Source organism: Brachyistius frenatus, unplaced genomic scaffold (genome assembly GCF_029030835.1).
Source record: "Brachyistius frenatus isolate BFR_SWC_R1_liver_20210118 unplaced genomic scaffold, ASM2903083v1 Contig_9, whole genome shotgun sequence".
In the NCBI taxonomy this organism is placed as follows: domain Eukaryota; kingdom Metazoa; phylum Chordata; class Actinopteri; family Embiotocidae; genus Brachyistius; species Brachyistius frenatus.
In genome coordinates this window covers 1,636,970-1,697,917 of record NW_027210608.1, presented here as the reverse complement: position 1 = coordinate 1,697,917, position 60,948 = coordinate 1,636,970, and the positions used below count along the sequence as shown (strand labels likewise).

The 60,948-nt window shown below is 40.8% G+C and overlaps 3 protein-coding genes across 6 annotated transcripts in view; all 3 read right to left on the bottom strand.

Annotated features, from left to right (window-relative positions):
- Positions 1-1,832: 1,832 nt before the first annotated feature.
- On the bottom strand, positions 1,833-18,116 carry LOC138616185 (homeobox-containing protein 1-like). Of its 3 annotated transcripts, none has more exons than XM_069690314.1 (10): positions 17,936-18,116; positions 12,695-13,186; positions 10,596-10,681; positions 10,407-10,517; positions 5,780-5,936; positions 5,571-5,653; positions 5,248-5,343; positions 5,010-5,104; positions 4,568-4,651; positions 1,833-4,478 (listed from the first exon to the last, which is right to left on the bottom strand). In XM_069690314.1, exons 2-10 carry the CDS (start codon positions 13,183-13,185, stop codon positions 4,155-4,157), a joined length of 1,527 nt encoding a protein of 508 aa, XP_069546415.1. In that variant the 5' UTR covers position 13,186; positions 17,936-18,116; the 3' UTR covers positions 1,833-4,154. The 3 variants fall into 3 exon arrangements, with proteins under 3 accessions (XP_069546415.1, XP_069546416.1, XP_069546417.1); XM_069690315.1 differs by having other exon boundaries at positions 5,010-5,101; XM_069690316.1 differs by having other exon boundaries at positions 5,010-5,098.
- A 9,027-nt stretch (positions 18,117-27,143) lies between these two features.
- On the bottom strand, positions 27,144-38,671 carry tdp1 (tyrosyl-DNA phosphodiesterase 1). 2 transcript variants are annotated; one of them, XM_069690312.1, is made up of 16 exons: positions 37,822-38,670; positions 36,206-36,799; positions 35,876-35,919; positions 35,435-35,490; positions 35,058-35,154; positions 34,857-34,891; positions 34,063-34,155; positions 33,783-33,953; positions 33,583-33,661; positions 32,667-32,843; positions 32,092-32,140; positions 31,805-31,871; positions 30,794-30,901; positions 29,871-29,973; positions 29,546-29,651; positions 27,144-27,898 (listed from the first exon to the last, which is right to left on the bottom strand). In XM_069690312.1, the coding sequence occupies exons 2-16, from the start codon at positions 36,795-36,797 to the stop codon at positions 27,825-27,827; spliced, it is 1,851 nt and encodes a 616-aa protein (XP_069546413.1). In that variant the 5' UTR covers positions 36,798-36,799; positions 37,822-38,670; the 3' UTR covers positions 27,144-27,824. The 2 variants fall into 2 exon arrangements, with proteins under 2 accessions (XP_069546413.1, XP_069546414.1); XM_069690313.1 differs by lacking the exon at positions 30,794-30,901 and having other exon boundaries at positions 37,822-38,671.
- Positions 38,672-59,880: 21,209 nt separating this feature from the next.
- LOC138616145 (coiled-coil domain-containing protein 42 like-2-like) overlaps positions 59,881-60,948 on the bottom strand; it is a 3,065-nt gene continuing 1,997 nt past the window's right edge. Inside the window, exons 4-6 of the mRNA XM_069690252.1 lie at positions 60,343-60,564; positions 60,068-60,223; positions 59,881-59,973 (exon numbers count right to left, since the gene is read on the bottom strand). Coding sequence (XP_069546353.1) covers positions 59,881-59,973; positions 60,068-60,223; positions 60,343-60,564 — 471 coding nt within the window. The remainder of the gene's footprint in view (positions 59,974-60,067; positions 60,224-60,342; positions 60,565-60,948) is intronic.

Here is a 60,948-nt window from a genome sequence, read left to right as displayed (position 1 = left end):
CAAAAAATAGAAGTGAATTTCAGGTCGAAATCGAGAAGATGACCAGAAACTGAATAAACAGGAATGAAAGCAAAGGACACAGAAAAGACTTGAGAGGTTGCCGTCAGTGTGTGAAGTTCTTTTAAAATACTGTTTTCCTCTTGAGCTCTCGAACACTGTAGTGTGGTCATATTACTCATGACTGACGAATGACAAAAGTGAGCTCGTCCAATCCCATGTGAGACCATGAAGAATAAAAACACTCAAACAGCAACCTCACTTCTGCTTTTCATTTACAGTTGTGGTTCCATCTTCGTTTCTAAATATGAACATGCGAGTTTTCGCTCACTTTTTCCCCCCCGACTTCTAATTTGATTTATAGTTTTGGTTTTAATGTCTTTTTTCCAACATGGCTAAAAGGACAAAAACTTAACATTTTGCCGCTTCAGACCTCCAAAACACGACGTCATGAGAAGAGCGTGAAGGCAGCGACTGAAATGATTTGAAATAATCTCAAAACAGCACGAATGAATCTGCGGATTCATTCCAGAAAAGGCTTCTGCTTGGCAGAGTAAGAAGAAAAATAAGAAACATGATTAAACCTTCGTGGGAGAGCAGGTTTGTATATTTTTGGTGAAAATAATTCAGACAAGCGATGCCTCAAAATGCTCAAAGCAAAGACACCGAGGACAGACAGCTCTGCTGCCGCACAAAGACGCCATCCAGCACAAAACGCCTTTTTGTTTTCGGACATTCAGTCGGAAACTGAGGACTCGTGTTCAAAATCCACCAGGAGGAGGGAGAAGCTATTTTAGTATGTCGTGGACCCCGGCGGATGCACAAGCTTATGAATGACTACCTTCTCTCTTTTTTTTTTTTTTTTTTTTTAGAGTGGAATTTCCCTTTAATGTTCAAACTTAATATTTCTTGGCTCGAGTTGGAGGAGGAATTTCCCTTTTAAAAGACACCGACAGCCAGCGTGAAACCGACTTCACGGCCTCGTCACAGTTATTCTGTTAATCTCTCTGAACTCGGATTCACATTGAAGCAGCTGCGGAGGAACCTGCGGGGGTGTAGCTTATCGCTGAGGGGGGAGGAGGAGGAGAGGGGGGAGGAGGAGATGGGAGGGGGGGTGTGAGGTATCCGTGTCCAGTTTTGAACTCGAGAACCGGTTTGGATGAAGCTGCTTCGGTGTCGGCAGCAACAGAACGTCAGTAGTAGCGATGCGGAGGTGAATGAACAGCCATCGTAGAAGCTCCTCGTGCTCTGATCCCGTGATCCCGTTTCAGAAAATAATAAGGCACTTCAACATAAAAACTAAACGGGACGCCGACGCACTGGAGCTCAACAAAACTCAACCGTTCTGCTGCGCGTTGATGATTTAGATCGAACGCCGCGCGGCTCTGTAGTATTATTTACTTTTAACCAGTGAGAATATTTCATGTCAGTGTTAAATGTGTCACAGTAAAAAATAAAAAGAAGCAGCTGATCGCACCGATGCAAACGCAAGAGGAGGACTCACCGGTTTCAGCAGCGATCGCCCACGACACTTTAAAACGCCCAACTTTTAGTATCATTACAAATGTTTATTTAAATCGTCAGGGCTTAAAGCTGCCGATCGTTAGTTTTATATATATATATATATAAAAAACCACTGCTCCTACGGCTTCAAAATCAACCCGACGTCTCGACGCCCAGCAGGACGCAGCGCCTGAGGACGATCCTCGGACTCGGACGTCCATGTAGTGAATCTGGGTTTGGTAACGTGAAGCCAACGCGTCTCCAACTTCAACATGGTGAAAGAAAGAAATATAATACAAATGATATAGAAAAAAAAATAATCTGGCAAAGGCTCGGGATCGATTTGTGAGTGAGCACTCGGTAAGATGTTTGGGTATTTTATTCTTTAAACCTCAACTCTTTGGACAAAAGAATAACGTAGTCTAATATGGAGCAATAGAAAAATAAGAGGACACGCAAACCCTGACTTTGAATAACTGGAGAAAACTTCTACAATGGCTGTACCGACATAAATATTCTTGATAAAATGTGTATTTTCCAGCTGAGGAAGGCTTCTCGCTGCGGTTGTTTGAAGAGAATTTACTCGACGTGAACTCCTTGTTTTGAGGAAAAGGTCCGTTTCCTGAAGGACGTTCTCGTCTTCCTGCCGCGGTCCGTCGATCACTCAAAGTGATCGATGAGACGTTGGACCGGCGGGGGACTCCGAGCGCCGCGGCGTCGATCCGATAAAGTGTCACTTAAAATGAACGCGTATGTGTTTACAACACGTGGAATATCGAGCGAGCAAACAAACAAACACAGATATACCGAAAGAAAAGGAAGAATATGCACTTTGCTTGCAGTAATTTGACACATCTGATGCGCCTTTGATTAACATAATGTCTAATACATAGTTCCATTCATACACTCAGAAAATACACCAAAAAAAAAACTCTTCCAACTTAATACTTTGGCTAATGTTTCACGCACCTTTCACCACATAGTTTCTCTCATTTGAAGCTAATATGTCTATATACTGTCGATAGAAATGGATTAGCGTACATATAACTGTGTGTGTGTGTGTGTGTGTTTCAGCACTCGCACACATGCAAGTACTCACTTTACACTTGAATCTGTGGTATCTAAAACAGACACTGTTGAACCCCTCCCGACCGATCTGTACTGACGATAGATGATCACAGTGATGGATCGTTCTGCCCGGTTACCCCGGTAACTGGACACAAATGAAGAGACGACCCGACCCGGCCGCGCGGACGTCCGGGTTTCTAGTTTTGATGCAACCCCGTTAACGGTTTGGGCTTCTTTCGCCCTTTATGTACTGAGTAACACTTCTCTAAATCATTTGTTGTTGATATGGAAGCAAAGAGACGCTGTAAAGATTTGAATCTTATGAGTAAATTTCCTCTCGACTAACTACTAAGTGTTAAAAAGTTGAAATACCGCTGAACTCAGAGAAAGGTTCATTTTTAAACTACAAACCGCCTGTTTTAATGGGTGTTCGAACGAGAATTAGAAATGTCCAGTTGGTAATAAAGTAGTGCATTTTAAAAACACCGTTATAAATAAAAAATAAATGATGTCCTCGTGCAATGAGTGACCAAAAACACAAGACGGTTCAATTTGGAATCTGATTTTGTGACCTTGAAAAACAAAAGAAAAACAAACAAACAAAAAAAAGCTTTGAATTTTACCAAAAAATAACCACACAAATACAAAGAAAGTAAAACGTGCCAGTGCAGCAATAAATTCAGCAATGTTCAAACTTGGCGTTAAGTATTCAAGAGGGATTAAATCTAATGAATGAAAGCCAAATTATTATGGCACTTCTTTGCTTCCATATATTGAGCTTATTCCATCAGGCGGGGGGGAGGGGAGGATCTTTGTGTTTCTCTTCTGCACATTTCTTATCATCAGAGGCTCAAAGTATCACCGACGTATCGTGACCTCGAGCGTCATTCTGCCGTCTAGACGGAGTCATCGCTGGATATTTGAAGTATTAAGAAGTGTGATGAAATGCGCTACATCGTCTTAAAACAATCAGTTGAAATGAACTTTCAAATTCATGTATTTATCTTTTGAGGCTGTTCAGTTGTGTTGTGATCACAGTGCAAGACCCTGAAACTATTTGAACTCTGTCAAATACAGTGTTGTCCCGCTGTGAAAAATGCAGCTTTCCGGAGAAATCTGCACGATGCATCATGTCCTGTTCGTCAGCCTCTACGGAAGATTTGAAACACCAAAATACAAAATCAAATCAACAAAGAAATCAAGTGAAATAACAACACGGCGCGCTGCGCGACGCGTTTCCTCACGTGCATCGTAGTTCAATTATTTCACTTTCTTTGTTGGGTTTGTTTCTAGGTTGATTTGAAATCTTCCGTCGATCGCTGGGAAACACATGAACAAATAAAAGCTTATCATTATTATTATTATTAATATTATTATTATAATACACTAATAATGCCTATAAGAGCGTAGCAGAGCAGGTTGGTGGTTGGAGGTAGGGTTGGGAGGTATCTCAGGGTTGGAGTTTACACGACTTTTGGTCTTTTTTTTTGTTTGTTTTCACTTGTTACATTCCTATAAAATCTGCTTGCATAAAACGACACCTGTTCCGTACGTAACTCTGACAGCTCTGACATCCGCCGCCCGATTCAGTCGTCCTCCATCCTTTCCATCTTGATGTCATTCCCCATGCTGCACCCGGCTCCGTCCACCTGGTTGGCCAGGACCAGGTTGCTCCCCGCAGCCTTCTCCAGGTCGATGGGGTCCTGGGGCTCGGCCAGCGCGCTGTGAATGGTGGGCTCGTCCTGGAGGGAGGGCGAAGGAGGGGACCAGGACACACTCGTTAGTCTGGCGCCTTCCGCCTGAGGACCCGCCCCTGACATGAGGGAGCGGCCAATCAGAGACGTGGCCCTCTGTCCGGACACGCCTCCTCTACCCAGAGCAGAAAACCAGCTGGGGAGCAGAGTGGGTACCTGAGTGAGGAGCAGGGGAGAAGAGACGGGAGCGGTTAGTGGTTTTGTAGCTCCGTCTGGTTCCTGGTGTTGAAGTAGTCGGGTCGTACCTGGGTCGGAGAGGAGAGGTCAGCTCGGCTGAAACTGAACTGCCTGGCTGAAGCTCTCTTGTCAAATAAGGACACCTCGCAACCCTGTGACAGAGCAGCACACAGGTGAAACCACAGCCAGGTTAGTCTACCGTTACATTACTGTCGGGGTGCTGTGACCTCTGACCTTACAACTAGTTATGCATGCAAGTGTATGTTTATTACACAGCTGACAATACTGAAAGTCTCCCGGATCACACGGATCAAATATACAGGTTAACCAGGAAACAAAACGAAAACAGATTGTTAAAAAGGTCTTGTACGCCATTTAACATTGAACTAAAACAAAGTTCAATAACTGTATTATTTGCTGCTCTGTGCAAACACTGTTCGGTCATGTGCTGTTGTGGATTGTAGATTAAAGGACGAGTTGAAACTCGTTTGGGGTCTACGTGTCGCTCACCTGGTCGGGGAAGTCGTTGCCGTCCACCTCGTCGCTGTTGGACTGACCTCCTGGACTCTGAACCTCGATGCCGTGGCTCTCCAAGATGGCTGCTTCTTCAAAAACACAAACTTCATCATAGAATATCAACTCAGACCAAAGCAACAGAGATGCAAAAGAATCTAGAAGAACAAGAACATCCTTTAAGACATGAAGTCATGTCTAATATCGTCCTCACACGCACACAGCTAGACATTACCGATATTAGCCCGCCTCTTGATGTCTTTGCGGCGGTTGGCGAACCAGTTGTAGACCTTCAGAGATGTTACTCTCTCCAAATCTGACAGCTTCTTTCCTGCAACACACACACATACACACAGTGTAAGTTTCAATGCTGCTACTTAGTTAATATATATATATATATATATATATATATATAAATATATAAAATAGGGAGTAATAAAAGGGAGTACTGATAAGCAGACGTTGTAAAAACACCAGTTCATATTCTTCATGAAATCTCATCATTTATTCTACTTTTCATTAAACAGGATACACTTTGCATCGTGTTAAATGTGGTACCTGGTTTCTGAATGACGGCGTTGCAGGCGGTGGCGATCTCCTCCCTCTTGGCTTCATCAGGATACTGGTTGTCACCGAAGTAGCTGGAAATACACATTCAACTTTGTTACTTTCAATTTCCTTCTCAGTTTCTTTCCCTCTTCCTCAACATGCCGCCGCCTCCTCCTTCTCCTTCTCCTCCTCCTCCTCCTCCTCCTCCTCTTCCTCACCCCTCCATGACAGCCAGACATTCCTTCCTCCAGGTGAACCTGCTCCCTCGTCGCAGACGGAAGCCGCCGGGGGCCGAGCCAAAAGTAGGCGGGGCTTGGTGCCAGTCCATCATGTCCTCCAGAGCCAATGGGGCGGCTCGCATGGCAAGAGTGGCACCTGGAGTCACAAATGTCACACAGCATTAATAATGCCATCTAAAAATATGTTGCATCATCAACATCACGAGGTTATGAGGACACAGACTGGATCGTTTCTAATCCTCACTGTCCTATGTGTTTGATTTTGAACCAAGCCTCTTGAGTAATTTTTCCAACATAATTGGTCCTTCGAGCTGGATCCCAACATCTCCTCCTCTCTCCGGACACATCCTGAAACCGTGAAAGACCTCAGTTTGGACATTGGTGAGACCAGGACTGACTGGAGAGAGGACGAGTGACGGGATCCTAGAACAAGGCTGATTCACCATCAACACATCGGACACCTGGGTAAGACAACTTCTTTTGTTGTTGTTTTGTTCTAAAGAGTCAGGTCAGGGACCTACTAAAGAGTCTGAGTAGACTAGGTAAACTAAAGAGTCTGAGTAGACTATATAAACTAAAGAGTCTGAGCAGACTAGGTAAACTAAAGAGTCTGAGTAGACTATATAAACTAAAGAGTCTGAGCAGACTATATAAACTAAAGAGTCTGAGCAGACTATGTAAACTAAAGAGTCTGAGCAGACTAGGTAAACTAAAGAGTCTGAGTAGACTATGTAAACTAAAGAGTCTGAGCAGACTAGGTAAACTAAAGAGTCTGAGTAGATTATATAAACTAAAGAGTCTGAGCAGACTAGGTAAACTAAAGAGTCTGAGTAGACTAGGTAAACTAAAGAGTTTGAGTAGACTATATAAACTAAAGAGTCTGAGCAGACTAGGTAAACTAAAGAGTCTGAGTAGACTAGGTAAACTAAAGAGTTTGAGTAGACTATATAAACTAAAGAGTCTGAGCAGACTAGGTAAACTAAAGAGTCTGAGCAGACTAGGTAAACTAAAGAGTTTGAGTAGACTATATAAACTAAAGAGTCTGAGCAGACTAGGTAAACTAAAGAGTCTGAGTAGACTATATAAATTAAATAGTCTGAGTAGACTAGGTAAACTAAAGAGTTTGAGTAGACTAGGTAAACTAAAGAGTCTGAGCAGACTAGGTAAACTAAAGAGTCTGAGTAGACTATATAAACTAAAGAGTTTGAGTAGACTAGGTAAACTAAAGAGTCTGAGTAGACTATATAAACTAAAGAGTTTGAGTAGACTAGGTAAACTAAAGAGTTTGAGTAGACTAGGTAAACTAAAGAGTCTGAGCAGACTAGGTAAACTAAAGAGTTTGAGTAGACTAGGTAAACTAAAGAGTCTGAATAGACTAGGTAAACTAAAGAGTCTGAGCAGACTAGGTAAACTAAAGAGTCTGAGTAGACTATATAAACTAAAGAGTCTGAGCAGACTAGGTAAACTAAAGAGTCTGAGTAGACTAGGTAAACTAAAGAGTCTGAACAGACTAGGTAAACTAAAGAGTCTGAGTAGACTATATAAACTAAAGAGTCTGAGCAGACTAGGTAAACTAAAGAGTCTGAGTAGACTAGGTAAACTAAAGAGTTTGAGTAGACTAGGTAAACTAAAGAGTCTGAGCAGACTAGGTAAACTAAAGAGTTTGAGTAGACTAGGTAAACTAAAGAGTCTGAGCAGACTAGGTAAACTAAAAGTCGCGCGAACAAAAATAGGTCAGGGATCTACAGATAACCAAGTCAGGGACTTCAGAAATAGGTCAGAGACCTACAGGGAACTAAGTCGGGGACTTCGGAAATAGGTCAGGGACCTACAGGGAACTATAAGAATAAATAATAGATACCGTGAGTGTCCTACAAGTGTAAAGGCGGGCCGAAGCCTAACGGTACACTGTATAAAGACCAGTTGCTCGGGTGAACTCCATACAAACTGGTTGGCTCACAGATAGAAAAAATGGGGACATGCTGTAATAAGATCGAAGAGATACCTCTGGAGGGAGACGTAAAATGCATGCACTCAAAAGGCAGGGATAACATAAAATATTTGAAAAAATGGGAAAAGAAACATGGATTCAAGGGAAAACTAACAGCGACAGCATGTAGAAGGCAAGCTGATACTCTCAAAACAGTTTATATAGATATGCGGCCCTTTTGAGCCATGGGATAAACCATGTCTCAACAGGAGGGATGGTATCCATAATAAACTAAGCATTTACAACATATGGCTTTACAAACTACTAAAAAAAAAAATTCTGAAAGTGTCACGGCATGAGTCAGTGTGTCATGGTCTAGAAAAGTGCCTTGTCATGGTGTGTAATCAACATATACCATAATTTCCAGACTATAAGCCGCTACTTTTTTCCCACGCTTTGAACCTCGCGGCTTAAACAATGACGCGGCTAATTTATGGATTTTTCCCACTTTCACAAGCTTCATGTCGCCAAAAAACTGAGCAAAACAACACATTCTGTGACGGTGCTCAGTTTTCTGGCGACATGAAGCTTTCATTAGATCAATAAAATTGCCAAACGGGTTAAAGTGAAACAATGTAAGTTTTTAGTTTACTGTTTAGATTAAATCGAGCGCGCTCAAACTTCCCATCGTTCTGATTACGGTCGTCATTTTGTCACCCTCATCATGGCAAAGACACCAAGAAATGCACATGATGCAGCTTTCAAGTTGAAGGCGATTAGATCTGGCTGTTGGAAAAGGAAATAGAGCCGACTCAACACAGAGAGCAGACGGCCGAGGTGTTTCAACTGTGCAGATCCGACTGAAAGCCAAAACAATCGCCACCGCAATGAAGTTGGAGGACTTTAGAGGTGGACCGTCGTGGTGTCTCAGATTTATAAAGGCCTGTCCATCAGGGTACGGACGAGTCTGTGTCAGCAGCTCCCTCCCGACTACGAGGACAACGTTTCAAACTTCCGCAAATTCACTGATGCAAAGACAGCGGAGCATCCCATAATGAACATGGATGAGGTTCCTCTGACCTTTGACCTGCCTCTCACTCGGACTGTCAACAGGAAAGGCGAATCATCCGTCACGCTGACATTTTTATTTTTGTTACAAGCCGTGTTTCGTTAAAGTCTGTGTAAAGTTTCAATGTACCGGTAGGCACCTGCGGCTTATAGACGTGTGCGGCTTATTTATGTTCAAAATAATTATTTTTTAAAAATAATTCAGTGGGTGCGGCTTCTATTCAGGTGCGCTCAATAGTCCGGAAATTACGGTAGGTGCAGATTGCTGAACGGGCCTGAATACACCTCAGCCGTTGCAGAAGGATTACCTTTGCCTGAACCACATCGCACAGACATACCAGACTAAGTAATCCGGCATTTCCCCCGTGGTGAAGTCTGGCTACAAAGGGAGGTGATACCAATAGGGGTGCTTGTCTCAAACCAGTGAAGAAACCAACAACACCCGGGGGATTTAGTTTCTGGTGAGCTTATTTTTGGTATATCTGTGGACGGACAGCATCACATGGCATCCGTTCAGGAGGATAGGACCCTGCGGCCTGAGAGCGATGACTGAAACACCACCCCCTTATGCAACAACAACAATTGTGATTAATATGATTTTCCTCATGATGATTCTTTTGTTTTTTTTCCTTTTTATGTTATACTTTGTATAAACAGGAGGGATATGATGGAAAAAAAGGATTTGTCTCTTCCTCGTTTGCATGGTGGCTCCGGAAAGTCTCTTTGTCAAGCAGGCTCCCAAAAGTTTCCTTTGTTTTCTGTCTTATTTGCAAGCGATTCTTTCCACATCTAATTGACGACTCCCACTGTGTCCTTATCTTGTGACCTACAACCAACTCGGTATTACCATACGAAAGCAGGTACAAAGGGAACGGGAGTGACCGTCAACTGTTTGTCACTGTATAAAAGCTGCCCTACAGAAAGCCCTAGGAGGAGAGAAAGACGAGAGGACTGGGTAGAGCCCGGCTGGGGCGAGGACTGCTGGGGAGGACTGATAGGGGGAACACTGCTGGACATCTTTCTTTGAGGGTGCATGTAGTTGCTCCTTCTTGCGAGACTAAATGTCCAATGTGTTTGATTTTGAACCGAGCCTCTGGAGTAATTTTTCCAACACTCACATTCAATCTGATAAAATCATCGTGCTACTTCCCCCCGAGGCTAACTTGAACTGGACGGACAATATAGTCACTGTTGTTGTTGCATTTCTGGCTATTTTGGGATGCAAACACATGTCCTGTCTTTCTTTTTAATAGCTAAGAAATGTTCCTCCTTTTAGTTCGTATCGAGATCAGACTTGAGGGACAAAACTGTGTTTCCGCACAGATTTATTGGAGCAGTTTACGATGTCCAGGATCCTCCTCGGGGACACTTTGACATTATGTTGTGGTCGCACGTCGTCCATCATAAACCATCATTATATTTAGTAGAAGTCTAAAAAGACAGATTTTTGCTCTGTCAACAAACTCTAGCTGTTTCTGAAGTGATGCATTCAGAGCACACCGGTTATGAAAAAATAACTTTTTCCTCACGATATATTTTACAGTATTTTTCCGAGAGTGATGAAGTGCGAGGTGACGCAGGAGACGTGAAGGAGGAGGCAGGAGTTACCGGGGTTGGTCTTCTCCAGCTGGTACCAGCGGAAGAAGGCTCGTTTCTTCTGCTCGCTGAGGTCCGATCCCTGCTGCAGGAGCCAGTGGGAGATACGACTCTGACTGATCCCTGAAAGGAAGACGACACGAGTCAGACCCGTCTCTCTGTGGGTTTGATGCCGGGCCGGTCTGAAGTACGGACACTCACCTGTTACCTGAGCGACCACGGCCTGGGAGATCCGTCTGTTGGCCAGGAAGGACTTGATCTCCTCTTTGATCACAGCGCTGTCCCTCCTACAAACATACATTACAATATACGTGTACGACACATGTCGACATCTCAAGAAGTCCGACTTCAGTCAACGCATATAACAACACAACGGTCTCCACAGTTCACGTGTATATTAATGGCAGTCAAATGCGAGCAGGAACCAGAGGACGGATCTAATAATGTCTGCTCTCCTTCTGGTTTGATTTCATCTCCTCACATCTTCAAATCAATACCGCTCTGATTGCTGCTGTCTGGCTGCAGACTGCAGTCAGGAGGCCCTGAGTGCCTGTGTGTAGCTACGTGTGTGTGTGTAGCTACGTGTGTGTGTGTGTAGCTACGTGTGTGTGTGTAGCTACGTGTGTGTGTGTGTGTGTAGCTACGTGTGTGTGTGTAGCTACGTGTGTGTGTGTGTGTGTGTGTGTGTGTGTGTGTGTGTGTGTAGCTACGTGTGTAGTGTGTGTGTGTAGTATGTGTGTGCGTGTGTGTACACTGTGTGTAGTATGTGCGTGTGTATAGTGTGTATAGTGTGTGTGTAGTATGTGCGTGTGTATAGTGTGTGCACTATGTGTGTGTAGTGTGTACTATGTGTACTATGTGTGTGTAGTATGTGTGTATATAGTGTGTAGTATGTGTGTGTACCATGTGTGTATATAGTGTGTAGTGTGTGTGTGTGTGTGTGTGTGTGTGTGTACTATGTGTAGTATGTGTGTGTATAGTGTGTACTATGTGTAGTATGTGTGTGTGTGTACTATGTGTAGTATGTGTGTGTACTATGTGTACTATGTGTGTATATAGTGTGTATATGTGTGTGTGTGTGTGTGTGTGTGTGTACTATGTGTACTATGTGTGTGTAGTATGTGAGCAGGCTCTCTGTATTAACGCCCACTGCTGCAGCTATTTACTGTAGACGTCTCCTTTTTATTGTCTCGGTTGTTGTAAACTGTCCAGGAATGAGTTCAATCTTCCAGGTGGTCGAACGGTGACTTTGGTCTGCTGCTCTGTCAGCAGCGTCAGGACGTCAGGGTTTGGTTTGTGGGGAGACTGAGGAAATATTTTAGATGCGTGTTGCATCAAATCTGAAATGATGGTCTCTTTGTCTCCCTGCTTACAACTGACATGTTGTGTACATGGAATAACTACAGATGTCAAAGGAACCAATACTTCAGCGCCAAATCGATGCCGAACAAACATGGCGGCAGGTGTTTTTACTGGACCGCGAGCACGCGTGGGAGCAGCAAACACTCCACAAATCATACGTGGAGATATTTTGTATTCGAGTCAGACAATCACAAACAAGTTACAGATGACCAGAATAAAAACTAATGTCACTTGCGATGGCATTTACAAAGAAACAAGAAAATATAGACATCATACCGAAGCAAATATCCGCCGCTGTGCACAGAATTCAAGAGCGAGTTTGTGTGTATTGAAACAAGTCCTCTGAATGTGACGCACCCCGAAATGTTTCCACAATCATTTGTAAACTGCAACAACTGCACATGTTGTTGTGCTCACGACTTTCACAAGGCCAATTTTACCTCGTTACAGCCGACGTGGACGTTCAAGTTACGTTGTTTAGGCTAACGTAGCGAAAGCTCAAACTTGAGCCAGATGCTGCTCATAACGTTGGCGGGCGACTGTCCGCATTTACTGCATGAACACTCATTGCAAAGCTGTTGTGCGCTGCTATTTATTGGAAACTAGGACAAAAAAACACAACAACTCTGTATTTGTGGAAGATGATGTACTGAAAAATGTAGACGACTACCACAAACGCTTACATTCATACTGAATCGGGAATGTTTTCAAACAGGTTTTCCGTTTTTCCCCTGAAGGCGTTTTCTGTAACTGTCCCCTAAACATAATAAACAGACCCAAACTCAACTGCTCAGGACCGGCCAGAACTACTGTAACTGTTAACATGGTGCAACGCGGTTGTCGGACAGCACGGCTCAAAACCACCCATCAACCTTTCCTCCTGAAAACCTGTTCAGCCCGGCCTCGTGCAGGTTGGGACAGTTGCGGTCCGGTCTTACCTCATCAAGTCCTCCACCTTATCGTCAACGTCTATGTCCTCTTCGCTGGCCTCGAACCCGTAGCCCGGTGCGGTGACGCTGCCGCTGACCACACCGAGAGGAAACCGGGGCGGTGACAGCTTCCCATTGGTGACGGCAACCAGGCCATTCTGCGCTACTGCTGCCATGGCAACAGGCGAGGCTACTGGAATTGGCAGAGGTGGCGAGGTGGTGTCGAAGGTGTTATTGGGTGACAATGAGAGTCGGTTGACGGGGAAACTTGTCTGAGTGGCGGTGGAGGTCGTGGAGGACGAGGCGGCGACGGCGTTGGAAGACGAGGGCGGCATGTAGGAAGACTTGTGGGTGAGCTTGTGTCCATGTTGCCGGTCCAGGTGGTCCAGGGTGTCCAGCGCGTGGAGGACCTCCGCCTGGGTGATCCCAGTCCTCCGGAGCCTCTGGAGGAGGTCGATCTGCTCGATGGTGAAGCGAGGCTCCTCACACTGCTGGAACATCCTGCACAACATCAATACAGTGCTGTTAATGCAGGGTTGGGTTTTTTATATTTTAGGTACAATTTACTCCATAATTTTCCATTTTTCACACAAGGACAAAATAGCTAAAAAAAATAAAAAATAAAAATGACATAAATGAGTAAAACTTAAAAGGTATCTTGTGGAGTTTTTCCCTCCTGGAGTAACACTGGTTTTACACCAATGTGCTGATTAAACAATTCTCAATTCAAACTATTTAACCAGCCTCTAAATGCACTGAACTCATTTCTTAGACACCAAATTCACAAATGACATATTTTGGGGAAACACAATGTAAACCAAGTAGCAGCCCAGCGTCAGCCTGGACTCTGGTCCTTTGGTTGCCATCTTGTTTTTTGTAGCCAGAAGTGACCACAGCTGGATGTGGTGTGGTGTGGTGTGGTGCACCACAGGAAGGTCCATCAGCCCCCGGGGGCCCTCGGTGATATTGCACTTTGAGGCTCTTCTGCATTGGCTTCACGAATCATTTTCATACACGGTCTATGATGTAAACCCAAGTTTTGTTTACTTAAAACAAACCTCCACGGGACACTTAAGTTATAGTCCTGAAAAACAATTTCAGTACAAATTGATTTTTGCAAAACTTTTGATTGTTGGTGGTAAGTGCATCTAAATAATACAGGTCCCAGAGATTTACCCCAAATATTAATGAGGGCAGAACATAGCTGAAAGCATTTATTGTGTCACCTCATTTTCATACAGGAGACTAAAGTGGACAGTCATCAGTGGTGTGAGGCAGAGTAACACTAAACTCATGACAGAGAATCGTCTTGCGCGTGATGCAGAAACACAGGATTTTATTTTCACCCTCCTGTCTGGCACTTGTATGTAACTATATTATGTAGAGAGGTAATTCAAGAGTGAATAAATGACTATTGAAAACAAAACACTAGCACGAAATATTACAGTCAGTATTGTGCATAATTTAATTCAACTGACTGACACATTTTTAGCTGAAAAGTGACCTTCTTCTGCCCGCTGAGCTTCACATCCAGGAAAAAAAATTTCCATCACTGAAACTATAACAGAACAAAAATGGACGTACAGTCACATCTGTTAGCTTCCTGCAGATTTAACACACACACACACACACACACACACACACACACACACACACACACACACACACACACACACACACACACACACACACACACACACACCACTGCTCAGCAGCTGCTATCCAGATATGAAGTGCATTCCTCCACATTGAATAAGGCTTTTATTAGAGCATTTGTATTCATTTAACGATATGAAAATATATTATTATGGACACGGTTCATTATGCTGCGTTGTGTATATACCTCAATGCGGCTCTCGCATGTTAATTCTTATCTACAGCTGTATTTTGATATGCCATTTATTTTTGAAACATGCAGTGACTGTGTGTAATTTCTGAAGGACGGCCATAATAAGAGTCACTGAGCTGAACCGAGAGAGAAAGAGGGCGAGCGAGAGGAACATAAACAGAGAAATAAGAGACAACACATCTGTCTCGATGCAGAGAAGAAAAACAGGCCGCAGATGAGAATCAGACACATCAACGCTTACAGATATAAGACGGGGTGTGTGTGTGTGTGTGTGTGTGTGTGTGTGTGTGTGTGTGTGTGTGTGTGTGTGTGTGTGTGTGTGTGTGTGTGTGTTGGAAGAATGCCAAGAAAAATTTACATCTCAGGCAGCCAAGCTTCATACTTTCTCTCCTGCTGCAGAGGATGAGTCATACTGTATGAAGTTAGAGTGACACGCAGGATCAATACACGGCTGCAAAACTACAGCAAATTCATTACCTCAAATATTTATTATCAAAATCATCTGTCTTGAGTTTACAAGACTTCGTTGCACATTAACCATTAAATATACTACATTTCCACTTCTTTAAGTGTAATGTTTCTGAAGCCCCACTGGCAGTCTTTCTGACTTGCGTTGCATTTCTTTATTAAGTTAGTGTAAGTAACACTAAAACACAAAAAAAAACCCAGCAAAAGTTCTGTAGCATCAGCAGTTGTTCCTTGTAATGTGCTTTCATGTGGTTTGAAACCAGGTACACAAGCTTTGGACAGGAGACGAAAAGAAGGAAGAACGAGATGAAAAATAACAAGCAGCAAAGCTCCCCAGCAGGATGCAAATTCAGGATGTTTTGGTTCATCGCCGGCGCTTTAAACCCGCGGCCACCAGGGCACGAGGAACACTTTAGGTGGCTACACACCATTTTTGCAAAGAGGCTCAGCAGAGTTTGGTTTTGGCGGCTCCGCATGCACGAACATCTGAGGACAACAAAAGCTGTGTGCATGTGTAAGTTCGCACGATGCAATCTTGGAACAAATCAAGAATGATCAAAGAGAAATTGAATCAGTGGAAAAAAAAAAATTAAATTCAGTGATCCATGTTAGACCAGACCTGCACATAAATGCACTGGAGCTGTGCCTGTTCAAAGTCCAGAGACAAAACTAAGAGAAGAGCTGACTGGAATCGTTTTAACCCTAAAAGAAAAGGCTTAAACATACTTTTAATCAAATCAGTGGAATTGTATGTGTATTCTCATTTTTCCTGTTGATTTAATCCCACTTTATAAACTAATATTAAGACAAACAGTTGGGACTTAACCAAATGATTAAACCATGTTCTTAGACTTCAGTCCTTTTAGCATTCATGTTGGTTTCAAGTCTAAACGGATCCAATTGAAGCATATTTTAAACATGGGCGGACTGACAGAGTTGAACCAATCCTGACTTGAAGAGTCCAATCAATGTCACAAAACAGTCAGATGGGGTGAACACAGGTAAGCTTTCAAATGAAGTCAATCACTGGGTTTTTCTGTCTTGCTGTATTAAGCAGTAGCATCAAAAGTCTATTTACTTTGCTGCACTTTCTACAGCAACAGGAGGAGCACAGAGCGCTTCAGTACAACCACCCACAGGCAGAAACAATGGTCTGATGTATCCGACCAGTTAGTCTCTAAAAGCCACTATTGACAGGAAACCCACAGTCCTTTAAAGGTGACACTATTGTAAGAAGAAACAGACGAATTCAGATGTGACACCATGTGATCTGGCAGCAAACTAAACGTTTTCCTTCCTGTCCTCAGAAAAGAATCCCTCTGATTACTTATTATAGCCTGCAGACAGCAGCGAAAGCAAAAAGAAATCCTCGACAGCAAACTAACTCAAGAACCATTGTTTGTGTTGTATTGGAAACAGTGGCTTTAAGATCAGTTTGAGCTTTAGCTTTTATTTTTCCATATTTATCCAGATCAGGCCAACCAAGGTTTGACACCACAGTTACAATAGTCAATGCGCACTTGGTAAAAATAAATAAACAAAAAGATATCTCTGGTCAAATACAAGCAAGATATTTACCATACCTCATCAGCGAAAGTCCATTAAAATGGAGATATGACAACATTAAATGCCAGAAAGTCATGTTGTGTGTTTATTTTAATGTTTGTTTGTCACCATCCCAGCAGAGGTCTGAAACATTGAGTGTATAATATGTTAGCAAGAGAGATGTCTGCGGGGGAAAAAAAGTGCAGGGAAACATGCAAATACAAACACAAACACTACAGTCGAAAAGCAGTGAGCGACTGTACTCCAAAATAATGTGACTTTTAAAATGACACACTCCTGAAGTGTCCTTCAGCGAGACAGCAGTGTCTCTCGTTCCTGAACTTCACCCCCTGTGGAGTGGAGACCTTCCCAACAGACTCCTCTGAGGGTCACAACATGATCAGTCAAGAAATGTTCCCCGTGGAGGCTTCGTGACACCATCACTCCTCTAAAAAACACTACACACCATGCAACACTGGGTTGTCACCGTGCGCGGGTGGGTGGGTGTGTGCGGGAGGAGCTTAATAATTGCCATGTTTCCTAAACATGAAGACTTACTTCTAAGTAAAGTCCAACATGTTAAAAGATAAAACCGTGTTACCACCCGTGAACCCGGTGAACTGCCCGAGCTCCTAACCAGACGTGGCACAAACTGGATCCTGGCTGCAGCCGAGCACATAGACAAAGTCTTTTAATGACAGTAGGCAACTTTTTAACTTGGCCTCGGACCCGAAATGCAACAAGAGAACGAGCAGCCGGCTGGTGTGGCCGGAGACTCCACAGCGGTGGTCCTGACGCGCAGGGTCGGCTGAGAATTATCGATTTTCACGCCGGATATCATTGTAAAAAAATAAATAATAAATAAAAAAATTTTTAAAAAAAAATGGGCTTTTCAATGTTGCCCTGCTTCTAGGAAACTAGGTCTGCCCGACAGAGGGTGTCTTAAGACGTCCTGTACATAGTGGCGAGCAACACACCAATTCGGCTTATCCGTAGTAAACTAACCCACCGTGGGCACAGCCGAACAGCACTCCATGTTACTGGCTCGCCTGTTTAGCGTAATTGTCACGCTCTACTAAAACACGCCGTGCATCGCGTTAGCGAGCGCTGTGGACCAAGTGGAAAAGTTGACATTGTGTTTGATTAAGCGTCTCTTCGTGAACTGCACACACGCCGAATGAAAGCCCACCGCTGTAGTGTTCAAACGAGCCCGTTCATATCATTTAAGGTGGTGTGAAACTTACCCGCCGACGAAAACGCCGCGGCACTGGCGATTTTTTTTTTTTTTTTAAGGAGTTTGCAGTTATCAGCATAAGGAAAAGGAAATGCATCGGGCCGGCAGGACCGTCTGAAGACAGCAGGAGTTGGAGCTGCAGGACTTTACTTACCTTATTATTCCAGTCGAAGAGCCTCCACAGATGTTTGTTTGACCATATATCTATCGCCTTGGGGGCGCAGCGACACACAGACACTGTCAGCTTTCCCAAAATGTCTCCTCTGCGTCTAATTGGGCTTCAATCCGTCGTCAGACAGATTCGCCTTTTGTCCGGCAGACAGGCGCCATGTTGACACAATGACGCAAGGAACGACGGGAGTCGCAGTTTGCAGAGTTTACAGTAAACACTGGTGCCTGTTTATTAGGCACACCTGGCTGCAGTTTAGGGAATGAGTGCATTGTCCTGTGATGCTGCCTGCCTTCATGAGTTTAACGGTGGCCGGTGGTGATAGCGCATAGGGCTGTTTCGGGACGTTTCTAATATTTTGTATAACATACAAATAAACAAAAAACATTTTGTTAAGAGGTTAAATGTGTATAGTTTCACAGTGATTACACTAATATTTGTCTTATTTTGTTGACTTGGTCCACATGAGGACTACTGGTCTGTGTTTATACCAGAAAAGGTGCCTCAGGGGAACATAAACACACACACATTTAAAATGTTCTACGATTTTCATAAGTCATTTTTATTTTAAGCTCAGCACAACAGTTAATGACTTTTCAAAATGCACTAATGCAACCAAAACACGTCCTACACAAATAAGGATCAAGTACATGACAGTATTTGTTTCCTAACAATAATTTTAAAAAACAACAGTTGAAAATTTTTTTTTTTAAATTGAATTGAATTTTATTTATATAGTGCCAAATCACAACACAAGTTATTTCAAGGTACTTAACTAATAAAGTCCTTACAACAGAATTTCACAACATTATACAAAGTAAACCAACAATTCAGCAGTTCCCACATGAGCGTCTGGGAGGGGAAAAAAGCTCCCCTTTAAGAAGAAGAAAAACCTCCAACAGTGCAAATACTATACTTATATACTATGACCTACACAAACACAATACTCCTGTTAACTAACATTCAAATATTAATATTCAATTAATTATATTACAATGTCCTGGTGAATAAACAACAGCCTCATAGTTATTAATCTTGGGTCTTTAGTTGGGGCTGACCAATTGGGTTTTTAAACCACCAGTTGAGGTCGCCCTCTTGGACGGGAGAACTTCGGATATCCAGCGTTGAACAAGTTTTCATGTGAGTGTTTGGGAGCTTTATCCTGTCTGGGGTTTGACGAGACAGGCCTGCATGCATTGTGTGTCTTTCTCCTTCTGCTGAAGATTGGTTGCAATGGCTCCCCCAGCTCCTCCAGTAGAGCAGTGATTTGTAACCAAGCGGCAACCGACAGAGACGCCACCCATTGGTTTGTGAACTGCTGTATTGAGGCTCAGAGAGAATTTGAGCAAACTGTCATATCATAATGACAAACACCTTATGTGAAAACTAACAAAATCCCTACAGTTTGATGTAGTGGGGAAACTGTGGGCAAAGTTCAAGTTAATAACACTTTTTTCAATAGTTTAGCAGGTCTTAAAAATAATGTAATGGAAACGGAAGAATACAGGTAGTTGGGTGCTGTTTCAGTTTCACACTAATAAAATAGAGTACTCCTGCACCTGCACAGAGGTTATTGATATTAAATGTACATCTGCTGCTCCACCTAATGTGTTTCTGGTGGGATTTCAGAAAAACTAAAATTATTTTTGAAACAGCCTGCTGCCAGCTCTCAGATTGTTGGACAAAATGAGAAGTTATTTCCTTTTTTAGCAATAACTGAAGAGTATTTGAAGGCCTGCATGGAGAGGAGAGGGTTTCAGTAATGTATAAGATTGTTTGTTCTGCTGTCTGTGGGTAAAACCTTCTTGACTGTATCTGTTTCACTTTGTGGCCAAATTTAAATTGATATGTGGAAAAATGCACAGAAGTTTTGTAAGATTTCCAATTAAAAGTAATAAGGATTTTATTTTTTTTAACCAGCTAATTTACCATTTGTAATGAGATTATTAATCCTTTGAGTAAATTATAGTTGCCATTGGGTTTATTGTTCTTTTTTTTCTGCTGCCAGAGTCAACAAAATATTGCAGGTTGTCAATCCTTCCACTTTCGGTCAAGCGTCGCATCAGCCGGCCCACCTCCTTGAGTTCCCCCCTCACCTCATGTCATTGTTCATGTCCTTCTGAGCAGGCACCTCCCAGTGATGCTCAAAGGAAGAACAACTTCCATTGTTGCTGTTTGGAGACCTACTGCCATGCTGTGTTTGACAGTGTCTCGCTTGTCCTCAGTGTTATCACTTTCACCACTTCAATTGTCTATAAAGAGGCCCTGATGTTGGGCCTTCGTCCCCCCTGTGGTTCCGGCTCTGGCAGGCTTGAAGCACAGCCATCTCGCTCTGATCAGGTCTTTTGTGCCTCTTCATGTGCACTTTCACTCTGAATCTACTTTTATGACCTCCCATATCTGGCAAGATTTCCTGTCCCATTACTAAAATAGGAATCATCAACACCACAATTAGAATTTCCCAGTAGTTTGGTTCACATGTCCGGTCTAGGTTTAAAGAATAACTGTTTATGCAGTCATGGGGGTTTTGTCCAAAGGTAAACTCATTTAGTGACTGGACCTGAAGTTCAGGTGCTCCTAGAATGACTTCATATCCTGTTTTTCTAGCCTAAGGCAAACAGATTTGTTCCAGTTGAACAAGCTTGCAAGTGATGGGACATGCACAAAAGTACTCTGCAAAACAATTAATTACTATTATGCAAATTAAAGAATAGTATTTTCATTATTCTGAAATCATTTAAGATTCAAAATGTTAATTTCCTGTAAAATAGCTGTCATGTCCATGACATCATATTTTGTCCACGGCATTTTTACTTGGATTAATTTCTGATCTTCATATGAAAGAATTTTGAAATCTTTGATATACAGATTTAAGTATGCACTGCAGTATGAAGCACAAACATGTCCACATTGTGATTGATAAATTCTGAAATGTCCAAATTATTACCTTGTTGTCTCCTGTCTCATTACAAATGGTTCAAGGCCTCCTTTGCATGAAGGAAGCTGGGAATCAAATGGAACCTTCATTCCCCTTCAGCACCGCATCACTTTACAATTTGTCCTGTAATTATAAACAATACTCGAACAAAATGAGAATTAGTTCTTAAATTCCACCACAATACCTTCAGAATTAACTGCAGCAAATTACTATTCTGTTAGTGTTATAATGTTATTATTTAATTGCATCATATTTTCTGCTTTTATTTATGCTGCCTGTGCCCCCATGGAAAACAATTACCAGTGCAGTGACAGTTACTTGTAACTGATGCATTGGCAGGTTTAGACTCTTCTCCTACCCAGGAACCCGAAGCCTTTTGGGAAGTAGTCCCCTGAGTCCTAGCCTCAGCCGTGCACGGGCTTAACCTGTTCGGATTACAGTTTCGAAAAACAGCCAAGGATCAGAGTCCAATCAGGGTTCAAAGGTTAACACAATTCATGAACAAATTCTATGGACATCAATACCCTACATTCAATCCCAGAAATAGCAAATAGTAAATGGTCTACACTTATATAGCGCTTAATCACCTAAGCGGTCTCAAAGCTCTTTACATCATTTGCCATTCACAGACCGATGACACAGCCATGCAAGGCGCTCGCTTGCCATCAGGAGCAATTCGAGTTTTGGTGTCTTGCCCAAAGATACTTCGACATGTGAACAAGAAGACAAAGGGATCAAATTGCCGAACTTTCGATTAGTGGGCAACCCCACTCTACCATCCTACCCACAGTCACCCCTAAAAATAATTATTGATCAAACTCATCCAGTTTGGTTTTGTTGTTATCAGTTCCATAAACTGAATCTGTTTCCAAAATGATCATATATCCAGCCCTCTGGACTCCATAAATGAGGAGGTCGGTGAGAGGTGATGTAAACTTAGCTGACGTTAATAAGGACAATACCTCTCACCCCTCTGCATGTGAATGTCAAGGCCTTAAGCAGCTCCTTCATTCATTCATTCTATCATTTCAGATAGACGGCCAGAACACTAAAATGGAAGAGTGAATTTAACAAATGACATACAGAAAACTTATGGAGAAATTTTATTGACCGAGTATTTTATGAGAAGTTGAATGTAAGTCTATGGAGCCGGAGGCTTTTTGGAGCCAACCTCTAGCGGCACCGGGAGATATTACAGTTTAAGGCACTTTCGCATTGGCTTAATTTTTCAGAGCCGGAAGCTACGTCCAGTTTTATATTGTCTATGGATAGTACCAGGCTCAGAGGTGGGTGCTCATCTGCCTCAAAAGAAAGCATTGCAACATTTTTATTATACATATTTTATTATTATTTTATTACTGTTTTGTATTTGTAGTTTATTTTTTGCATAAACTAATATTCATTTAAGTGGTCCATTTTCATCAATTTAGAGTCACCATTTAACCTAACATGCATGTCTTGGGGCTGTGGGTGAGAGCCAGAAAGAACCCACGCAGGCACAGGGAGAACATACAAACGCCACAGAAAGGCTGAGGTACAAACCAAGAACCTTCTCTCTATGACAGTGCTACCCACTGCACCACAGTGCCATCCAATCTTTTAAATAATTATAACAAAATATTTTGGATGCAACCTTCTGAATCAGTTAATCATAGCAAATTCTGAGTTAAATTATCATTCCCACCCGCCTCTTTTGTCAGGTTAATGTGTCACCAATTAACCTGACATGCATGTTTTTGGATAGTGGGAGGAAGCCGCAGTACCCGGATAGAACCCACGCAGGCACAGGGAGAACATGCAAACTCCACAGAAAGGCTGCGGTTTAACCCCACAGCCTTCTTGCTGTGAGGTGACGGTGCTACCCACTGCACCACAGTAGCATCCAATCTTTTACAAAACCTAAATAAAAATGATCATTCCCAATCCTCTTCCATTTAACATCAGAATGCAGAAGCTGACTCGTGGAACGTGCATAAAGTTTGTCTGCTCTTTCTTCAGCGATTACAAAATTGACACAACGCTGTGCCACAGAGGTTTTAAAAGGGACTTCTGTGGCACAAATTGTGACACACCTAATTATCTATTCCTCCTAATTTACCAATGTGCCATGCTGCGCTGCAGACGTGCTCGCCTTTGTGTTCACGCTTTGCCGAGATTCATGGAATTAGAGCTCATGGTCTTTAAGGAAATTGTAACACTTGTCTGTTACCACAGTGGGTTCCCTCAGCACAAAGGAACCAAACCAGCTCCAGTATAGTTCAAAATGTGTTTATTTGGGCCACAGCCTCACTCTGTCACAGTCGTTGTGCGCTCCTGCCATGCCTCCGAACACACACCCAGCTTCTCAGCATCTCCAGGATTGCCACCTGTCCATTGTCCTACTCGTGGCTTTTATGGGGAGAGAGAGACAATCAGTGATTCCATGCATGTGCAAAGTTTCGTGAGGTTTGGAGCACAATGGCCTTAAACATCAAACATCAAACTTAGCCGCATCGCCCTGACTATACTATATACTATATACTATGTACTATATACTATGTACTATATACAAAAATGACTTTTGGGTCACTTTTTGGATGACATGCTATAGTATGACTGTGGATTACGCGCGTCCCCATGAGGTCGTTTCCAGCCCTGAAGTGACGTTGTAGTCCGCTGGACTATCTTCAACGCTGATGAACGAGTCGCGGCAGGAGAAAGTGTTTGACGGAGTTCGCTCAGAGTTTTCCAGCGACTCAGCCGACAGTCTGGTTAACTCAACAGGTAAAAGATTCTCCTTCACCAAGGTTACTATTCATGGTTCAGATTCCACCTCGGCCTGTTGATGGTGATTCAACTTTTAGTGAAGTTGAAACGTTTGGAGAAATTGAAAAGGTTTTGCATACACTACACGTTACAGGAAGATATTTAATATCACTGCAGACCCCCTTGAAAACACGTAAATTTACAATCCAAAGAATGTCTGCGGCAATTTTGGTCGCATTTGAATGAATATTTGTGGACAGTGGAGCCAAAGATCTGTCACAATGGAGAGCATCTCCTGGGAAGATTGGTGGTGCAGTGGTTAGCACTGTTGCCTTCCAGCAAGAAGGGCTGGGGTAAAAATGGTGGACTTCCTGTTGAGTTGACGTAATGGTACCTTGGAACTTTTTTGTACATCCTGGTGTGATACACATTTCCACTGAATTTCGTGCATGTAGGTAAATGTAGCTGCCGGGGCATCTCTTTAGGGGGCGCTAGCGAGCCATTTGGCCACACCCACTCGTGACTCCATTAAAATATGACATTTTTTCGTCGGGAGAGACGCGTGTACCAACTTTTATGAGTTTTTGAATATGATAAAGCCTCCAAAAATGCAGTTGTTTATGGAGAATAATAATAATAACGCGGCATAATAATTCCTTGAAGAACAATTGGACTTTCGCAAATAGTTAAAAAGGGAGCTATAGAGGTGCTAGTGGGCAGTTTGTTTTTTCTTGGCAAAGTCAGATAAGCAGTCAGACAGTGGTTGGCGATCGCTTCATATTGAATGGATAATTATAATAAGGGTACAAGTTGTTTCTTCTACCTTCTTGCACCAAAGTAAATAAGCAATTATTTTTCACAAAGTTTTAAAATATTCCTTTTAATTTTTCTTTTTAACAGAGGAATTAATAATGTCCTAATGATTTATCAATGTTGCATGATGCCAAAGCGTGGAATACATCCTCCGGTCCACTAGAGGACAGTGTGTCGTTTGTGGTGTTGGAATGGTGTCCTATTGCAACACCAGTACGGTCCATACAAACGGCCCCCTCATGTCGTATATTCACGACATCGGAACTCTAAATTTGAAAAGGCCGCGGAAGTTATGTTTTGGTTGGATGTTGAGCCAATATATTATAATTTTAGTCATGTAGAATTGGTCTTCATAACTTAGATAATAGCCTACGTCTGAGGAAAATGTTGATCTTAAAAACGGCTTCATCTTTTCCCTATTTGCGTTTCCTGCATTACGTTATTCCCTATTAGCCTCCTAAATTGTGAGCCTCTGTGGCTTCGCGACGCTGTCCTTGTTGCCGTTGCCCAGCAACACTGTTTTTACAACAAACAAAGTGCTGTCTGCACTAATATTCTCACTTCGCATTTGTCTTTTTTGATCGTCAGACAACGTTGCCGTGACCAATTTTCTCTCCCCGAAGCTGTCGCGCGGATCCTTGCAACGCAATCTTTGGTTTGAACCAAATGAATCAAACTGTAAGAGGGATGAGAGCCTCCAACTCTTCATCCTTCACCGAGCTTCAGTACCTTGGCCTCATCTTCCTCCAGGTAGCCTCCTTCTCCAAGCTTGTAATCGTAGAGATCAGCGGAGGGATCCGGTCTTTCCGTCACCAGGATAAGAGCATCCTTCAGACCATAACAGTCCAGAAGGGAGATAATAGCAAAGGGGAACATGCAGATGGACACAACGTAAAATAAATATAGCTACTAACGTGTGAATGAGAAAGAAATTCTTCAATAATTGTTTGCATGGATTCACAAACAGCACTAACATTAAAAGCATGATGATTTCAGGTGTGATCACTGACCGTCTTTTGGTCGTGGAACCTTCCTCTTGGAATATGTTTAATAGCCACCTGCAAGACACAAACCAAAGGATTATCATTTTCATCCTGTCTAATGATGCAGTGAAATGTGTTTGTGTGTGTGTGTGTGTGTGGAGAGGGAGAAAGTGAGAGAGAAAGTGCATGGAAGACTTACTGGTACAAGATCCTGTTAGAGGAAGCCGGCATTCACAACCCCAAAACCGCCTGCTCCGATCTTGTAAAGCTCAGTATAGTTGGCTTGAAAATCAGCTGCACAGAAACACAGACATGTATTAGTATCATTGTTAGGACACCTATTTATTACACTACCATATTAAACCTTTCTTAATATTAGTCTGAACATTAAAGTTTGACACATTGAGAAATATTTTTTGTTTCAGAGCCAGGCAGCGCGGTCTCCACTTACCACTCATTGTTTAAAATTCAAAGCTAATCAGATGCTGCTTGTAGCTTCATATTTGTGCTAAAATAAAGGAGACGTATCAACTTTCCAGCTCTTGCCAAGAAAGCAAAGCAGAATATCCCATGAAATGTTGGATTACTCTTTTAACTATGAATCAGCTTACCTCGGCTGGTTTTGACTGGGAAGGAAATGTCATACATTTCCTCCTCATCGGATGAAGGACAACTGCGCATCATCATTTGTGGTGCCTTTCTCTTGTTTTCACTCTCAGTCTTTTTGACACCCTCCTTCACAACCCTGCTGCACTCATTGTTTCCCCTCATCTTTTTACTGGGGCCTGCTTCATCAGCGTCTGCCTTACATTTGCGGCCCCTTGCATTGGTGTCCCCCGACTTTAAACCAAGGGGGGAACCACCGGTGATTACAGTGTCACCCCTTAGTTTTTTCCTGGGGTGCTAGTTGATCAGGGTCAGCTTTCCTCTTTCTACTCTGTTGGCTGGAAAATGTACAAGTACAAATCACGTTGTAACGTAACGCAAATGTAAGAAAGTTTGACAAAAAGTGAAAAGCCACAAGAACATACATCTCTTCTACACTATATCACACTCATTTTCCCCTCATCTTTCTTTAATCTGTGTTTTACTACTAAAATACTTCAGTTTGCTTCTCTGGTTTTTTTATAATGTATCTACTTGAAACGGTATGACAAAGGAACATCAAAAAGCACCTTAGTATTCATAAAGTTCATTAATATAACACATTAATACATAACAAAAGGTAAACAAAGGGTTGCACAAACTTCAGACACAATTAAAATATGTCAACTGGAAAATAATGAGTCCATTACAAACAAATTAAGTAATAAAACAGTTGAACACAAGAAATTACAAACAAAATCAAGTAAAACAGCACACAAGGGTATACACGATATATGTCATTAATATTCAACTGAATATGAAACATTTAATACAATTTGGTCTAATCAGGAAATCCCAGTGAGACCAAGTACGGTTTTAATCTATATTTGAACATGGTAAATTAGTCCTTCACTGAACATGAGTGAAAGATCATTAAAAACTCTCAAAAGGATTCAGTGCTGCGATGTGACCGCAACGTGAGAGTTGGCTGCAACAGATTTTTTTTAAGGTTTCACAAACCTGAAGAATTGAAAGGGTTTAAATTGTCACTTCTCAGTGACACGATTTCTCATTTGAATTTCTAAGTTTGGGCCACTGACCAAAGCATACACAAACAATACTCATTCATAAGTTCATCACTAAGTTAAGTTTAAGTGGAAAGTCATTTTTTTGAGTTTTTAAGAGACTATTAACTACTTTTCAACCACTGATCTAATGATCTTTGATGAAGTTTGTAGTTTGAGGTATATCCTTTTTTTTAAATTTTTTTTTTAAGTAAAATGTCAGGTCAGATATGTCAACCATATCCCATAATACCTCTTTACTCTTCTGATCTCAACAGGTCAGATATTAGCAGGCTGCATTTAACTGTCAGTTGGTTCCACCTGGCAGATAGTACATGTAAATAAGTATTATGAACACTTATGAAAGTTGTTGTGCAGCAACTTTGATTTGAAGGTGATGATGGACACTGAGCTGTCGATTTAAATCATCTCTTGCAGGATCTCAGGTAAACCCACTGTGTTTCAGAATCAGCCGCATTCAGCCAAAATATGAACCCACCTGACCTCTGTTCAGATCTTAAATCTTAAAATAAATAAAACAGTATGAATAACCCAAACTAACAAGGCGTGTTCTCTTGCATTTGTAGAAACAGATACCATGACAACAGTATTTTATTTATTGGTAGAAAACATGTGAATCCACAGTACAGTATAAAACATGAAAAGTAATGTTACAGACAACTAAGGCAGGATACTGAAATGTAGAAACAGCAGACTTTTTAAATGAGAGGTGTGTGTTTGTGTGTTTAGGAGGGAACCCAGATGTTGCCGTGCGTGTCGGGAGCCTGGTTGTAAGGAATGTTCCAGATCCACGGCTGATCTGAAAACAGAGACAGAAGAGAGGTCAGGAAAATTACATGCATACTTTCAAAATAATGGGAACCTTCAGGAGCAGCATTAGTTCCTGCTACGGTTTATCTCAGAGATTCCATCATTTTTAAACAATGCAACAATCATGAATATTAGAACAATTGTTTTTGGTATAATAACTAATTAATGACAAGAAAATATTGCTAAACTATGGTTAAGTGACACTTAAACCTTCTGCATATTGATTGGCGTTAACAAATTAACTACATGCAAGTGAGCATAACAAACCAAGAGAGCGACCGTGAGCTGTGTGGCTGCTTTTCAGCTTCGCTTTAACTAAACTTTACAGAAGTGTGTGGATACAACTACTGCTCCATTTAACCAATTCATGGGAAGACTTATTCAGATCTGTGAAATTAAATGCTTGTTTTTACAACAACTGTTCAACACAGCAAACAGAGTGTCTGAGAAGGTCGCAGGAAGCACTTTAAACCCATTCACATTCTCTTTAAAGTACAGACAATGCCCAATTCACACAAAAAAGATTTAAAGAACATAAACAAAAACATACATAAAATAATCGAGGGACACAGAGACAATTGTCAAAATGAGCTCAGCAGTATGCCATCATTCCCAAGAAATTGTTTCAGTTTTGGATAAAGGCAAAAACTATGAGATAAAAATATACAGCGACAACACTGTCAGCTAAAGTAAAAGCTTACAATGATTTCAAGTTCTCTTTGATGTTCTCTCAAACTTCTCTGCCGTCACCTCAGAAGCTGCTGTAGCGAAAAAATGTCCCCTCGGGGATTAATAAAGTAACTACCTAACCACAGCTGTACTTTTAGTATCATCTCTGTAGTCGTTTGTAACCACCACTAGAGGTCACTATAACACACATGAAGTTTAAAGCTTGTAGAGTTTTTTTGGATGAATGGATCCCTATTTTGTTATTCTCAGGCGCGCGCACACACACACACACACACACACACACACACACACACACACACACACACACACACACACACACACACACACACACACACACACACACACACACACAATGAGGCGCACATGCATGCACACAAATGACCTGACCTATTGTAACAGAATAGAAATTCTTCATTGTGCCAGAAACGAAGAAGAAGAAGAAGAGTGGAAGCTTGAAAATGATGCTGGTTTTTAATATCATTAAGAAATCTATGTTTTATGAGTGAAATGTTCTCGACACATTTGTTAAACCTCAAGGATACACAAAGTGTGTGAGTAAAAGATTTACATTTATAAATTCAATGTATTTAAAGGCTCTGCTAAAGCCCACAACTGCCCTGTTATTAAAGGCTTCTTTTTAAACACGTGTACATATACATAAAAAAAAACCTGGAGAAGCTTTCTGTAAAAATACCCTAAATGTTTGCATATCCTTTAACATTGTCCTTTATGAATAAAAAGAAAATACAAAAAAAGAAAAGAATGTTTCCTCAACATCGAAAGAAATGAGCCCAGACTGAACTATTGCACACACACCACGTCATGGTGACCAACCCGGGGGGTTCAGTGAGGGTTACACCCCTAGAAAACTGTGTTAAAGTGCAGTGAAACATGAAAATATACACACTCCATGCATACACGCACAAACACAGGAAAACTCCTGTACCTTGAGCAGAGTAGCATGTAGGAGGGAGGTCAAAGGGCACCGGGAAACCAGAGGAGGTTGAAGAGACAGGAAATGGATTTTTGTCAACGGGGAAGGTTTTCATGTTCTGTAAGGAGACAAACGTTGCACCACGAATGACTTCACACCCGCTCTGTGTAAGAAAACCCTTCTATTGATGCACACAGTAATGGAATATATTATTCCCTGCACGGTATGTTTGAGGGATAAATACATTTGAAGGCGTGTACTGGCTGAACACTGCACACGTCATCTGTCCCACACTCTCACAACGTCTCTGTTTGTGTTGTTTGTGTGTTGCTCTTACAAAGGCGGACGGCACGTAGAGGACTCCCAGCTCGTACGAACGCACCATCACCTGAGTGTTGTTCTTCTCCAGAGCACCCCACGCTGCCTTGGACAGATTGGCACTGAAACACACAGCACACACATAAAACACTTCAAACATAATGATATGATACATTACATACAACCACAATGCAAACATGATACAAGCATATTCTGTTATCAGAGATGATCCCATCTAACACATGATATATTGCTAGTCACATTATCAATAAGTGGAAATTTAATTATAAAACGTGTGTTTCTGCTGATTCTTTATTTTATTTTTTTAAATGATGAAAAAAATATAACTATCATTATGTTTATTAGAACAGTGATTCCCAAACTGTGGTATGTGTACCACTGGTGGTACGTGTTTCTCAACCTGGTGGTCCTCAAGACCCATGCTGTAACAACTGCAGTCCAGCTGACCTAGGTTCAAACAATTGTAATTATATTACAGACAACAGTTATATATGTATATATATATATATACATCATATCAAAATGATGTAAAATTTACTTTCTAATCATTTAAATATTTAAAAAAATAAAATTTGCCTATGCTTAACTACATAGGGAGACGTGATGTCACACCTGATGTAGCGCAGAGCTAACATTAGCTTGAATATGGGCTCCTTAAGCAGCGATTTTAACAAACAGAATGAGTGAAATTTTAAAATGGCTACAAAGTCCAAAACACAGTCGTGAGACAGGTGACGACACAGGACGTGACAAGTAAGAAAGGCAGAGAGAAGACTGCAAGCCCAAATAAGTGATTTCTTTGCACAAATATTGAAGTAATGAGAGAGCACTATAGATCATGTAAACACGAATAAAAAAAAATAGATAATTCCACATTAGAAAAATAAAAAAAATTAGAAGTTTGGACACACAAACACACACCTTGTGACGAGGAACCAGGCGAGTTGAGTGAAATCTGGCGATGCCCTCATGTATGTTTTTATATGTGGCATGGCGTGACTCCTCCCAGTCGTATTCGCCTTCCAGCGGCTGAACACACACACACACACACACACACACACACACACACACACACACACACACACACACACACACACACACACACACACACACACACACACACACACACACACACACACACACACACACACACGGACACACATGGATGAATATAGTCTGCTGTGTAAACTAGTCACCCTGTACGTAGCCTTCTCCTGTCACGCCCATCCACATTTAAATGCAATGTATGTGTGCAGAACTCGTAGGGTACGACCCGCTATAGGACTGGGGTATTTTAAATGTTAAAAATAAATATGTCGATAAATTATTCTAGCACAGTTTTGACCCATAAATCATATGAAATAATGGCCCATGGAAAGTCACCTCTTAGCTGCTAAACATAATTAAACCACCAGTGGCCTTCGTTTCTTCCGACATGTTGGCCCGATGAGTAATTTTGCAATCTGGGAAAGTTAACCAGACTGACAATAAACCACAACCTGGTAGACATATTCAGAAGTCCTCTGACATGGCAACCACGACTGAGAGCAGTTTCTTAAATGTTCGGTGGTTTAGTCGTCTCAGCAGTTTTCAGCTGGCATGTGAACACTGATGTTGGATTAAACAACTCTGCTAATTAGATAGTTAACTAAGCCATGGACCAACTACGTATTTAAGCTGATATGTACAGCGTGTGTATTTGGAATCAGATTCATCACTCGCTTTCGGTTGGTGGACATCGACATCTCTCGTCTATCTCTAAGCTGGTTGTTGTACATTTGGTCACTGATTTGTGAAAAAGATTCCGTATTAAAAACCAAAGTGAAAGCTAATCTGACAAAGTCAGTAAAAAAGACTGCAACAATCATAGACTACAGGAAGTGACATATCCTTACAGCAGGACGGACTCTTCAGTAGTCGAGAGGAACTTACTGGAAGTACGAGTGGAGCCAGAGCTGTTTCTGAGCTGTCTGGATGCTGTAAGGAAGAGAGCCTCCAGCTGGAGGGCAAAATCATCCACATCACTATTAAATACACAGCAGTCACCAAGTAATGAATCAATCAGAAACTCAGACACTTTATATATTACGTTTTCAAAGGGGTTATGGCCACTGTAACAAATACTAACTGCATTTGGAAAAAGTATTTGATCTGCATCTTTCAGGACATGTAATATGTTGTTAAATTAATGTTGTAAATATAAGGAAAAGAAAACTCACCTGGGTAACCTTCTAAACTCGTCCTCACATCTTCGACTGAGGGATACAGCTGAAAAAAAATCCCGGCATATAAGCAACGTGTTTCAGAATTTCAAAGCTTCATACTCTTAAAGACAGTCTGTGTAACTACTTATGACCTATGTCCAAACATGGCAGCTACAGGATAATGGTTAATACTGACTCAGTAATATCAGTTACAGCTAAATTTACCCAAAGTTTTCTAACATTAGAAACCACTGGTCATATCAGACCAAGTGTGGATGTAGTAACAAAAACCCGTGAGTGAATTGTGCTGGGAAGAAGTGGGTTTTACTACTTAGTGTTGAAAATATACAAGAAGGAAAATGTGTTATTTCTTTTAAGTCTTCAGCTTTAATTACATACAAATGTACAATAGATTATTCAGAGGTGCCAGTGGGGCAAATAGTGTAAAACCTTGCTGAGTCAAATACTTTCCTGTCTTAGTGAACACAGTTATAGTAGAAGCAGCAATAGTAGTAATAATAGAAAGCTTAGTTTGAAATAACTTTTTAACAAGCAGCAGACCATCTTGTGTTTGTGTTGGAGGAACGTACCAAGTGCACGGGGGCGTCTGAGCGTAGAGAGGATCTTCCCAGCGTGGTCAGGGTGCGCTGAAACTCAGCCGCCAACCACTTGGTCTTATCCAGTCCCATGGAGCCGATGCTGGAGAACTGGCCAATCACAGGCCACCTTTCCTCGTCGGGGACAGGATCTGTGTGCTCATACAGCAGCTAAAAAGAAAATAACACAATAAAGAGAAAAATGTGAGGTCCTAAATTTAAAGTGCTGTTATAGTTTGAATATGGCAATATAATATTGTTTTACGTGACATTAGATTACATTGACAACTTTAACACATTTTTCCAATTAATCTGGTTGTTGTAGTGCTATTCTCTGTGTTTTAAATGCAGCCAAAGACCACATCAGATCTCTTTTGGAAGTGCAAAAAGCAGCGCTGCTCAGGCACAAGCTAAAAACCAATAAGTGTTGAGTGACAACAGAAAAGAACCATACCTGTGTTTTTGCATGTTTTACCTCTTTTACCTCTAATTGCATATATTTTGTGTCATTGCTGACTATTGTCCAAATTACACCAGAACTGTTTAAAATAATATCTAGGAAAAGTACAACATAAAAAAATGCAGTCTTAGAACTTAATTAATCAAAGTACAGCTTGTCCATGTTGTTTTGTGTTGTTGTGTTCAACTATTGAACACCGTTCTAAACAGAAGCCTCTGTGATAAATGAAACAACCAAATTATCCTTTTGTATACTGATTAACATCTGGGTTTTATTTTCCAAAACTGCCAGTGTCCGCAAACAATTCTGATGCTGGAACGTTTCACAAAACGCTTACTGGCATGAGTCTAGTGTGACATAATGAGGGCTGATCACTTGCAAACAAATTTCAAGTTAGTAAGGAAATAGTGGGATCATGATGGAAGCAGAAAAAATAAAGGAAATCTTTACCTTCCTCATCCTCAGGTGGCCCCAGCGCTCCATGTCTGGACCGACATACCTCCCCGGACTCGAGCCGACCAAATACACCCTGATAACGGAGAGAAAGATGACAGGAAGCTGTTACTGTACTGATTTCAGTCACAACTGCATCTTCTTACATCTCAAGGGAGGTTAAGATAAAAGTCTGCATTGCTTCTGTGTATCTGTACCTCGTCTCTGACAGGTCGTGCTCTTTGATTTGTTGGATCCACTCTTCGAGTTCTTGTGCCCGGTATGACGCCAGGTAGTCCAGCAGGTCCCTCTTAAAGAAGGTGGGCGACTCACCTGCGCTTGCACTACTTCCCTTTGGTAACCGTGGAAACAGAGGGCTCATCCACATCCTAGTTTGGGGAAAAACAGATTTAGGTGCATTTTCCACAACCAAACCTTACATAATGTGTAAATATGAAGCTGGAGCCTTTCATGAATTGATAAGCAGGCCAGACACACCCCTGTGATTTCTGGTACCAGTCAGCTCTGATGAGGTTGGAGGTCAGGATGACGACTCGGAAGCCTTCCTCATACCACAGCAACATCATCTTCCTGCACAAAGACAACCAAACAAAACAGAGCAACTCCCTGGTTTATAGGTGTCAAAATTTGAGACCTTTTAATACCATCCAAGGATTGTTTTTTGAGGAAACTGAATTTATTGCTTAATAACACTTGTCAACATCAAACTCAGGTTTAATACTTTCATTCAGTAGGTACAAAGAGTTAAATAATATTGATGATATAAGTTGAGAACAGCGCAACAGATCTATTTCAATGCAAACATTTTATATGATATGATTTGATACGCTACAAATTTTTATTTGCCAGAGCAGGAAAAGCTCTGATGTAACTGGTAACGTGAACAATAGATGAGCCATTCAAGAACACAATAGCAGGGAAGTGAATCTGTGTCACTTTACATGTGATGCTGTCATTAGTAATGATCCTATTTTGCTATGACAAGTCAAAATGTCTGCTTAGAAAAGTACAGTGCTCTACAAATCACTGTCATGCCTCTAGTTATCACAATAACTTAAAAATGTGTTAATTAATTTAGATCTAATTAGCTTAATTTCAAAACCACATCAATCAGGATGTGCTACATCAGTCCACATTTAAAGGCTTGACAAGACTATTTGTCCGCTCCGTGTTCAAGGCACCGACACATGTAGTACAAATTTTGTAATTCAAACTAACAACTGAAAGTAGATAACAATAGAGTGATACTGGTGAGAAATATAAATTCTTACGTGTGGTGAGTTCCAAAAGCAATGTCCAGCTTGGCCTGTCAAAATAAAAGTCATTAGTTACAAACATTGCTTCCATTTAAAGGGAATCCAGAGTTTAAAAAGCAATTCTCAGCAGGACTGTCCCACTTAAGACTTCACAGTGAACATAATCTCAACTACTTTCCCATGTTAAACAGCTGTTTCCTGCGGTGGGGTTTGTACCTGGCAGAAGCGAACATGTGGAAAGGGCTGAGCCTGCTGCACCAGTCGGGCCTTGGCCTCCCTCTTATCTCCGTGGACGATCAGAACCGGACGATCTCTGAAAATACAAACCGAGCGTTAAAGCTGGACACGACTCATACAAGTTTGACCTGCATCTTTACTTTCTTTCTCTTGTACTTGTACTTTCCACTACTGTTTGTAATATTGAAGAATACAAAAGAGATTCCTTATTTGGGTTTGTAAAGAGAGTTTTTATGTTTCATGTAATTAAAGTCCTGTAATCAGTGTGAGGTGGACATCATCAGATGATCACTAATCAGAAAACTGAAGATATGTCAGTGATGATGTGATGGCTGTAAAGAAGAAGCAGAACTTACCTGAACTCTGGTGGGTACTGCTGAACCATCCAGGCGATATCAAAGCAGTAGTTAAACTACAAAGGAACAGAGAGGACAATTTAAAATGGTACGGCCATTCTTGTATTTTTTGGACTAAATCACTTTGTATTTCGGACCTGATGGTATTAAATGAAAAGTAAAGGGATCATTAAATTCATCCTGAGAGGTTTGTGCCATATTTATGATCCATCTGATAGCTGTTGACATATTTCACTAAACATTTCATCCTCTTGCGGCACAACAAAAAAAGTCAAGATATCAGCAAAGTCTTTGAGATTCATCCTCTTGAGACCATGAACGTCTGTACTAAAATTCTCAGCAGTCTGTCCAGCAGATGTTGAGATTTTTCAGTCTAGACAAAAGCCAACTGACCAATGAAAGCTGAGTACAACAATCCACAGAAAATTGTTGGTAACTCACCTGAACAGATTCCTTCAGGGTCCCAAATAACGGAGAGAGAATGTCTTGATGGAAGAAAAAAAAAAAAACGTGCTGTGAATATTAGATCAAACTAAAGTATTAAGGGCCACAATAGGTGGTAGTCCAAAGGCAGGCAGATATCCACGGGGGAATTGAAATGGAGGGCATAAAAACGAGAACCTTCAATTAACTCCTTACTGATGAGGTCGCACTGAACCACAAGTGACAAACATTACTCCAAGTTTCCCTTTTTATCCCACTGATACAGCCCCACAGATTCACACTAGGAGTCACATGTTGAATGTTAAATCAGACTAAAACCAAACTCACCTCTGATGTGCAGCGCTCCGCTGTTGTACTTCCTGTCCAGGCCTGTGACTTTGTTGAGGTAAAACCTGTAGGTGTCATTCAGACGGGGAGCACAGGTTTCAAAGAAGTCGTCCGGCTCGTCGATGTAGTAGAGTCGGCCGTGGGGACTCGGAGGACGCTCGTTCACCACCTTCACTTTCTTTGCTTCGGGGCTGGGAGGCGCCCTCTTTGGTAAGTCACTGACACTCTTCTTCTTCACATCTCTATCATCTTCATCACTATCTGACAGAGCCCAGCCCGACTCATCGGATGCAGATTTTCTCCGCTTTCCAGCTAATGAAGGACTGGTTTCATACTTTCCTGGGTTTATCTGGTTCATTGCGGCTGACTGTCTCGCCTCTGAGCCGACGGCCAGTGAGGACACCTGAGGTTTGGCTGGTTCTGGTTTCACCTCCGCAGGCGCTGGTACTGGTCCTGGAGAAGCAGACCTACGGGAGCTGTGATGGGATTCAGCAGGTCGACGGGATGTAGTAGTCCCGGAAGGAGGAAGACCCTCATCATCGTCATCACTGCTGGAGATGGTCCACTTGCCGTGTTGACTGTCCTGAGACATGCCTGACCAGAGACAGAGAGGTATTTTAAAGAGGGAGCACGGATAGCTGACATTTTACCCCATATTTGAACGTTTTTGTTGCCTGACCAGCAGTGTTTTGGAATAAGTAGTTACGTGTAATTAAATTAAAAGTAATTGTAATCAGTTACAGTTTTTGAGAAAAAATATGGAATAAAATTACGGGTTCTATTAAAAATGATGGTGCTAAAGAAGAAGTTACATCTGAATATATTGTTTTGGGTGAAAAGCTTATATGTAGAATATAATATGTTGCTTTGCATCTTCTCGAGTCTTAAGTGAGTCGACCTGAATGTAGACTTGATTTGAGGAACATTTCTCATTCACTGGAGTCAGTTTTGATCTACATGATCTACTGTAATTTGTTTTGGTTATCTTTTTAGGACTTTTCAGCTTCATTGCCCAGTTTAAAACATTTGTTAGAAAATGTATGAAGTAATTAACTAAAATATTTGCGTTACTTAATACCTGGCGTAACTAGTGATCTGTAACCCATTACATTTCAAAGGTAACCATCACCACTCTGTTACAAATAGAAACTCATCTTGCAGTAATGATAGACTTAGTACACCTCACAGTATTTTAACAATCTAGTGGGGACAGTTTCTGTTTGTAACTATGAGCCTGAGGAAGAAAGATTTCCTTTTGAGTACTGTGAGGATGGTTTGCTTCTGAGGGCTCAAAAGGAGGGATATCAATTCTTTATTAAATAAAATACACAAATAAATACTGTCGGAGAAGATGCATTTCTGATTTATGATGAGGGTTTAAACAGGCTGGTGGAAAGTGGAAATATAACACGTGTGCATAGATACAATTTATGCAGGAATAAAAGAATAATCCGAAAAACACGCAGTCACAATAAATACGAATGAGCTGCACAGATATGCAGAAGCAACATTAAAATAGCATATAAAAACATGTATTAAATAACTAACACGTTGATATGATCGTGTTATGAGGAGCGTGGTGGTAATGTGCAGGCTGAGCGTGGTGTTTGCTTTACCAGGTCAGAAAAGAAAGCAGCGACACACTTTAGCTCTGATGTGAATAAAGAGACTCTTTTCAATCCACCGCGTTCAAACTCACAACAACACATCCATGAAACAAACCAGTGCGAGAGGCGCACAAGGTACACAAGTCCGGGTGGAAACAACTCCAACTGTAGTTCCGCCGTAACGGCGGGGAACTATGCAAACGGAGCAGCGCCTCAGTAACGAGTCCAGCAAGCAAAGGTTGGTACAGTTTTATGCAATTGTGTCTACTATAGTCTGTATTTTTATTTAAATATATTTACAATAGAGAGATTAGTTTATGTAAGTTTATTCATGTATTTTTGTTTGCAGTGGTGGAATGTAAGTTGGCTGGCTTACATTTGCCCAGTAGTGAGTATTTTTGTTCCAAGCTACTTTATACTTCATTACATTTCTGGGGGATATAGTGTACTTTTTACTTTTATTGCATTTATTTCACAGCTGTAGCCACAACATCGCAAAACAAATTAAGTACCTTTAAAATATGATGCACTGCTGATGCAACATCCCAATAATATTTACAGTTGGAGCTCAAATAATAATGATACGTCAATCAAGAGAAATAAATTTGATTAATGATTTGATTCTATACCCATTTATCCTTAACAGGGTCACAGGGAAACTGCGTGGAGCCTACAGCTTGGGTACCCCTTGGACAGGTACAGTACCAGTCCTGTGACAGAAAGACACACAACAATTCACGCTAACATTCACACCCTCAGCTTTTGTCACTTCATTTATGGGATGTGAGCTACACCAACCATCCTCAACAACATGAGGAAGGGAAATATGTCATCCCAGTAACAACAACTGAGATGAGGCTGATTTTGTTGATGATGGCGGATGAGGCGGTAGTGGACGTAGCTGTGGTTGCAGCAGCTGTGGTTGCAGCAGCTGTGGTTGCAGCAGCTGTAGTTGCAGCAGCTGTGGTTGCAGCTGGAGCTGCTGTGGTTGCAGCTGGAGCTGCTGTGGTTGCAGCAGCTGTAGTTGCAGCAGCTGTGGTTGCAGCAGCTGTGGTTGCAGCTGGAGCTGCTGTGGTTGCAGCAGCTGTGGTTGCAGCTGGAACGGCTGTAGTTGTTGCTGGTTCGGTAGCTGTAGTTACTGGGGCAGCTTAGGTTGATGGTGGTTCAGTTATTGTAGTTGCTGGGGCAGCTGTGGTTGTTGTTGTTGCGACAGTAGTGATAGTTGTTGCGGCAGCTGTAGTAGTTGCTTGGACAGTTGTGGTTGTTGCTATGGCAATAGTGTCTGTTGCTGATATGCTTGTTGTAGTTGCTATGGCAGTGGTGGTTGTTAATGAGGAAGCTGTGGTTGATGCTGGTGCAGTTGTGGTAGTTGGTGGGGAAATTGTGGTAGTTTTTGCAGCAGCTGTTGTAGTTGTTGCGGCAGTTGTTGTTGCTGGTGCAGCTGTAGTTGTTGTTGCAGCAGCTGTGGTAGTTGTCTTGGCAGCAATTGCTGTTGTTTTTCTGGCAGTTGTTGTAGTTTTTGAGACAGCTCTGGTTGTTACTAGGGCAGCCATGATTGTTGGGGCAGCGATTGTTGTTGCTGCGGCACTTGTTGTTGTTGCTGGGGCAGTTACAGTTGTTGTTGTTGCTGGTGCTGCTGTGGTTGGAGCAAATGTAGTTGTTGTCTGTGCATTGCCTAAGGCTGTTTGGCAGCAACATTGATGTATCAGTGTGATTGTCCAATTTCGACATTAAATGTTTCCCATATCAGTCGACAGCACATGATATGCATGGAGTTTGTTAATTAAACTTACCAACAAACAGCAGCAGGATGAGACAGACCTTCATCTTCATGGTTGGAAGGTGCTTTGCTGTTTTAAAGATATAGTCATTGAATAGTTAAGATCACAGACAAGTGAATAGTAACTACATACAGACAAGTTTTACATAACATCTGCATTACCTACAGTACCAAAATATATTTTGCATCATTTTTTAATTACTTTATTATTTAACTGCATATTTAATATTACATATTAATCTTTGTATTATATACAATAATATCCATCCATTATCTATACCTGTTTTATCCTGAACAGGGTCACGGGGGGGCTGGAGCCTATCCCAGCTCACGTTGGACGAAGGCAGGGTTCACCCTGGACAGGTCGCCAGTCCATCACGGGCCAACACAGAGACAGACGGAAACAAAGACCATTCACACCAAAGGGCAATTTGTAGAATCTTCAATGAACTTGAGATGCATGTTTTAGGACGGTCTGAGGAAGCCAGAGTACCTGGAGAGTGCCCGCGCAGGCACAGGGAGAACATGCAAAAAATCAGGAACCTTTTCGCTGTGAGGCGACAATGCTAACCACTGCATGACTGTGCCGCCCCTATAAAATAATATTTAATATTAAAAACTACAAATGCTACCATGCCAAATTTATATTTTAAGTCATATGAATTAGTATTAGCATCGACAGTTTCCTCCATAAAACAGATTTATTTTGCTCATTATTTAGATGTGTTTATTTAAAATTTTAAAACATGTTTCAAATACCTACATAGTTTTTGCACTCATATTTAGGATTTAAAAACCAGAACAAATTTCTAAACCTTTTTCGGGTTTTTTCCAGAAAAAAAAACAGATGCAGCACACTGAACATTGTGTAAGTACATGTATAACAAACAAATGCGTAATATTTTCACAACATTGTAAGAAAAGAGAGGAACCAAAACTTGTTGAAATTGATCAAATATTCAGGACTGAATTACTTAGTGTTCTTCAGTGCAGTGATTTAAGTTGTGATGCTGAATAACCACCTGTTCAATTGTTGATGTTCTGCAGTGACTGACAGGCTTTTGTATCCATATAAAGTTTTTTTGACATTAGGCTCAGACAAAGAGGTCATTTACCTCATTGTTTTGTTTCATTAACGGTTTCTCGTGTGAGGTGTGTCCATTGCAATAAATTCTTGTCCATCCTTTCGTCCGGTGTATATAAAACTGGTTGAGCGACTTTTTGTGTCTTGTGGGACATGACATTGGATTTATTCTTTTTTAAATGTATTTATTAGTGGTGTTTACTGTACACATTTATTTAATTTGATATTTTCCTGGGAAGACAAGACCAAGGTTATTTAATCTTGCAGCTTACTATTTATTTATTTTTTTGGTTGTTTTAAATCAGGGTATTTCAAGTCTAAAGACTGGAAGTGTTACACCTCCAGAAGAGAATATATTGACTAATGAGGGAAATCAGTGTGATGAGCTCAAACAATCTTTTCTTTGGTCAAAATTTTGCCCCAAAAAATAAATCGCATCAAGTATCAGGTTCCCACAGCCTCAGTGTAAAGAAAGAACTTTAAACATACAGTGGGATGTGTATTATATATATCAATAATTGGACTGTTTATTTTATTTTAGTAACACATTTTTTTTTAAATCCTTCATTTTCTCGGTTTCAATTGTCTGTTAACAGCCATGTTGAAATTATTTATCTAAAATTAAATTTTAGTCTGCTGTGATACTCCAAGTGTCAACTACAAGACTTATGGGAATGTTGTTTTTGATGAGTGTTTGAGTTGGAGCAAATAAATGACGTGGTCAGCATGACAAATTTATAAATCTATTGGTTTATTAATTGGCAATCATGTTGGCACTAAAACAGCCTCTATTATTACAGTCTAAATTATCCGTATGTATCATATTGTAATAAAGTTTTGACGTGTACTTTTCCCACTACTCTCCACAAAATCCTGGTTATCCAGAAAAGTTTTGTTGGGGTTGCAACCCTGGTCATAGTCACAGGTTTCATCTGCTCCTCTATTTCAGAAACTCCAGATTATTACTATTTATGACATTCATTTATAAGATACATTCGAGAGACGGGAGTATTCCTGAGCAGTTCAAGACTTACTTTAAAGCAAATTCACAGTTCTATTCTTAATCAACTCGGTCTCCATTCTCCTAAATTTCTCACTTGCAGCCCAGTTACTTACAGCCTTGTGGTTGGCTGCCTCCTCCAACCAGTCGAGTTGCATTTTTCATCCATGTCTGTCCAGAGTCATATAATTTAGGTTTTGTTGAAGGAATTTGTCAAATGAAGCTGATGGTGACAGAACACAAAGTTGGAGCCACAGGAGACAATGCTTCAAATATGGATATTGCTGCAAAGAAGAGACAAATTCTGAAATGTAGGTACTTCCCACTCATCTTCAACTTGACAGTAGTGAATATCTGTACTATCAGCACAGTTTCATGGTGGACCTCCAAGATTAGTATCAGCAATTCAGTGTCTGACCAAATGTGAAATATGGTCATAATTTGCCCAACTGTTCCTGAATTATGGTAAGTACCTTTGGCACAAACATTCAGTTGAACTCAAGGAAGAGCTGATTCGATTTTGGTGGTCAAAGGTCAAGGTCACTGTGACCCCATCCTGCTTTTTCCAACATGTTATATTTATACTGGCACAATTCACAAAGTGAATTGATAAAACCGTTTAAAATGAATTTACAAATCAGATTCAAGGCCATCATCTCAAACTAGAACTTGAACACATGCTTTACCCCATCCTTGATGAACAGTTATTGCCTCCTGGAACCTTGAAATACAGTTTAGGTCTCCTGGGGACTCTTTTACATTGACATGGCACTCACTAAACATTACTCAAACCTGCATCAAAACATTTACGTGTCCAAATAGATGCCCATCTATTATGATGCTGAATCTTGTAAAAAACTATTTAAAATATAATTAAAAGTCTGGTTCTTGTCATTTCATATTTTAATACTTTTGATATATCACATAAGATATTGACATACACATTCAAATAAAAACCTTTTACAGTATATTGCAAACACTCCTCTTTTAAATATGTTTTTTTAAAACATTGGGTTGCTCCTGGGGCTGTTGTAGCTGTGGTAGTTGTAGTTGCTGCAGTTGTGGTTGTTGCTGGTGCAGCTGTGGTAGTTGTTGCGGCAGTCGTTGTGTTGCTGAGTTGTGGTTGTTGCTGGGGCAGCTGTGGTAGTTGTTTGAGCAGCTGTGGTAGTTGTTGCGGCAGTTGTGGTTGTTGCTGGGGCAGCTGTGGTAGTTGTTGCGGCAGTTGTGGTTGTTGCTGGAGTAGCTGTGGTAGTTGTTGCGGCAGTTGTGGTTGTTGCTGGGGCATCTGTTGTTGTTGCTGGTGCAGCTGTGGTAGTTGTTGCGGCAGTTGTGGTTGTTGCTGGGGCAGCTGTGGTAGTTGTTGCGGCAGTTGTGGTTGTTGCTGGGGCAGCTGTGGTAGTTGCTGGAGCAGCTGGGGTAGTTGTTGCGGCAGTCTGTGGTTGTTGTTGCGGCAGTGCAGCTGCTGGGTAGTTGTTGCGGCAGTTGTGGTTGTTGCTGGTGCTGTGTGGTAGTTGTGGTAGTTGTTGCTGGTGCATCTGTTGTTGTTGCTGGTGCAGCTGTGGTAGTTGTTGCGGCAGTCGTGGTTGTTGCTGGGGCAGCTGTGGTAGTTGTTGCGGCAGTTGTGGTTGTTGCTGGAGTAGCTGTGGTAGTTGTTGCGGCAGTTGTGGTTGTTGCTGGTGCAGCTGTGGTAGTTGTGCTGCAGCTGTGGTAGTTGTTGCGGCAGTTGTGTTGTTGCTGGGGCAGCTGTGGTAGTTGTTGCGGCAGTTGTGGTTGTTGCTGGGGCAGCTGTGGTAGTTGCTGGAGCAGCTGTGGTAGTTGTTGCGGCAGTTGTGGTTGTTGCTGGTGCAGCTGTGGTAGTTGTTGCGGCAGTTGTGGTTGTTGCTGGTGCAGCTGTGGTAGTTGTTGCTGGTGCAGCTGTGGTAGTTGTTGCGGCAGCTGTGGTAGTTGTGGTTGTTGCTGGAGTAGCTGTGGTAGTTGTTGCGGCAGTTGTGGTTGTTGCTGGTGCAGCTGTGGTAGTTGTTGCGGCAGTTGTGGTTGTTGCTGGTGCAGCTGTGGTAGTTGTTGCGGCAGTTGTGGTTGTTGCTGGGGCAGTTGTTGCTGGAGCAGCTGTGGTTGTAGTTGTTGCTGTTGCAGCTGTGGTCGTTGTTGCGGCAGTTGTGGTTGTTGCTGGAGCAGCTGTAGTAATTGTGGCTGCAGTTGTCGTTGTTGCTGGTGCAGCTGTGGTAGTTGTTGCGGCAGCTGTGGTTGTTGCTGGTGCAGTTGTGGTTGTTGCTGAGCAGTTGTTGCTGTGGTTGTTGCTGGGGCAGCTGTGGTAGTTGCTGGAGCAGCTGTGGTAGTTGTTGCGGCAGTTGTGGTTGTTGCTGGTGCAGCTGTGGTAGTTGTTGCTGGTGCAGCTGTGGTAGTTGTGGCTGCAGCTGTTGTCGTTGTTGCTGGGCAGCTGTGTGCTGTGGTAGTTGTTGCGGCAGTTGTGGTTGTTGCTGGGGCAGCTGTGGTAGTTGTTGCAGTGGTGTTGTTGCAGGCATTTGTGGTTGTTGCTGGCTGCAGCTTGTGGTTGTTGCTGGGGCAGTTGTGGTTGTTGCTGGGGCAGCTGTGGTAGTTGCTGCGGCAGCTGTGGTAGTTGTTGTTGTTGTTGCTGGGCAGCAGCTGTGGTAGTTGCTGTGTGGTTGTTGTTGCAGTTGTGGTTGTTGCTGGTGCAGCTGTGGTAGTTGTTGCGGCAGTTGTGGTTGTTGCTGGTGCAGCTGTGGTAGTTGTTGCTGGTGCAGCTGTGGTAGTTGTGGCTGCAGTTGTCGTTGTTGCTGGGGCAGCTGTGGTAGTTGTTTGCACAGTCGTGGTTGTTGCTGGAGCAGCTGTGGTAGTTGCTGGAGCAGCTGTGGCAGTTGTTGCGTCAGTTGTGGTTGTTGCTGGTGCAGCTGTGGTAGTTGTTGCTGGTGCAGCTGTGGTAGTTGTGGCTGCAGTTGTCGTTGTTGCTGGGGCAGCTGTGGTAGTTGTTTGCACAGTCGTGGTTGTTGCTGGAGCAGCTGTGGTAGTTGTTGTGGCAGTTGTGGTTGTTGCTGGGGCAGCTGTGGTCGTTGTTGCGGCAGTTGTGGTTGTTGCTGGGGCAGCTGTGGTAGTTGTTTGAGCAGTCGTGGTTGTTGCTGGGGCAGCTGTGGTAGTTGCTGGAGCAGCTGTGGTAGTTGTTGCGGCAGTTGTGGTTGTTGCTGGTGCAGCTGTGGTAGTTGTTGCTGGTGCAGCTGTGGTAGTTGTGGCTGCAGTTGTCGTTGTTGCTGTGGCAGCTGTGGTAGTTGTTGCGGCAGTTGTGGTTGTTGCTGGTGCAGCTGTGGTAGTTGTTGCTGCAGTTGTCGTTGTTGCTGGCGCAGCTGTGGTTGATGTTGTGGCAGTTGTCGTTGTTGTTGTAGCAGATATAGTTGTTGTCTCTGCATTGCATGAGGCTGTTTGCAGAAACATTGATTCATCATTGTTACAGTCCAATTTTGATACTTTCTTTTTTTTCACATCAGTTGACAGCACATGATATGCATGGAGTTTGTTAATTAAACTTACCAGTGAACAGAAGTAGGATGAGACAGACCTTCATCTTCATTTTGGGAAATTTGCTTCGCTGTTTAAAACACATATTCATTGATTATTTAATTATATTCAATTTCATACCGACAATTGACTAATTACTGCATTTACAGGTATTACATAAAATCTGTTATTTAACTTCCTCCTGACGTGCATTCATTACTGCAAATTGCTGAATTACCAAAGCATAGTAATTTTTATGGTGAACGTTTAAATATTTTGTATTTTTATTACATCAAAACATCATATTTAATGTCACCTATAAACTCTTTGTCTTCTGTATAATATTATTAATTATTAAATACCGTAAATGGTACTTTGTTTTTGAAAGAAATATATATTTTAGATCATATGAAATACTTCATTTCATGCTTCAGCACAATTTCTTCCATGTAACAGGTATATTTCATTCATTATTTTAATATTTGTATATAAATGTGTAAATCGTGTCAAATACCTTCATAGATTTGTCTGAAAACGCTTTTATTCAATTTTTAAATAAGTATAAGAATTTTCTAAATCTTGTTTTTTTCTAGAAATTATGCACAAGCAGTAAACACAACACTGTGTAAGTCTAACAAATAAATATGTAATATTTCTTCAATATTGTAAAAGAAGAAAAGGCAGAAACTCCATCTCGCACTGATTGAATTTGGTCAAATATTCAGGATTAAATTACTTACAGGTTTCGTGTGCTGTTGAGTTGTCTTCAGTTCAGTAATTTAAATTGTGATGCTCAATAATTCCACCTGTCCGTTCTCTGATGTTCTTTCGTGACTGACAGACTTTTATAGCCATGCAAATCATAAAATATGACATCAGGCTCCGAACAAAGACATATATTCTCTGAGTAATGTGTTCTGTATTTGATGTGTGTCCACCGCCCTAAAATGAGGTGTGTCATGCTTTGTATATTAAACTGGTTGAGCAACTTTTCTTGTGTTGTTGGACATAATATGATATTTATGTTTTGCTTTTATGTTTGTGTGTGTGTGTGTATGTGTGTATGTGAAGGGGGTGGGGGGTGATGTTACAGTACATAATTCATATTTTGCAGCTCATGATCATGTTTTTCGTTGTCTTTGTTTTAAACAAGAGTTTCGCACTGGAACCAATACACCTATTGAAGAGAATATATCCACTCTAATGAGGGCAATCAGAGTTTTAACAGTGGGATCAGCTTAAATATTCTTACTTCAGTCTAAATTGCACCCGAAGAAAATAAATAATTGTTCTTTACATCAAGTTCTGAGTTCCTGCAGCCTCGTTGCAAAGAAAAATCTGTAACACACAGTGGGATGTGAATTGTGTTTATCAATAATTGAATAGTTTACTGTATTTTAGTCACTAATTTTAACAAATCCTTGAATTCTAGGTTTTATTGGTGTGTTAGAGGTCATGTTGACTGATTCTTGCTTCTGGACTTCTGAAAGGCCTTTCTTCTTTATCACATTATTATTGAGTACTATACTTCATCCAGTTCTTCATCAGGTACTGCTGCATACTTCTATAGCTAATAAAAAGTATTTTTATTTATATTGCCTTATAGTTATAAATTGAGTGTATAAATGTATACCCCTTTATAAACAATTAGAAAGTCAGTCTTTTGGGGACTAGACCTTTATAAGGATTTACTTACCATACTTACTGTGACATTACTCCAAATGTAAACCGTGGATCATTTTTCATTATCTGACCCTCGTCACATGAAGTTTAACTGTTAAAAATGACCCAAACTGATGTAGGTTTAAACACTCAGGCTTGAACTCAGCATTGTGTCGAGCGCAGCCCGAATTACTGTTCTTCTTTTCATCCTGCTGAGATCTCTTTTTTTTTTTTTTATTTTTATAGTAATAAGATAAAAGGGGAAGCCTTGTCACCACCTAATCCATCCTTGCTTGTGAACAACAGTTTAAACCAGTTTGTGTCAGCAAATCAATATATTTTCTTGTTTTAATGAAAGTGAATCCTGATCCTTTTGAATCTGAATCGGTAATTCATTACAAAGAATGAAAGTTCTTTTACTTTGGGTTTATGTGAAAAATATATAAATCGAAATGAACTTTTATTTTCAACTTCATATAATTTGTTGATCATATTCAGGATTTAACATTACGAGTTTAGCTGACTGAATGTGTAATTGATCATTTCTTTGACTCATCAAATTAAGTTATTTAGAAACACTTACCTTAATCCCACACACTTCCCAACACGCAGTGGATTACGGTCAAAAGTAAAATTTTTGTTTATAATCTGTTGAAAAAGTAAAACAAATCAAAGTTAGATAAACTCAGTCTAAATTTTGCTAAAGTTTGTTGCATTTAAATTGTATTTGTAGATGAGCAGCACATTGACTATCTATGTGTGTAATGGGTGTAAACAGGTGAAATTAATTTTTATATTATGCTCCTGTTCACGTGAGAATCAAAGGATTAAACTGCAATCGAATAAAATCTGAGTCATCTTTCTCTGCTCGGTGTTTACGGTTAAAGAACGCTCTGTGCTCCAGTTGGTCAGTTTCACAAACTTGTCATAGATGATTGGAAATCTGACCTATTTTCATAAAGACATCATGAGGGATTCATGATGACAAATCAGATGTTTATTTGTTCATTTCTTTTTTCAAATTGGTGTAAAGAAACGACCTCTATTATTGTATGACTGGCAGTCTCCAAAGAGTCCCCACAATCCCCAAATTTACTAAAGTCCCCATGAAGTTCAGAAAATTGGAACATTTTCTATAACACCCTGAATACTGACTGGCCTTGGTATAAACCTGAGAGCACAGAGCCAGATTCCTGCCTGTTACTGGATCTGTGTCTGTTTTGATTATCTGCTCCTTTTCATTCATAAATATATATACGTATATTTATCACTTTCTGCTTTCTTATAAGCTGACCTGTGGTGCTTTACCAAGAAAACTATTTCCCTAAATCTCAAAGTAACAAAGAAAGAACGAGTCATAGGAAAAACAGCAGTTTTGACTCCTTTGTCACAGAGCTGCTGTATGACGTTCACATGAAGTCACAGTTTTCACACCGTGTTTGGGGCGTAAGGCTCAATTCAGCTCTCGAAATGTACCAACCCACTTGATATTGCAACCTGTGTGAAGTCAGAGAGGACTCAGACGTATCGGTGTGACGCTGCACGCTGCTCTGCATCACTGTAGAGGAATGTAAAGAATCTGACGCAGCACACCAGACTGTGACATCAGGAGACATCTACACCACGCTAAGTCATGTTAGAACATACCTGATTGTCTACTATATCTATAATTAACTCTATACAAAGTGCAACAAAGAGATCAAATCTAAACAGCAGCTTACTGGAATTAAAAGCTCTATAAATCAGATTACTGTACATGTGTATCACTGAGTTAAACCTTTACATGTATGTATTTGTGCCTTGAAGCAATATTAGCATCTTAGTTTGTTTTGCACACATACCAAAGAAGATGCCAAACCTGCAACTGAAATATGTTTTCACAGTGAAGGTTTTGTATTGTTTTTTCATTGTTCATGCTGTAAACCACCCTATAAGACTAAGTACCATGACTGCAACTCCAATTGTTTGTATCATATTATCGTGTCCATTGTTGGTTTTTGTGCCATGCTGAGGCAGGAAGCGTCTTGCTCACTGAATAGGTGGAGACTGAAACTCTTTCTTACCCTGTTGCCCGGCGGAAATTAATCTTTGTAAAGTATTGTAGCTGTAGTTTAAGTTCCACAGTGCTTTAGGGCTTCAAATGCTTATAATGAAGCATGAGAGGAGGGAAAGCCAGTGAGCCAGCCTCTAGTTGGTAGCGCACTGTTTCTTAAGGCAAAAATGGACTTTGCTGCTGTTCTGTGAATAAAAACCTACAAAATTGACCTCGTAAAAACGTCCTCTTCTGGATGTTCTGCATCCTTCATCAATAAAACTTTTGCTCTCATAGAGTTCTCCTGTGGGAGGATACAAGCAACAATACCTCAGAACAGTTATCTGAAATGATGCATAAACACACAGTATAGTCTACAGACATGCAGCTAGGATATACTCTAAAGCCTTCAAGAGGGAAACGTGACACAATTTAGACCGTACTGACGAGCTGCTCTCTCCACTCAACTCATGTTCATTGTGTTGTTTTTTGGTGACATATTTGTCTTATTTAAGTGTGAATGTTGTTACACTGTTTACATGCATTTGTGTGTTGTTGTACAGCTTTGATAGTCGGCATGAATAAACGAGTTGTTTTGAGGAGAGATGGACTCCTGCATGAGTCTGAGATCAGGGAGCTCCTCATGGTTGTCTGCCTCCACCAACCAGTCAAGTTCCAGTTTACATCCATGTCTGTCCAGACCCATGTATGTGGTGAGGTCGAGCTGATTCTGGTAGAACACAAAGTTGTAGCCATGACCGTAGACAATACTTCAAATGTGGATGTTGCTGCAAAAGCTACAAATGCTAAAACATGGATGCCTCACATAAATCTTGAACCCAACAGCACAGAAGATCAATACAATCAGCATGTTCAGTATTCAGCAAATGGGAAACAAGGTCACAAGCTCCCCTTCTGTTCCCGAGTTATGGATATAAAATATCATCACTTCCTTTGTGTGAAATTCTGTCATAATTAGCGTTTGAATTATTGAGTTATGGACACAAATGTGATTTGTGAGGTCAGAGAACATTTGTGTCAAGTTTGACAACATTACTGAGATGTCGTGTTCATGACAATGAGACGGGCGGACCCGAGAACATAATGTCTTCAGCTGTGGTTGTCTTTTTGTGTTCATTCTTTGAGTATTTATTTCCACCCATCATTTGTGCTGTCAGTAATCCTCTGCATCTTTCTTTTCTTCCTCCTGTCCTTCATCCTTTCACTCTTCTTCAAACAAGTTACACCTGCTGAGTCTTTACCTGTCTCAGTTCCTGTAGCCTTAACTGTCCTCCAGCCGTGTTTACTGGAGGTGACCAGGAAGGACTGAGAGGAGCTGCTCTGTGTTTTGTACACAGGTACTCTGTTGTTTTCCCGCAAACCAGCTGACAGCTTGACTGGGCAATTAAAGTATTGTTAACGGGAACCGCCCAAACCAACTGGTGTGTCTTTTTTTTTATATTGTACTCATACTGAGCATTAATAACTCAACCGCTCTGCTGTGAATTAGCTGTCAGGGATCAGGGTATGTGGTTTGGGTTAATTTTGACACCATCGGAGATTTTAAAAAGTGAGTGTAAACACCAATTAATATGAAATTTAAATGTGGGTCTTGCTTTTTAATGTTGATGCTGCACCAGAAGTGAGACGTTGGTGTGGGAAACTTTTAATCTTCATCACTCACAGGTTTAGGAGCCTTGTTGGAGGAGTTAGGTGTGGATCTTGAGACGATTTACCGGGAGACAAAGAAACATGTTCACCCCCGTGTTTCACATGCATCAGATGTCCTTTGTTGACTCTGAATCTGCAGTGCAAACACACAGGCAGGACAATAGGATATTATTGTATTGTTCTGTCCTCTATATGCTCCCGGCAACACATCAGACCTGACGTGAAACAGTGATGTTGAGATTGAAGCTTGATTGAGGGTTCATGCAGGACTCTCAGCTGTTTTACACAAGTATTTATTAAACGCACTGCAGGATTGTAACTTTATAAACTTGTTGTTGCCACATCTGCAACATGACTTTATTCCAAATCCATATCTGCATATTATTCATTCGAGATGCTCTAAACCTGCACAGAATCACACAATTCTTGTCAGCGATGACCTCACAAGGTCAAACCAGCTGCTTCCACCAACTGCAAAACCTCAGGGCATGATGGGAAACACCTGCTTGTCCTCTCATCCAGCAGCTGATTGGTCTATACAGTGGTATGAAAAAGTGTTTGCCCCCTTCCTGATTTCCAATTTTTTTTTGCACGTCTGTCACACTTAAATGTTTCAGATCATCAAACAAATTTAAATATTAGTCAAAGATAACACAAGTAAACACAAAATCCAGTTTTTAAATGAAGGTTTTTATTATTAAGGGAGAAAAAAAAATCCAAACCCACATGGCCCTGTGTGAAAAGGTGTTTGCCCCCTCCTGTTAAAACATAACTTAACTGTGGTTTATCACACCTGAGTTCAATTTCTCCAGCCACACCCAGGCCTGATTACTGCCACACCTGTTCTCAATCAACAAATCACTTCAATAGGACCTGCCTGACAAAGTGAAGCAGACCAAAAGATCCTCAAAAGATAGACATCATGCTGAGATCCAAAGAAATTCAGGAAAAAATGAGAAAGAAAGTAATTGAGATCTATCAGTATGGAAAAGGTTATAAAGCCATTTCTAAAGCTTTGGGACTCCAGAGAACCACAGTGAGAGCCATTATCCACAAATGGAGACAACATGGAACAGTGGTGAACCTTCCCAGGAGCGGCCGGCCAACCAAAATTACACCAAGAGAGCAGCGACGACTCATCCGAGAGGTCACAAAAGACCCCACGACAACATCCAAAGAACTGCAGGCCTCACTTGCCTCAGTTAAGGTCAGTGTTCATGACTCCACCAGAAGAAAGAGACTCGGCAAAAATGACCTGCATGGCAGAGTTCCAAGACCAAAACCACCGCTGAGCAAAAAGGACATTAAGGCTCGTCTCATTTTTGCCAGAAAACATCTTGATGATCCCCAAGACTTTTGGGAAAATACTCTGTGGACTGACGAGACAAAAGTTGAACTTTTTGGAAGGTGTGTGTCCCGTTACATCTGGTGTAAAAGTAACACCGCATTTCAGAACAAGAACATCATACCAACAGTAAAATATGGTGATGTGGTAGTGTGATGGTCTGGGGCTGTTTTGCTGCTTCAGGACCTGGAAGACTTGCTGTGATAAATGGAACCATGAATTCTACCGTCTACCAAAACATCCTGAAGGAGAACATCTGCTCGTGACCTCAAGCTGAAGCCAACTTGGGTTCTGCAGCAGGACGATGATCCAAAACACACCAGCAAGTCCACCTCTGAATGGCTGAAGAAAATCAAAATGAAGACTTTGGAGTGGCCTAGTCAAAGTCCTGACTTGATCCTATTGAGATGCTGTGGCATGACCTTAAAAAGGAGGTTGGTGCTGGAAAACCCTCCAATGTGGCTGAATTACAACAACTCTGCAAAGATGAGTCGGCCAACATTCCTCCACAGCTGTAAAAGACTCATTGCAAGTTATCGCAAACGCTTGATTGCAGTTGTTGCTGCTAAGGGTGGCCCAACCAGTTATTAGGTTTTGGGGGCAAACACTTTTTCACACAGGGCCATGTGGGTTTGGATTTTTTTTTTCTCCCTTAATAATAAAAACCTTCATTTAAAAATTGCATTTTGTGTTTACTTGTGTTATCTTTGACTAATATTTAAATTTGTTTGATGATCTGAAACATTTAAGCGTGACAGACATGCAAAAAATAAGAAATCAGGAAGGGGGCAAACACTTTTTCACACCACTGTATGTTAGCGCAACATATAGAAATTCTTCTGTTTTTTTGCAATGATTTAGAGTCAATTAGTTTAATTTTCCACTGTCAAAGTTTTTTTGTCTTGACAGAATCAGTTTCTGAAATAACAGGTAGTTGGACAGTTCAAGCCTACAACAGAAATATTACTTATTTAATTATTTAAATATCATGAATTGATTGGAGGGTCGAGGGATACGTTATAAATCAAAGGCTACAGAAAACTCTTAATGTTAATAATTAAAAAAAAGCTAGTCACGTGCATATGGTATGAGATGTCAGACAGCAAAATACAAGATGAACATAGTAAAACAGTACTGACCTGTCTATGATATGAAGCAGACATAAGGTGCTTATAGCAGGTCTATGGTTGTTGAAGTTGAAAACAGTGAAACTGTATCTAGACAGGCTTCTTCTTTTGGGCCATAGAAAATCTCCAACGGGCCACATCTGGCCCACGGGCCTGGGTTTGAGTAGCCTTGCTACTGAGCATTAAAAGAAACATATGAAACAACAATTACTACACAGCTGAATAGAGTGATGTGATGAATCAATGTCTTGAGCAAACTCGAGACTTATGTGGCCTGAATAGAATTTTATGTATTTTATGTTTTTATTCAATTGTCTTTTTATCTGTACATTTTATCTGGTTTTACTTTTTGGTCTATTTAGATTTTAATTGAATTATATTGATAATATAATTTATTGGTTTTACTAGTTTGCACAAATTTACCCTGTATTTTAGGATTTTACTTATTTGTCCTGCTTATGGTGATTCCTCATTGCAGATCTGCGTAATAGACAGCGTCTCATCAGCAGTGGGGGTGTTTTTACTGTGAAATACTTTGTGTTACATGGTATATGCATGAAAAGTGCTATACAGATAAGGTCTGATTATTTGATTGATAACATTTATCAACTGTGGACAGGATGTGGGGCATTTCTCTGCCTGTCTCTCGAGGTGCAGCTGTTAGCCATGAGGAAACAGTTCTCTCACATGCTAAATTTCCATTCAAATACTCTTTGTACAAAACTTGATGACCTGTTATTCTAGCGTTACGTGACAATGTTCCAAGGAGCTTCTTGTAATGTCAGGAATGTTTGTCTTTCTCTGCCTACGCCATAAATATGTAATGGGTTTGACGTCAGGTGCCTGTCAGTCCTCTTTTGTCTTCTTGGGTTTTCTTTAGTTCTTGAAAGCGTTGACGTGTGATTGGGTTTATTGTCCTGCTGCATGATAAATCCCTCACCAAAGGTCAAACCAGAGGGTGGAGCATGTCTACTTATTCTCTGTCACGGTGGAGTCGATTCACTGCAGTTGTCCAATGATGGGACTCAAGCTGATAAACCTTTTTTTTACGACAGGTGTATGATTGATTACTGCATTCCACTCAGGGGAGGTGCTGCTTTTGTGGACTGAGGCATCAATAATACACCTGCTTTCCCAACAATGACAGGTCAAAATGTCTGCTGTGAAAAAGGTCCATTGGAGTGTTGTCTTTTTTATTCAGTAATTTTTCATCTGTGAGGAAGCTGCTTTTCTGTCTCCCAGTGAACAAAGCTTTAATGTTACATTGCAGAGAGATGAGACACTGCAGGGTGGTTCATCGTGTCCAGCAGCTTCTGACATCAGAGCAGCTGACCATAACAGCAGGTGGATACCAACATGCTGACGAACTGTAGAGTTTTTGAATTCTGCATGTCTGAGGATGCAGGTAAACAGTAACACACCTGCACACACCCAGTGCATACAAATGCTCCTCAGAGCTGGATGAAGCACGCAGGTCATCATGACGGTCCAGACTGGTTATAAAGTTATTTTGATCTTCTGTCTCTGTTCATAGCTTTAGGGAAATAAAGGTGTTGATCCCGTTGCTCCCTGTCTTCACTACATTTAAAATAGGTAAATATAGAGATGACTATCAGGTGCTGCAGGACTGCAGTTCTTCCTGTTTGTCTTCTCTGTAACATTCAATATGCTTAAATGTATATAAAATGTTATGATTGTTCAGTTCTGTGTTGTTTGACAACCTTTCCAATCAAAATCATCATTTTGCTTTTCAAAACCTATGTTAAAGACAAACCCCTTTGGATGCACAAAATAAGCAGTGAAAATAACATGAGGCGTATATCAAATGACTGAGTCATTGCAATTCAAAAATGACAGAACCAGTACAACTGACCAAATGAAAATGAAATGAACAGAAATAAAGAGTGAAACTTTTAAATCAGTTGATGATTACATTTTTAAAATCATGTCACCCACTTCACTTTTTTTTAAATTTTATTTAAATGATTCATTTATTCGACAGGTACAGTGCTCACTGATCAACAGAACAATTAACGGTAAATGAACCAACAGGCTCTTTTACATCTGTTGTCCCTGTAGTTCTTGAAAAAGCAGCTTAAACTGAGAACCCTTACAGAAAAAACTCATGAGTTTCCTACGTTTTCCAAATGGGACATGAGATCACCTGTATGACACATGTTTACCACATAAGATACGTATAAGATAACATGGAGTAAATATGTGGAAAGGTTTTCACATGGGAATCTATATGGGTTTCACACATTACACTATGAACATTTTCAAAAAACACATTTCCCACCAGCAAAATACATGTTTCACATGTGTTTATAGTCACAATTGATCACATGAGTTTTTGCACGTGATTAGATCAGATTAGTGATCAGAAAGACAGATCACCTAATACTGTAAATGACACTTACATTTACTGTGATTACAAAGATGTTGTGTTGAAAACTGATACACAAGACGTTTTCATTTGATTTCAAGCGTCATTTTTACAGTTTAATTTGATTTACAGTAAATAACGTCAAATCAAAACACAAACCATGTCAGGGCACTTTAGATAGTAAAGCTGAGAACTTACTATATTATAGAGAGAAACCCAACAATTCAACAATGACCATGTGAGCGGCAGTGGGGAGAGAAAATCCCTTTTGACAGGAAGAAACAACTCCTCAAACCCATATGTGGCTGCAGTTCATCTGCTCCAACCATCAAATACAACCCACAGGAGTGCTTCTTAAATTAGAGCCTCTGGTAGGGTTAAGGAAAGATAATGGTTTGGGTTAAAATGATCACTTGAACAGCATTGTGTGTTATGCGTTTTCTTAAAGTAATGCATCCTTTGTTGTCATGGCAATATTAAATGTTGTTAAAAACACTGTCTGCACCCAAGTCCTTTGTTGTATCGAAAAATCCCCTCTTAAAAGAAAAACTCACATTATATAGATGTTGTCTGAATTGCGTTGCTTTTCCTGGACACCAGATTATTTCTACAACCACTAAAGGTCACTTAACTTTAAAACGTGACTGTGAGTTGTTATAAACTTCTTGTGTGAAAGACCTACATAGGCTCATTTTTTGAAGCAGGTCAGTCTCCTCTGATAGAACCAGACGGAGGTGGAGGCCGCCTGCTCCAGGGTCCGCTGGAGTTCAGAGAGAACGAGGAGAGAAAAGATGGGCATTGAGATCCAACTGACAAATTATTGCTCCAACCAGCTGAAGCAATGTTAAAATGCCCCCCCCCACACACACACACACACACCTCCATTAGATAAAATTCTTACTGCTTTAATTTATGAAATTAAAGTAGAGAGCAAAGCAGTGTTGTTTATTTTTTGTTCTGCGTGTGAAGTTTAACTCATTATGTTCACTCATAACAGCAACACAAAGACAAGTCTCAGTTTGTCATTTACATGTTTTCATAGCACACTGTGTACTTTTACTGTTGTTAGTTCTTTTCCTCCTTGTACTGTTTTTAACAATTGATTCACTGAGCTGTTAAAACATACCTCCACTGAGGCTGCTTTACTTCTGCAAATCATAATCAATCATGTCCGTTGTAAAATATATTTAATTAAACCACTTAAGTGTGTTTCCATGGAGGTCTGCCCTGACTCTTATTTCCAGACTACATTATTAGTTTTTATAGACTAAATACTGGGCTGGTTGGTGTGACCAGTCACCACAGATCAGAAACATGCTGCTCCAGAGGAAGGGAAGAGAGGACAGAGAGGGAAAAGTAGAAGCTGCACAAGAGAAGACACAAGGTTAACGACATTCAACAGTGACAAACTCCTGCTTGAGAATCTCAGGTAGGAGTGGCGACATCTTTTAAATCACTTCTTAAAATAGATTTATTTTTTTGTTAAGCCTTTTCTTAAATATCCAAAAACATGCACCTCAGGTCAGGTTACCTGGCGCCGCGCTAGTGGCAGCCTGCTGCAGCAGCTCCCCCCTGAGAGCCCCCCTGCTGTAGTGAAGAAATTTCCCCTCGGGGATTAATAAAGTGTATCAAATAAAAAAATATAGCACACAGTTGTTTCCCCGATACTGCTCACCTGTTTTGAAATGACTGTTGTTGTTTTATACATGTGGAGACTGATATCCTGCCTGAAAACCACACGAAAACAAATCAAAGCTATTGCAATATTTGAATACAAATTTATACTAAATATAAAATATGAATACCTAACTTAATGTGTTTGTAGATATAACACTGTTAGACCGATAAATGTTAGACCGATAAATAATATCCCTTAAAATGTATTAATTAATTATTGGCCTTTTATTAAATCAATTATTGATATTGCATAATTAATCTTGAATGTAAATGAAGGAACTCCATGTGTGCGTGTCATGCACATTTTTTTTTTAATTAAATACATTGTTGGTTTAGGTATTTTTGTTTTAATGAGAAAAAAGTATTGAGAAGAAATTAGAAAACAAATCAAAAAATGAAATAATTCCACTTAGTTTAACTAAATGTCAGTATTATGTTGGTTTAAGTGCAATTTGGATAAAAAGTAGAAAGTATATCTTATATATGTCCAATTATAAACATAATCTACTGTGAGTGTGATAAGAACTACTTTTACTGCGTTTCAATAAGATTTGAACGAATTTTCTTTCTTTTTTTTTTTTTTTTTTTTTACCAATTTCTGGCCCAAAAATATATTCTTTCAAACACGTACTGTGTAACGTGTTTTAGTCCTCCAGTAGATTTGCTCACCTCTTACTACATCTGTCTGCATTTAAAGGTGCAGTCTGTAAAATATGGCTTTTGGTGATGTAGTTTTTGGATATGGATCAGTAAAGTACGTTTCTCCTGACATAATAAGGGCTTTAAGGTGGGTCCTGATTTATCACCTAATTTTCAGGCCCTTTCTTGTGTGGGTCCCTCTGTCAAATTTTAGTTTTCAAGATATAAATTTTTTTGTGCATTCATCTTCAATATTTGGAAAGTAAATTTGTTTTCAACAAAATAATTAAGAAAACCTTGAGCCACAGGGTACTGCACATCTAACCCAATCTACATACATTTATACTTCTCTACAGAAGGTGGCAGTGTTGCACCTCTTGGTACTTGACATAATGATGATAATAATAATAATAATAATAATAATAATAATATTTTCTTGTATAGCACCTTTCATACAAGAATTGCAGCTCAATGCGCTTTACAGTAAGACAATTGCATACAGTGTTTCACATAAAAATAGATATAAATGAACAATTAAAAATATAGATAAGAAATTAGATGAATAAGAACAGCTAAAATGCATCAAATTAAATACAAATAGAGTTCAAATATAAAATAAGCAATAATAATAATAGCTTTATTTATATTACATTACATTTCATTTAGCTGACGCTTTTATCCAAAGCGACTTACAATAAGCATAATATATAGCACCTTTAAAAACAGAGTTTACAAAGTGCTATACAGAGAATCAAAGCATAGTCATACATAATGTCAATACCGGTAAACATTTAAGAAAACAGCAGGCGAAAAAGACCAAACCATGAAGGTAATGAATACAACAAAAACAAAAAAAATAACCAAAACAAGCAAATGTAATCGAAAACAAATAAATAAATGAATAAAATAAACAAACAAAACAGGGGAATAATAGAACTGCATAAAAGGACATAAAAGGACGACATCACTTAAAAGCAATTCTATAAAAATGTGTTTTAAGAAGTGATTTAAAAGAAGTTGCCTTATCTCCTCAGGTAGGTCGTTCCAAAGTCGAGGGGTCCTAATGGAAAAAGCACAGTGACCCTTTGATTTAAGTCTCGACTTTGGAACGACCAGAAGGTCCCCACCGGAGGATCTAAGGCTGCGAGTTGGCTCATATGGGGCTAACATTTCAATAATGTAGCTCGGGGCCAGACCCAGGCGGGCCTTAAAAGTGATCAACAAAATCTTAAAATCAATTCTAAAACCAATTGGGAGCCAGCCAATATGCATTTTAAGAGCACGATAGTTCAAGAGCAAGAGCCATGTCATTACAAATGAAGAAGTCCTCGAAGGCTGGGAGGGTGAGGGCAGTAGGAGGACGCAGACAGAGCGACACAAACAGAGAAATCCTTGGCATAAATGTCTTCGGACTTATCAATATGCATGTTAAAATCCCCGGCAATAACAAATAATAATTAAAAAAAAAAACAATCAAAATTTGTGGAAATAAAAGATAACAACTCTGTAAATTCATCAAAAATTAGCTTTGTACTTCGGAGACTTGTAGAAAATCACTTGTAATATTCTTGGTGTCCCTTTCAAACTAGCACAGAGATACGCAAAAGATGCAAAGTCACTAAGAGATGGCTGCTTACATTGGAGCAAATTACAGAGCCGCTCTGCCTGCCTTAAAAAAGTTAAACTTGGTGGACTGATCCAATAATATGGTTTAAGAATTAGATTCATTGAGCCGTGTCTCTGTTAAAAGCATAAAATCAGGCCCGTGGGTTATAATAGAATCACTGACGGGATAAAACTTGTTTGCAAGAGATCTAATGTTGAGAAGATCTAACTGAGTAACCTGTGACCTTTAACATACAGCAGATTGGACACTTTCACATGATCTGACATACACTTCCTGTTTTTTCTGCTTCTGATAAGTACTGGTAAACTCATGAGGTGTAGGCTACATTGTGATATCAGTAACATAGTTCACAGCCTATAAGGTAAATTACATCTCATTTAATCACATGGCTCTTTATTCAAAATCTGAAACAAACCGAAATTCACTGACTTCAGATTTACAAGTTTAAACTAGCTCAAAGAGTTAACTTGCAATAAACTATTTAATGACATTAAAATATGTTCATCTTAACGTGCGAGGCATACAGCGCGATCATCGTTGTTTCAGGTCAAAGGATTGTGCTTTTGAGGATTTTCTTGAGGTTTTTTTCACTATTTCAGTGTGTTCCTTGTCGAACGTCTTGATCTAAACGGGAGACAGCAGGGGATGGTGAGTTACACTGATCTATCTCTGTTGCTCTCGCTGTTTCTTATCATCTCTGCTCTGTGAGGGTACGTACGTGCTCCAGCTGTTTCTCTGTGTCGTTCATGTCCACGTCTCCCTCTCCGTCGATGCTATTTGTCATCTCGTAGAGGCTGAGGGTCGCCATCTTGATCCGTCCCAGCATGAGTGTTTTCTTTGTAGCCGTTTCCTGAATGACGCCCCACTTCATTTCCTGTGTGAAGACGGGACAAATGAGTGTTATTCAAAAGGTGGTAGTTTGACGCTTGAAGAACATTTGATCTGGCCTTTGCGCTGATGCTGGACTTAGACACTTAAGATCACGTCTGGTACCCATATCAGAGCCTCGGAGCGATTCTTCTCCAGCTCATCCTGGAGCCTGGACAGCTCGTTGTTCTTCTGCAGACGGAGAAAGTTATGCTTGTCCTCCAACCCGAGCAGTTCTTTTTTCATCTGGTCCACCTGCTCCTGCCTCTGAACCTGGCTCTGATAGAGCTTGTCTTGAAAGTACAGAAGATTCTGCAAGTGATTACTGAGCGCCTCCGCATCTTTGAACTGTAACACACAATTGCACACGTGCATTCAGGGTGTAAAAGTCAAAGTCTCATCGACTCAAACCAAGTCAGAATGATCTGCAGTGTGTTTGGCACCTGGAGCAATAAAGCCCCTGATAACATCCTTAATTATGAGTAAAATCATAACACTTTTCCGATGAAAACATTCACCTGTGAAGAGAATAAGCCAAAGAAACTATTTCAAAGAGCAATGTTTAGGGCATCACCAAGAGACAGGATGATTTCAGACGTATGGCTGCCCATCATTAATATGGGGCCAGAATAGTGACAGCATAGTTTATCATTGAAAATCAGAGTGGACATAAAAACAATACCTGAAACTGAAAAAGGAATCATTGGCATTGAAAACACATTCTCTGAAAAA

Coding starts and splice junctions, on each gene's coding strand:
- LOC138616185 (XM_069690314.1), bottom strand. CDS start 13,185: ATGTTCCAGCAGTGTGAGGAGCCTCGCTTCACCATCGAGCAGATCGAC. Junction 5,937..10,406: donor GCTGGAGAAGACCAACCCCG/GTAACTCCTGCC, acceptor TTGTGACTCCAG/GTGCCACTCTTGCCATGCGA. Junction 5,105..5,247: donor CAAGAGGCGGGCTAATATCG/GTAATGTCTAGC, acceptor GTGTTTTTGAAG/AAGCAGCCATCTTGGAGAGC.
- tdp1 (XM_069690312.1), bottom strand. CDS start 36,797: ATGTCTCAGGACAGTCAACACGGCAAGTGGACCATCTCCAGCAGTGAT. Junction 34,156..34,856: donor GCTTTTGGAACTCACCACAC/GTAAGAATTTAT, acceptor GTCTTTGTGCAG/GAAGATGATGTTGCTGTGGT. Junction 30,902..31,804: donor TGGCTCCACTCGTACTTCCA/GTAAGTTCCTCT, acceptor GTGTGTGTTCAG/CCGCTGGAAGGCGAATACGA.